Source organism: Gossypium hirsutum, chromosome A13 (assembly GCF_007990345.1).
Source record: "Gossypium hirsutum isolate 1008001.06 chromosome A13, Gossypium_hirsutum_v2.1, whole genome shotgun sequence".
Taxonomy (NCBI): domain Eukaryota; kingdom Viridiplantae; phylum Streptophyta; class Magnoliopsida; order Malvales; family Malvaceae; genus Gossypium; species Gossypium hirsutum.
The window spans coordinates 2,227,230-2,299,318 of NC_053436.1; the positions used below are offsets into that span (position 1 = coordinate 2,227,230).

General features: G+C 31.9%; 5 protein-coding genes and 2 long non-coding RNA genes across 8 annotated transcripts; 4 read left to right on the top strand and 3 right to left on the bottom strand.

Annotated features, from left to right (window-relative positions):
• Positions 1–12,177: 12,177 nt before the first annotated feature.
• Positions 12,178–14,880, bottom strand: LOC107929514 (laccase-17). The gene is made up of 6 exons (XM_041084436.1): positions 14,505–14,880; positions 14,277–14,428; positions 13,913–14,157; positions 13,693–13,821; positions 12,626–13,588; positions 12,178–12,531 (listed from the first exon to the last, which is right to left on the bottom strand). Exons 1-5 carry the CDS (start codon positions 14,613–14,615, stop codon positions 12,837–12,839), a joined length of 1,389 nt encoding a protein of 462 aa, XP_040940370.1. The 5' UTR covers positions 14,616–14,880; the 3' UTR covers positions 12,178–12,531; positions 12,626–12,836.
• A 6,603-nt stretch (positions 14,881–21,483) lies between these two features.
• Positions 21,484–23,323, top strand: LOC107929508 (berberine bridge enzyme-like 8). Its single transcript, XM_016860944.2, has one exon. It carries the CDS (start codon positions 21,519–21,521, stop codon positions 23,145–23,147), a length of 1,629 nt encoding a protein of 542 aa, XP_016716433.2. The 5' UTR covers positions 21,484–21,518; the 3' UTR covers positions 23,148–23,323.
• Positions 23,324–26,119: 2,796 nt separating this feature from the next.
• LOC107929603 (uncharacterized) lies at positions 26,120–26,966 on the top strand. The gene is made up of 2 exons (XR_001692856.2): positions 26,120–26,596; positions 26,749–26,966. It is a non-coding gene; the product is annotated as an uncharacterized lncRNA (long non-coding RNA).
• A 6,551-nt stretch (positions 26,967–33,517) lies between these two features.
• LOC107929601 (probable E3 ubiquitin-protein ligase RHC2A) lies at positions 33,518–35,025 on the bottom strand. The gene has a single exon (XM_016861087.2). The coding sequence runs from the start codon at positions 34,814–34,816 to the stop codon at positions 33,731–33,733; it is 1,086 nt and encodes a 361-aa protein (XP_016716576.2). The 5' UTR covers positions 34,817–35,025; the 3' UTR covers positions 33,518–33,730.
• A 19,229-nt stretch (positions 35,026–54,254) lies between these two features.
• LOC107929537 (uncharacterized) lies at positions 54,255–56,254 on the bottom strand. The gene is made up of 2 exons (XR_005907357.1): positions 54,675–56,254; positions 54,255–54,584 (listed from the first exon to the last, which is right to left on the bottom strand). It is a non-coding gene; the product is annotated as an uncharacterized lncRNA (long non-coding RNA).
• A 1,262-nt stretch (positions 56,255–57,516) lies between these two features.
• Positions 57,517–61,266, top strand: LOC107929498 (uncharacterized). 2 transcript variants are annotated; one of them, XM_041084437.1, is made up of 6 exons: positions 57,520–57,641; positions 57,748–57,898; positions 58,105–59,909; positions 60,416–60,617; positions 60,698–60,891; positions 60,972–61,266. In XM_041084437.1, exons 3-6 carry the CDS (start codon positions 58,124–58,126, stop codon positions 61,046–61,048), a joined length of 2,259 nt encoding a protein of 752 aa, XP_040940371.1. In that variant the 5' UTR covers positions 57,520–57,641; positions 57,748–57,898; positions 58,105–58,123; the 3' UTR covers positions 61,049–61,266. The 2 variants fall into 2 exon arrangements, 1 of the variants encoding a protein (XP_040940371.1); XR_005907358.1 differs by lacking the exons at positions 60,698–60,891; positions 60,972–61,266 and adding an exon at positions 60,032–60,184 and having other exon boundaries at positions 57,517–57,641; positions 60,416–60,614.
• Positions 61,267–71,008: 9,742 nt separating this feature from the next.
• LOC107929543 (probable transcriptional regulator RABBIT EARS) lies at positions 71,009–71,970 on the top strand. Its single transcript, XM_016860984.2, has one exon. It carries the CDS (start codon positions 71,175–71,177, stop codon positions 71,859–71,861), a length of 687 nt encoding a protein of 228 aa, XP_016716473.1. The 5' UTR covers positions 71,009–71,174; the 3' UTR covers positions 71,862–71,970.
• The last annotated feature ends 119 nt before the right edge of the window (positions 71,971–72,089 follow it).

Genomic DNA, 72,089 nt, shown 5'->3' on the forward strand with positions numbered 1-72,089 from the left:
TGCGTAGATGCTGTTGAGGCTAGAAAAATACTTGAAGACGTCCATGAGGGAATTTGTGGGAACATGCCAATGGTTTCACTATGGCCAGGAAGATTATGAGACTCGGATATTACTAGCTGACGATGGAAAATGACTGTATTAATTTCGCACGAAAATGCCACAAATGTCAAATTTATGGTGATAAAATTCATGTAGCCCCTTTGCCTCTTCACGTCATGACTTCTCCGTGGCCTTTTTCTATGTGGGGCATGGATGTTATAGGGCCAATTTCCCCAAAAGCTTCTAATGGACACCGGTTCATTTTTGTGGTTATTGATTACTTCACAAAATGGATAGAAGCTGCTTCGTTTGCCAATGTGACAAAGACTGCAGTTTGCAGATTTTTGAAAAAGGAAATCATTTGTCGATATGGTTTGCCTTAGAGAATCATTTCAGATAATGCCTTGAATCTGAACAACAAGATGATGAAAGAAGTGTGTGAGCAATTCCAAATAAAACATCATAACTCCTCACCCTATCGCCCAAAGATGAACAGAGCTGTTGAAGCAGCCAATAAGAATATTAAAAAGATTATTGGGAAAATGACCGAGACATATAAAGACTGGCACGAGAAGCTACCATTTGCTTTGTATGCATATCGTACATTTGTGCGGACATCTACGGGAGCAACTCCTTTCTCTCTGGTCTATGGAATGGAAGCTGTGCTACCCATCGAAGTTGAGATCCCCTCTCTACGAGTCTTAATGGAATCAAAACTAGAAGAAGCAGAATGGGTTCGAGCTCGATATAACCAGTTAAACCTTATTGAAGAAAAACGTCTGCAGGTAGTCTGCCATGGACAGATGTACCAGAAAAGGATGATCGCAGCCCATGACAAGAAGGTACAACCAAGAGAATTCCACGAAAGAGAACTCGTGCTGAGGAAGATTCTCCCAATACAAAAAAATTTCCGAAGAAAATGGGCACCAAATTGGGAAGGTCCATACGTCATAAAGAAGGCATTTTCGGGCGGAGCTTTGATCCTCACCGAGATGGATGGGAAAGAGTTACCGAGTCCAGTGAATTCAGATGCTGTAAAGAAATATTATGCTTGAAAAAGGAAACCAAGATGAAAACCCAAAAAGAGCATATAAAAAAAAAGAAAGAAAAAAGGGTGATCAAGGTGAAAACCCGAAAAGGGCGTCTTGATTAAACACAAAAGATTAGGATGAAAACCCGAAAGGGCATTCTAATGAAGTAAACCCGGGCTTAAAGAACAAGGCGTTTTGAACGGTGGGTCAAATAGTGAGACTACCGTATTTGAAGCATTTCTGAAAGCTCGAAATCTTTTACGCAAGAAGCCATGCTCGAAAAGATTCTTGATTGAGGAATGTGGAAGAGTTCATGCATTGAATATCTAGAGCATTTGTATTCGTTGAATGCAATCCCTTTTCTCTTTATGACACTCTTTTACTATCATTGGTTAACTTTCTTTGTTTGCTACATCTGAAATGAATAAATGTGAGGTATCCTTTTGTCCCTACCTGACCATTTTCACGCATCTCATTATGTGATTCATTTACATGATAAATAGTGAAATGACATACTCTAAACGAAAGAAATGTTAAGCATTACCCGGGTAAGAATTTGATAAGTACAAGAGCCTCAATGCAAGGACAAAGCTCAACCAAGGGCAAAAGAGTGATATTTGAGAAACATTGATTACTCGTGAAACTTGAGGACGGGTACAGGGCCTAAAGAGAAAGTTAGGAGCCGAAGTAATGAATACAGATCATCACGAAAATTGTGATGAAAAAGGGCAAACGACAAACATGCCTAAGACACATAGCATAATCATGTAGGCATAAAATCATTTACGAAAAACATGTGCATATCATGATAACATCATGCATGACATATACAGGTACTCCAGTAGAGCAAGAAGATGTGATGATAGCTGAAAAGACACATGAGTTCCACCAGATGACATGTTCTAGTATTCTGATATTTTATTTCAAAATTCAATTCATATTGCGAGAGGTGAGTTGAGCCTCGGGACACGCTGAGGTATTATCAATTTTTTGTATGTTCAACTCATATTGCGAGAGGTGAGTTGAGCCTCAGGACGCGCTGAGGTATTTTTAAAAAAATCAACTCATATTGCGAGAGGTGAGTTGAGCCTCAGGACACGCTGAGGTAATTTCAATTTCTGTTGTCAAAAAAAATCAACTCGTATTGCGAGAGGCGAGTTGAGCCTTAAGTCACACGCCGAGGTATTTTCAATTTTCGTTTCTGCCTTTTAAAAAATTCAACTCATATTGCGAGAGGTGAGTGGAGCCTCAGGACACGCTGAGGTAATTTCAATTTCTGTTATCAAAAAAAAAATCAACTCATATTGCGAGAAATGAGTTGAGCCTCAAGACGCTGAGGTAATTTCAATTTCTGTTTTCAAAATTCAACTCATATTGCGAGAAATGAGTTGAGCCTCAAGACACGTTGAGGTATTTTCAATTTCTGTTTTCAAAAAAATCAACTTATATTGCGAGAGGTGAATTGAGCCTCGGTTCACATGCTGAGGTATTTTCAATTTCTGTCTTTCAAAAAAAAAATCAACTCATATTGCGAGAGGTGAGTTGAGCTTCAGATCACACATTGTGGTATTTTTTTCAATTTATATTGCGAAAGGTGAGTTGAGCTTTTTAATTTCTGCGAGAGGTGAGTTGAGCCTCGAGTCACATGTCGAGGTATTTTCAAAATCTGCTTTTCAAGATAAGTTTCAAAAATCAACTCATATTGCGAGAGGATCACATGCCGAGTAGAAAATAAAGATTGAAGCTGATTGAAGACGTCAGATTCTGTCTCCTTAAAGTTGCAGTAGAGTTGATCGAGGGCATCAGATCTTGCCTTTCTGAAGTCGCAAAAGAAAAGACCACAAACCTTATCTCACTGAAGCGATAGAAGAGAAGATTGAAGTTGTAGATCTCACCTTTCTGAAGTTACAGTGAAGTAGATCGAAGCCATAAATTTCATATCCTTGAATTCATATTGCGAGAGGTGAGTTGAGCCTCAGGACACGCTGAGGTAATTTCAATTTCTGTTGTCAAAAAAAAAATCAACTCGTATTGCGAGAGGCGAGTTGAGCCTTAGGTCACACGCCGAGGTATTTTCAATTTCTGTTTCTGCCTTTCAAAAAAATCAACTCATATTGCGAGAGGTGAGTGGAGCCTCAGGACACGCTGAGGTAATTTCAATTTCTGTTGTCAAAAAAAAATCAACTCATATTGCGAGAAATGAGTTGAGCCTCAAGACGCTGAGGTAATTTCAATTTCTGTTTTCAAAATTCAACTCATATTGCGAGAAATGAGTTGAGCCTCAAGACACGTTGAGGTATTTTCAATTTCTGTTTTCAAAAAATCAACTTATATTGAGAGAGGTGAATTGAGCCTCGGTTCACATGCTGAGGTATTTTCAATTTCTGTCTTTCAAAAAAAAATCAACTCATATTGCGAGAGGTGAGTTGAGCTTCAAATCACACATTGTGGTATTTTTTTCAATTTATATTGCGAAAGGTGAGTTGAGCTTTTTAATTTCTGCGAGAGGTGAGTTGAGCCTCGAGTCACATGTCGAGGTATTTTCAAAATCTGCTTTTCAAGATAAGTTTCAAAAATCAACTCATATTGCGAGAGGATCACATGCCGAGTAGAGAATAAAGGTTGAAGCTGATTGAAGACGTCAGATTCTGTCTCCTTAAAGTTGCAGTAGAGTTGATCGAGGGCATCAGATCTTGCCTTTCTGAAGTCGCAGAAGAAAAGCCCACAAACCTTATCTCACTGAAGCGATAGAAGAGAAGATTGAAGTTGTAGATCTCACCTTTCTGAAGTTACAATGAAGTAGATCGAAGCCATAAATTTCATATCCTTGAAGTCACATTGGAATAGATTGAAGCTACAAGGCGTATATCATAAGATGCAGTGGAGTGAACCAAAGCTACAAGATGCGGTGGACTGAAAAAGGACTAACTAAACAAGAAGAGTTCTAAAGCAAGTCAAGACTTAGCAAGACCGGGCAAATTTGGTCTTCCTTGAAAGTCTTTGCTCTATTCCTGTTGCACGACAATAAGCAAAGAGGGGCAGCTGTAGAAGCCCAAATTACCCGGGCCCGATTTCATCAAAACCCAACCAAACCTCTAAACCCACTAAAACCCTTAACCCATGACCCATTTACATCTACCCAAACCCATTACAAAACTCAAACATTAAACCCAATTCAAAAGCCCATTAAGCCCCCCCCCAAAAAACCTAACCCAAAAAAAAAAGAAAAACCTAACCCCCCCAAAAAAAACTAAGAAACCCTAGCCACCTAGCCACTTTCCCACTTGCCCCATTTTTCCTCCCATTTTTGATATCTATTGTCTACCACCACCACCTACAAAATAGAAAAAGAAATAATAGAAAATCATGTAAAAGATGGCTATAAAAAGCCATTCAAAAATCATGTAAGGGAGGAGGGGGATTTTACAAAGATTGAAGAAGGAGACAAACACAAAAATTCCTTCAAATTTTGAACACAAAAGAAACATCAATAAAAAGGTTGCACTTTTTTCTTTTTTCCTCTTCTTTCGAATCTTTTTTCTTTCTTTTTTTGTGTTGTTTTTTTTTCTTTCTTTATATATACATATATTGTTAAAAAAATTTATTTACCTTTTCCGGCCACCGTGGGCGGTGGCCGACGATTGGCCGGTGACCGGCCCCCCTTGGCCGGATTTCCTTTTCCCCCCTCCCTTCTCTCTTTTTTCTCCCTTCCTTTTTTTTTCTTTCTCTCTTCAAAATGATTTTTTTTGTCAAAAATTGGCCTTAAAGTATGTAGCGCTTTGCGATTTAGTCCCTCTTGCTATGTTATGTTTTGAGGGAAGGAATATTTTCTGTTTTGGCCCCCTACTGTTTCCGCGCGTGTTCAATATAGTCCTTTCCTTTTATTTTTATTTCAATTTTGCCCCAAATATTTTGTTTTTAGTTCAATTTAATCATTTTTTAGTTATTTTACTATTTAAATTAATTATTTTAGTATTATTATTATATTTTATTTACTTATGTAGTGTGTTAATAATTTTTATCATTTCTAATACGTATATATATTATATGTATTTTATATATATTATGTATATTTTTTTTAATGCAATTAGTTATATATTTCTTATACTATTCCATGTATGTATTTTATATCATCTTATGTATATATTCTTAAATATTATTATATATAAATATATATATTTTAAAATACCATATTGTGTATATATTATTATTACTAATTATTACTATTGCTAGTATTATTATAATTATTATTTCATTAGTGTATATTTTATGTACATATATATATATATTTTGTACATATCATTATTTTATATTATTGTTGTAAATTTTTTTATGTATATATTTTTTATGTACGTTTCCTAATAATTTCTTTTATTGTAGATATTATTATTATTACATACTTTTATTATATGCACATATATATATATGTATTTTTATGTACATATTATTATTTTATATTATTATTACCAAATATATCATTTTTCCTATTTTATTATTAGTATATGATTTGTTTATTTTCTTTTTTTTTGTAAATATCATTGTTATTGTTATTCTAATATTCTAGTATTCCATGTTAATATTTTTCATTAATAATATCATTTTTTGTGTCATTTATCTATTTTTAATTTCTCACTTTAGGAATATTTTTTCTCATGTTTTAATTAATTTCAATAAATAAGGCAATGTTTCGCATTTTGGAACATCGAAGAATTGTGCCCTAACTTACAGGGTTTCGGTTCTCTCGTTGGTTTTAAATAGCTAAATATCCTTTTGAGTTTTGAAATACACGGATTTCCAATTTAAATTAAAAGACGACCTTGTGCTCGGGAATTCATGGTATTGTGTCCTAACTTACGGGATGTGATACTCCGACATCTCGAGATAAGGAAATCATTAAACAAATCGATTTAAGCTAATTCAAGAATTTTAAAATCAGTATTAATAGAAAAGATCGTATTTCAAGTCCCTTCCTTATTTTTTAATTTTCGACATTAAGACAATAACTAATCAATTCGGTACCAATTTTTTGGGCGTGTCGAGGGTGCTAATCCTTCCTCGCACGTAACCAACTCCCGAACTCATTCTCTCAAGTTTCGTAGACCAAAGGCCCTGTTTTAGTAAACTAAAATTGATTTATTAAAACAAAGGTGATCCGATCACACCTGATAAAAGATTGGTGGCGACTCCCGTTTAAATTTTCACTTTCAAACAAAGTCGATCCCCGTTTTGAAAAGAATGGTTTCGACAGATGTGTTAATCTAAATTTACTAAACTAATTTAACTAAGAACGCAACAAAGAATGAATCAAGGAAATAATTGAATATTAACCAATGGGATAGACAATACCTAGGAAAGAATCCACCTATTATTATGAATCTGAATTAAGTGATATATTCACTTATGTCTTGATCCGTATAAATCCCTAAATAATGCTAATATCTCTTTCGAGAGTAAGAACAACTAACTTTAGGTTGATTAATTGAAATCTCTTTCTAATTAAAACCTTATCGTTGCATTACCTCGATCTATGGATTCCCCAATTAGATTTGACTCTGATCCAGTAGATTAATTTATGTCGTCCTATTTCTAGGATTGCATGCAACTCCACTCAATTATGCTAAACCTAATCTTAAACAAAGACTTTTACTCTATTGAATTAAGCACATTAGACATAATATCTCGGAAATATTAAAACAAGAAATAATCATACATAATTAAGAACAAGAATTAAGTATTTATCGCGTAAAAATAGACATTAAATAAAAGGATTCATCATAGGTTTCATCCTGAATGAAAGCATCTCAAAGTCAAAATAACCACAAGACATAAAAAAACTTATAAAAATTTCAAAAGAAATTAAAAGGAGATCTTCGATCTTGATGGAGATCCGCTTTCGAGTTGATTCTGATGGCGTTCTTTGAGTGTTTTCTTCAATCTTCTCTGATATTCCGTTATGTCTTCTTCTAATTGGTATTTATAGACTTTAGAATGCTCAGAAAGTCTGAAAATTGGGCTTTTCTGCATATTTGGGAAGCAGGGTGTAAAATCGACACGAGCTGGCACATGGGCATGTGTCCAGCCCATGTGGAAATGCCCAGGTCGTGTGTGTAACAGTCTAAAATTTCAGTGGTGTCAGAACAGTGATTCGAGATCACTAAATCTGACGACTGGGATTAGGAAATTAAAATAAAATCAAATTTAGAAGTGAGAGAGATGTTAGAAATATTTTAATTAGGTGAAATTAAAATTTAAAGAGAAATTATTAAATAAATTAAGTTGAAAACGAGGTATTGGGACCTCGATCTCATAAAACCGAGCCGAAAATATTTTTATAAATATTTATGGAGTGTTAATAATATAATGTTAAAATTTTATTAGAAAATTTTATCGTTTGGGTGGTTAATTAAATAAAAAGGACTAAATTGTAAAGGTGTAAAACTTGTGAAAGTGATTAAATTGCTTACGTGTCTAATGAGGAAGGACCTAAAGAGAAAATTTTCCCAAGGGAGATATTTTGGACGGAAATAGCTGAGAAAAAGTCAGGAAATTAGTGAAATAAGGGCAAAATTGGAATATTGCCAAGACTAACTAAATGAAGTTAGGACTAAATTGGAATTATCTAGGTTTTTCTTCATTTTTCTTCTTTATCATCAGCTAAAAATGCCATAGGAGGCCTGGATAAGCTGGTTTTTCATATTTTTTCATCATGTGAGTTTAATTCTTGCTTTTTCTTTGTAATTTTTGTGTTTTTAAGACTTTTACAACTAGGTCCTACTATTAAATTCATTTGTTTTTGATTCTATGAGTGAAATTGAAAGTTTAAATGAATAATTTATGTAATTTTATGATTATTTAGCATGTATTTTAAGTTTTAATCTTATTATATGATGATTTTATTAAGCAATTTTAGTGGAAATTGATTTTTAGGACCTAATTGTGAAAAAGTTTGGAATTAAGGTATAATGCTAAAATTATGATTTAAAAAGGTTATGAAGTAGTTTAAAGTAATATAATAAAGTGATAAGTGAGAAAAATTAGTTCAATTGGAGGGTTAATTGAGCAAGGACTAAATTGTAAAAATTGTAAATTTTAGGGTAAAAGTGAAATTTCGAAAATAAAAGTGCATAATCTGTAAATTAGAGTATAATTTGAATAAATACTAATGAATAAATGGAAAAATTTTATATTATAGATCAAGAAATCGAGGATAAACGAGGAAAAGAGAAAATTTCGAAATAGTTCTAGAAATCTCTACAACTACTGCAAATTGTTCCGGGTAAGTTCGTACGGTTAAATTATTAAATTTCAATATTATTTTATGAATGGTGATTAATATTTATGTATGTTAATTGTTGAAAATAAGTAAATTACGTACAAAAGTTACAAAATTGAACTGAGTATTTTGGAGGAACGAAACGCAGGAAATGAGTACAATCGTTTAGTGAAAAAGATGAATTGACGGTAAATTACCCAAGTAAACCGAGATTTAGCATTTGTTGCTAATTCTCGTGTTTGCTTTCCGTTTAGCTCTTACGAGCTTCTGTTAACTCATATGAGTTTCAGTTAACCCTTTTGGGGTTCCAGTTCAGCTCTGATGAGCTTCAATTAGCCTTCGGGCTTCTGTTTAGCACTTGTGTGCTTCAGTTAGCCTTCAGGCTTTCGTTTAGCACTTATGTGCTTCAACTAGACTTCGGGCTTTAAATCATGATGTACTTAAATCCGTAAGCCGTTCGTTGAATGGACAAGTTGGTAAGTCGTAAATGTAACGTGTGGAAAAAGAAATGTAAGTAATGTTATCATTATTTATATTGAGCTCAATTAAGTAATTTTTTTTAAATGAGATTATGACTTACAGGATGAAAGTAACTTACTTGAAATGTCCATATGATTTGAATTTTGGAAAACTAATATTTGGTAAGATTTATAGTTAAAGCCGATGAACTTACTAAGCTATAGTCAGCTTACTTGTAATGTTTATTGCTCTTTGTAGATTAACGGGAGGGTTAGAGGATTGGATCATCACACTCAAGTCACACTATCTCGATTTTCTGATAGATTTTGTTATAAATACCTTAAATGGTTTATATGGCATGTATTGGAGCTTATATGACTATGTTTTGTATTAACTCATGAATATATTAGTTAAGTTAATATAAGTTGATATATGATATGAATGGAAATTAACTAAGATGTTTAAATACTACTTGAAAGTATGAATGGATATAATGTTAGATAAATAAGGACAAGTGATATTGTTATGAAACGAATGTAATTTGGATGAAGATTGTATTTATTGAGTTGTTGTTTGTATTGAATTGGTTGCAAATTTGAAATTGCAGGGAAGGTTAGATGTTTCTAAAGGGGTTATATTGAGTTTTTTTTAAATAATAATAATAATAAAATAAATAAACAAAAAAATAAAAAAGTAATTATATTACGAAAAAAAATTCCGGAGTACTTGAATAAGTCCCTATTCATTTATAATACGTGATTTAGGCCTTGAGGGTTCATAAAAGAGACTTAATGATTTAATTTTAATATGTTTGTTGTTTATTCATGAATTGTTTGTAAATTAACCAATATGTTCGGTAATGCTCGTAACCCTATTCCGGCGACAATTTGGGGTTAGGGGGTGTTACAGTGTGACTCTTAAAAACAACTCTATTTGTCCGATTTTGGCTCGTTTTTCACTCCTTTTGCTCCCAAACGCTCTCCTAAGTTTAGAAACATGAATTTAAAGGATTAGGAGCATCAAATTCACTAATTTGCATAATTAATCATTCAAAAACGCATTAAGAATGAGATTAAGATATGTTACTTTTATAGTTTATCAGCAGTTTAGACAGAAAATAACTTAGCTTCTTTGGCATAATCACACCACACTCTTGTTGTCCCTTAACATTCCACTGCATCTAATAGGCCTCAATTATCCTCGTGTTGGTCCATCAATATTGAAATAAACGACATAGTCATTGGACACTCCCAAGAAAATAGGGTAGGGTAGAATCAAGGGCAAGGCTCCACTACTTAGTCCTAGCATAAAACAAAAATTTATTGTGATATTTATAGTAATAAATTTAATCAGTTAATGTACCTATGTTTCTAAGCTTTGGGTGAGATTGAGAATGCAAGTCAGGCCTTAAAGAATATGCTGAATTTGTTAAACAGTCCAACTAGAGTCCAAATCTTTTAAGCTTCAATTGAGTAATCTTCTCCACTATTCTCAAACTCTCGAATGCTTATAAAGTAGGCTCTAACTCAAAAACCAAACACAAGGCTAAAACCAAACCGAAATACAATCTTCCAAATTTGAATTATAGTTTTCAAGAAGATTACAATTATAATATCACAAATTTAGAAAAAGAAAACTCAAGAAAAACAAAATTTATTTGAGTTCAAGAAAATTAACTCATAGAATTTCACTAAAATTTAACAAAGTTTCTCCTTAGTGTTGCATACAAATTTCGACACCCCTATTCCCTTTATATAGAAGAAAAATCACAAGAGTTATATTTGAACTAGGTGATAATAAAATAATTATTTAATAGAAAAACTAGTCCACCTAGGACTCCCGAATGAGGAGGTCAGTAGCACATTGGTAGCACCAAGGAGTAAATGTGTCGTGGCATGCATGTTTATATTGGGCTCCTTGTGCCAATTTGTATTGGGTTTGATTATATTTGCTCTTCTGTCTTGATCTAAAAAAAATCATATAATTATCCAAGCCAATTACAAAGTTTTTATCAATAAATAATTATTTCAATATTAATTAAATTAAATTAAATAACTTAAACAATCCGCCTAATTTCATTACAATCATGACGACTTTACTGTAATAGAATCTATGCATAAAATTATTTAATTGCCCAACTAAAATATAACTATGATGATTAATTAATTTAATTTTCACTTTAAACTCAATTATTTAATTTCGCACAATAAATAATACCCCAAACAAATTAAATTAATTTCTAAATTATCTATTGCCTTCTCGAGAAAATGCATTTAATGTTGATAGTAAATCATGCAATCTACTTCAAATTCATCGTTTTAGTCTAATCTTTTATAGAGTTCTTGTTATATAATCCATATAGAGTTGTATTAAGCTAACGGATGGACTAATTGAACATATATAATTAGGACTTAAATAATTTTTAATCAACTTTCAACTCTTCTTCTATTAATCGCAACGAAGTAATTCACTAAAGTATTATGGTTGAACTTCCTGTTATATACTATTATGATGAAATCTATAAGTATTTAGCTTTTATCCAATGACATTGTCATATGTGTTACCTTATATAGGATGTTTTTGGTCCCTTTAGGTTAAATCTGCTCACCTAATTCAATAAAATTTTATTTCGTGGTCACAATTATATCTTTTGCGATTAAAATGATCTTACCTAAAAACAATAATGATAGTCATTCGTCCCAGACCTGTGACCCATGGCAATATTCCATTTTCATAATCTTTACAATGTTAGCAAGTGGATATCAATTACTCTTTATTGGAGCAATAAATTCCATGATTATAAGTGATACCATGACATGATAGCTCAATCCTATTAGAGCTCTGGTTTTCAATACATCAATGTACATAAGTTATACACATATGGTCTATCACTTATCGGAATTTAGGTAAGTCACACCATTAATGTCATAAATAGAAAATTAAACCCGTAAACGAATTTAGGATGAATTCAATTTGAGTCTTTTCAAATGCATTGTTAGTCCAGTCAATCATATACATATCTCTAATTCTGAGAGAATTATTGTTATAGCCAAAACAAGCTATCTCTACATTTGGACTTATATAATACAACATAATAGCCCTGTATTTACTTGAATAATTTGCTCAATTTAATTCTGCAGACTATAAATAATATAGATCACCTACTTTTAAATTGTCGTCTCACATTATAATTTGTTGTTATAATCAAATAGTATATATTATTGAGTTCACATATGATTATAGCTAACCAGTTAAGTTGGTGTGATTCAGGTTCATCAATCAGGGCGATGGTATTTTAATGAAAAAAAAAAGCAATAAATTTTCTATGAAGGAGTTGCATAATGTGCATATATGCTTCAAAGGCTAACATTGAATGAACAAAAGGATGCCGATATATTATTGAGACTTCCTTGTATTGAAATTTGTACACGTTACAAAATAAAGCTCGCTTACTATCGTAACTCCGCAAGAATAAAGAAAACAAATTTGGAACAATGATAGGCCAATGCAAAAAAAAAAATTCAATAAATCAAAATAGTTGAAATAAAAAGAACCCAGGTAGGTTTTTGGTCTAAATGAACCAAAGAAGTGTCATTGATCAACATTTCGGAAGATCTGCTGGAGGAGGCAACAATTTCTGAGTAGGAAGTTCACCATCCAAGACAAACCAAGCCATCTTCAAGCCCCAACTGGTGTGCACTTCTAGATGGCAATGCATGAACCATACCCCTGCAAGCATGTGGTTCTTGCTGTCATTGGTCATCATCATCAACTCAAAAGCAAGGATTTGATGAACCTAATTGGTGTTAAACATGTCATTTACCTGGATTGTCTGCTAGAAAACGAATTGCAACCCAACCTCCTGATGGCACACCAACAGTGTTCCTTTCAATAGGATCAATCAGGTTGAACTTGGCAGGGTCCTAATTTGGATCAAAGTTGCCAAAACCCTGGCCGACAACGAAGAAATTGAAGCCATGTAGATGAAGAGGGTGGCTTTCAGCTCCAAGAATGTTCGTGTCCTGCATAACTAGCTACACGGAAGTGTTAAAAGGAAGCACTACTACCTTTGTTCCGTTTATTACCACAGTATTGTCAGGTGGTGTGCCTGTATAGTTAAAGGGAATTGTCGGAGTGCCAGGAAAATCAGGGGTGTAAACTCCGTTAGATTGGCCGAAGAAATGGGCCTGGAGTAGTGCTGTAGTCGGCATTGTAAACGATATATTATTCACTGAAGCTGCAAACTTGGTTCCATTAGGTCCTTGGCAGGTTTGGTTATGCTGGCATGGGCTGGTTCCAAGACCAACTGTGAAGAAAAAATGCTTATCGACCTTCCGAGGCACATTGGCAGGATATTGAGCACTGGCCAAGCTACGGAGTCTACTCGCGAAATTTGTAGCAAAGGAAGTGTCATTCAAAGCAGGTAGAATTGGTTTAAACAAGGGAAACATTTTGCTCGAATGAAGGCTGTTGGGTGGTGACTCGTATTCTAAAATACCGGCAACAGTTGAATTATCAAATGTTCCTTGGCCTGTCACATAAGGTCTAGCAGTCATGAAGAAAGTGGCATTTGGATAGCTTGGTTTAGTCTTAAGGATCACATTTGTAGTTTGACCAGGGGTGATGAGAAGTGTTTCAGTCTCAAATGGTTTAACATAAATGGCATCGACATCAACAGCAGTTAGTGTGTGATTTGCTATACTGAAGAAGAGCTCATCGTTGAGTGCCGCATTGATTAAACGCAGAAGGTAAGTTTTGCCAGGCTTCACCTTCAGCTTGAATGTATCTGTCAAAGTTATTAGTCCGCAAGTGAATCCCATAGCTCTGTAATGTATGTGTGCATGTGTGTGTATATATATAGTTTAACACAAAATTTTAGCTATTTATAACCTTTGGCTGAGCAGTTATAAAGTGGTCCAGGGAGACCATTGATGGTATAAGCATCAGAGATATTTGGACCTCCACCAGTCTGGAATGCCTGGCTAATAACAGCCTCAGGATCTGCATTGAACCACTCTCCTGAAATTGATCATAAATGGGTTCATTTCATTTTGAGTTAGCAAAATAAATGTAGAATCTTAATGAATCAGTTCATCGATGATTTCATTACCGAAGACGATGGGAACTTCCTTGTAAGGCTTAGCAAAAGGGTAAGGTACGCCGCGCTTAGGAAGAATGACAAAGGGACCGTAAAGAGTGGCTCTTAGCCATGATATATGGGCGTGCCAGAAGAGAGTTCCTCTTTGGCCTACAATGGTGAAGTTGTAAACGTAGCTTTGACCAGTTTGTATGGGACATTGAGTCACATATGCTGGCCCATCTGCCCACCCACTTCGAAGCTGTCGAATGCCATGCCTGTTTCAAAATTACATCACCATAGCATTCAATTTAGAACTTCCCTCTTTAAGCATATGAGAACATTTATTCAACTTGTAATCTCTACAGAATGTCATTTTCAAGGTAAACTTCAATACCAGTGGATAGAAACATTGTTATGCACATGGTTGACCACTTTTATTAGAAGCTGATCACCCTCCCTTGCTACAATGCGAGGCCCTGGAAATTGTCCATTCACTGAAATAATGCTCCTTGTATGACACAAAAGTGTCACATTATGCAACTTGACCTACAAAATGATTAAGGTACACCAAGTTACAATCAAACAGATAATTGGTTGATAATCATACCAAATTAATACATACATCAAACTTGTAGTGCCTGGTGATCCCAAGTACGGGGTCAACAAGTAGACAGAAAGTGAAAAATGAGAAGAAAACCAGAAATGCTGGTGATGGAAGAAGAGAAACTCCCATTTTTTTTTCTTGGTCTGATTTCTCTTCGGCTATGAGTGAACTTATGAACTACTCCTTGAGTATGTATTCATTGAAGAATACAGAAGTGTGTCTATATGGTAAAGGCAAAAGGGTGTTTGGTGTGTACTTTTTTTTATTAGATGACGGAAACTATCTCAGTTTAAAATTAAAAGGAAAAAGGAAACCCGTAGCTTCATTTTAAACTTCAGTATGATCCAGACCAGTTGTTGAAACAACTTTAGAGTGGTGTCAAAGATAAGTCAAAGCTTTATATTTAAACAAAGAAATCTATACTACATGAATGTTATGCTATGTCCCATAATGGACGTGATTCTGAGCTTATTTCTATGTTAATAGTACAAAACCCACATTATCTTCATGGGTGAAACTTGGAACCAACGAAGCAATTCTGTAACATTTGATGGAATCATATATCATTAGCCCCAAACATCACACTGACATTTACCTACCATTTTTTTTTAGTAAAGCAAATTTCAGGGTTTACACCAAGCAGTCATTTCAGAGTTAGATCCCATGCTATTTCCTATTAAGTGTTATTGAAGAAACAGATCATGGAGGAATAAGGAAGCAACTGCTCTTTAAGCAAAAACAGACTAATAGCAACAAAAATGAATCTTCTCTTCAAAAGGAATATATATAAACTGAAGATTAGATTGAGTCAAATATAGAGAATGTGATATCAAACTGCTTCAATTGTGTCAAATACTGAATTGGACTTTTACATGCCAACCACTCTCTTTCTCCCAAAAAAAAAAAAGGCAAAGATTAAAGCAAGATCATACAAGCTTCAGCAATGTCTTGACTGTTTTATGGCTTATAAAGAAAGCAGTTGAAAATCGTTTTCTCTCCAGCATTGTTTTTTAAGGATCATCGTGGCATATTTATATTTACGTTGAGATATTAATGTCAAACATTCTTGAGTATTGCATAATATTTTGTTTCAGACTAGAAAAATTTCAAGCTGAATTTGTTGAAATTTTAGGTTTAGGATCACATTGATAAAATATGTAAACATTAGAGAGGTAAATTTGTTATTAGACTAAATTTATTCATGAGCATTTATATTTTCTATGAATTTTATTATTAACTTTTTAAAAAGGATTAAATCGGTTTTTTTAATAAAATGTGAACTAAAACATTAAAATTTTAATGATGGTGTAACAACCTGCATAGTAATTCATGTATATTTTATGTTGTACGATACTATTTGTTTTATATGCCACGTTAACAAGTAATTTAAAAAGTATAAAACAAATATTTAAAAAAATAAGAAATTTTATAAAAAAAAACTGAAATACACGTGAATTACTATACAAAGTACCATATTTAAAATTTAACGTTTTAATCAGTATTTATGTTAAAAAAGTAATTTAATTAACTTTTTTTTAAAGATTAATGATCGAATTTTACTCCTCTTTTCAAATATAGCTTTAAAAAAATAAAGTCCAAAAGTGAAAAAAATTTAAATATTAAAAGTTAAATTTGTGATAATATTTGGTCTGAATTTTGAAAAATTTATTTCGTTTATTATTACAATATTGCTTATTGATTCGTAGTTTTACAAGTAGGTCTATGAATTATGAGACTCAAATTGTTTTTCAGAGTTTCTGTTGATTTAAATAAAATTAGTTAGCCTAAAGTATACAAATTCTCATTAAACTATTGTTGGTATTTTATTTTGGTCATTAAATTTTTTTTTTAGACATTAAATTATTTGAATTTTTTTTGTCATCAAATATTAGCAATAGCTTGAAATTTGACGGTAATATTGATGTGAGCTTTTTTTTATTGGTCTAATAATAAATTTAGGCTACCTCTTTAACAAGTGCGTGAAAGACGAGTGCTTCAACACCATCAAAACATTTAGCTACATCACCAATATGGATCCTCTCTCTCGATCCTTGACCTTTTGGTCCAAACCTTATCTCATTTAGACAAAGGCCTTACGCGCAAGCACGCATTCGATTTGATTTTATCCCGTCCAGAAATTCTACTCGCATAGTTTTCACTAAAACAGTCATAACTTGAGCTCCCGAACTTAAAATCGAGTGCTTCAAAGTGTGTTTCAAAACTAAGAGATATATCTTTGACTTCCATGAAGACATCTTAGCCAATAAATGTTTGAATCCCATCCAAAAAGTCATCGTAAGTTTGATGATTTCTCAAACTTGAAAATTGACAGCTTCGATGAATGGAATTTAATAAATTTCACCCAATCCGTACATGTATCAGCTAAACTATAAGATAGTGTAACACATTCCTCTAGCACACTAATGAGCTCATGAAAGCATAACTACACCACACCAAGATGCACATAAGTGTAAGGCCTGAAGGCGATATAAAGCACAAACATGTGCGAAACCTCTGACAAAACTCGAAACATGCTATAGCACTTAATTGGCATGTCAACCATATCCAAACACTTAAGGGAACTTTAAGTGCTTTCACATACTTATGATAAAATTCATAGTAGTAAAGGAAAAAGATTCGAACCCAGAACTTCGCACACATAAACATAACACTTAACCACTGATTAATCACTTTGATCATTTTTTGACAATTCAAAAACAAGAATTTTGAGGCATTACATGGTTGACATTCTGCAAAATTCTAGTTTAGCCCGTGATGGAGCATGGAAAAAGAGGCATGATAATTACGAGTTAAGGTGGAGATTTTTGGAGTATGCCTCTCATTTATAGGACACATTGTAGACATATTAGACAAGAACCAATGAGCAACCAAAGAAGGGTCAAAACAAGCTCGAAGTTAAAACAAGGAGCATTGGCTCGTCGGGACGAGGAGAATGGGATGTTGCGACGTCATGACGTGTTCTCCTATTTAACAGCCACCTTTTAGACTTTAAGCAGGATTTTTTCTCCAGTTAAACTCTGATTACTCCAGAGATATTTTAATATGATTAGACCTCTAATCTTAAAAATGTAGTGTTATAAAGCTTTTCTTTGAAAGTGACAAGATGTAGTCGCATATTGAGTTTTGGTGAGAGTTTGAAAAAATTTCGTGAAACCCCTTTAGTGAGAACTTTGAGTGTAAGCTTTATATTCGGGATTTGGGTTTATTATATTCTCATTATTGTACTCTCGTTTTGTTTACTCCATTAATGTTAAGTTGATGTATCTTTTGTTCGTGATTTTTATTATCTTTGAAAGAGTTTTCCATGTAATACATTTGTCTGTCCAAATTTTCTTTGCTCTTTCCATTTTTGTTCGTTGTTTATATGGGTCGATTCCCACCAATAACTTCGTCAACTTTCCTACTAAACCGCTTCTTCCTCCGAAGGCAATTTACAATTCCAGACCTTCACTAATTGGAGATCCTGCCTCCCAAAAACAGTTTAAAATTATTAATCGGGAGGGTTTGCTTCTTATTCCTTGAGACATAAGTCTCCGGAAGATATTCAAGTACTGCCTTTTCGATGAGGGAGGTTGTGGGTACGCTGAGGCAGATTTGCGGAAGGGTTTAATCCCGCAGGGCGTTGGAAGCCTCAAGCTAAGTCGTATCCCTTCGATTGTGATTCTTCCATAACCCAAATGTAAACAGGGAGGATTCTGGAACCTTGGAACCATATAGTGAACATAGGGTCCCATCAGAAGTGGCCAGTACCAAGGAAAGTAGTGGTTAACCCTTTGCCTCTCCTTCCCTCAGGTAGAGGCCCCTACGGGACGGTCCAGGATTGGACTGATCAATTCTTGAAGGGGACAGACTGTGTTCTTCCCCCCATCCTTTGGGGGAAAAGAAAACGTCGTAAGATATAATCTTGCTTTCTATTTTATGTTAAGCTACTAATTTATTTCTGACTTCTTCTGTCTGTACAAAATTTGCTTTGGAAAGTGAAGGGATTATCGAGAAAGCCAATGCCATGGTGAAGGACATACTGAAGGAGGTGCCTACAAGCCAATGCCATGGTGAAGGACATACTGAAGGAGGTGCCTACCTACTTAATAACCCTAGTCGTCTATAATATATCTAATACAAAATAAATATTATGAAATAAACTGAAATAATAAAATATCTATCATAAAAATAAAAGCTCCCACGTCATTCTCCCTAGCTTGGAAAACGTCGGTGAGAAAACTTTCACCACTCCAGCATAATTTTCTAGATTAGCTCTTTGCAGCCTCTTCTCCGTGATTAATAACTTTGATGACTGAATATGTGCCCTTTCATCCTGTTCATTCTTTAATTTCACTTCCATCTCCAAACATTGCTTCCAAACTAACTCGATATTCCACTGTATTTGAGTAAATTTTTCTCTTTCAATCAAAACAGCTTGCTGCATGTTTTCATCACAATACTCTCTATTGGTTTTAAGTTCCACTTCCAAATCCTTGACCTTTGTTTCTCGAAACTGTCTAAGTGCGACTTCTTGATTCAACCTTGATACAAGATCTGTCATCCTTGTTTTTGCTGCAGCTAGCTATTCTTCTATCTTTGTTTCTAGACTCTCTATGTCCTTCACAAACAATATCAAGGGACTGCTTTTGCTTTCATTCGATGCAACCTCAAAAAGTTCATTAACAGCCAGCTTTTGAACATCACCTCCCGAGCTATATATCCAGGCATAGTGAGGTAGTAGCACAGAAGAAACCATGATCTTCACAAAATCCACCAAGGTCATTACCCTTAGCAATAGATGTGTTGTTCTCTTGTAATCTTGGTGTAGTGTTTTGTATTTTACTTTTTATCTTTTCGCCAAGGGCAGCAAGTACTTAAATAGTGAATATATAGTAGTACTTTGGAAAGAGACTTGAAGCTGATATGGAGTTGGCTGTAATTAAATTGTTCTAGCTATGTTAAACCACTTTATCCCCTGTTAAAGAGTAATAATAGGTAGTGCTAATAGAAGAGTACCTTTGCAGATTTGTCAACTTGATAAGTTTAATAAAATCACAAAAAAAGAATGGCTCTAGATATGCTACTAGTTCTTGTTAATCTTAGACCCAAGCCATTATTATTCTATGTTTAGCCACTGGGGTAATTGCAGACTGGCTAATGAGCCAATTGACTTTTTCACAGAAACTTGCACTATATTTTCTTTTAAAATACTTGTATGTCATCCCTTGATAAACAACAGCTAGTTTGCTATATTTACTTGTTTACATTTTATGTATGTATCTTTGTTTCTACATAGGATACCAGTCATATGTGGTCAGCGCTAGCAGATACTTCTCCTTAAAACAAATTTTAATGTAATTTTAAGCTCATTAATAAGTTGGATAGACTATTCAATTGTCATGGATAAAAACGTTTGATTCTTTGCACATGCAGGTGTTGGCGGTCAATTAATGCCATCAAGCAACAAAACCAGGTACTAATTCCATCTTAATTTAATTTCAAAGTCCTTGTTTTACTTGTGAAGCCGGCCAATCAATTCCATCTTTGCTACGACTTTGACAAATTTGGAAGGTTTTTAAAATTGAATTGCACAAAATATTGATTTTAAATTTTATTGGTTTCACTAATTGGTTGAATTAAATAAATTATTATAAAATTTATAAAGTTAAATATAATTGAAAATAATTTAAAGAAATATTGAAAATCGATTTAATTGGTTCAATTGATTTTTTAATCCGGCTCATTGTGATAAAACTCTAGTCCCAATATAATAATTTTGAATATTTGAATTGATATTTTTATATTTCTATATTTAGATTGAATTAATTTAAATTAATAGGTTGGAAATTTTTTTATTTTTGGTTATTGATTTTTTATTTGAGTAATTTAATTAGGTTTGGTTATTTTATTTTTGGATAGATTTATATAAAAGTAATGGATATTTAAATATCAAAATGAGTTGAGTTTATATAATGCTTAATCGAGTTATTCAATTTAAATATTCAAAATAAAAAACCTATATATTCAATAAACCGCATTAATCAAATTAGCTCAGTTTATTTAGCTTAACCAAAATTTCAATCACTCTTAGGTGTCATAAACAATTTAGGTATGTATTTAAGAATCTTCCTACATTCACATGGAAATAACCAATTTGCTTTGAAAATTTCTTCTCTCGTTAACGTAAAAATCTCAACTTCCATCTTCCCAGTGTCTTAATGAACTTTAAGAATATGTGGGTGGCAGTACAATATACTATATATTTGAGTAATTTAATTAGGTTTAATTATTTTATTTTTGAATTGATTTATATAAAAGTAATGAATATAATGGTTAATCGAGTTATTCGATTTCAATATTTAAAATTAAAAACCTATTCAATAAACTGCTTTAATCAAATTAGCTCAGTTTATTTAGTTTAACTAAAATCTTGGTACTCTTAAGTATCATAATCAATTTAGGTATATATCTAAGAATCTTCCTACATTCACATGGAAAAAACCAATTTGCTTTGAGATTTTCTTCTCTCATGCATAAAAATCACAAATTCCATGTTCAAATTCATCTTCCCAGCGTCTTAATGAACTTTAAGAATCTATGGGTCTATATATATTTAAGTAATTTAATTAGGTTTAATTATTTTATTTTTGGATTGATTTATATAAAAGTAATGGATATTTAAATATTGGACTGGGTTGGGTTTCTATAATGTTTAATTGATTTATTCAATTTGAACAATTTGAATATTCAAAATAAAAAACCTACTCAATAAATCATTTTAAATCATTTTAATGGAAGTAATTCGGTTTATCTAGCTTAACCAAAATCATGGTCACTCTTAAATGTCATAATCAATTTAAGTATATATTTAAAAATCTTAAATAACCAATTTACTTTGAAATTTTCTTTTCTATTACCTAAACATCAAAAATTCTCTCTTAAAATCCATCTTCCCGGCGTCTCTTAAAATCCATCATAAATATTTGGGTGGCAGTGCAATATACTGACTTTGGGATTGAGTCACGGACGATGGTCGGAAAAATCACTCGAGCTTATGAAAGGGAGCTCAAAGATGGTGATGTGAAGATGACGAGTCCGAAGTTCGGGATGTCAATATTATTTTTCTTCCTTTGCATCTCGTTTTGCTCTTCAACAGACCAAAGTTTCCAGCAATGCTTTTCATCTCATTTACCACCTTCCAAAATAACTTATGATGTTATCTTCACCCAAAACAGTTCTCAATATTCATCCATATTGCAGTCTTCCATACGGAACTTACGGTTTTCGAATGCTTCGAAACCACGTTACTTGGTTACCCCTTACAACGAAAATCATATCCAGGCAACCATAATCTGTTCCAAGGAACATCACATGCATGTTAGAGTTCGAAGTGCTGGACATGACTATGAAGGCCTCTCTTATATATCTGATGTTCCATTTATAGTTATAGATCTTTTCCATATCCGGTCTGTCATGGTAGATATAAAAAATGAATTTGCATGGGTTGGAGCTGGTGCAACTCTTGGTGAATTATATTATAGTATTTCTGCCAAAAGTAATGTCCATGGATTCCCTGCGGGGAGTTGTCCCACTGTAGGGGTGGGGGGACACATTAGTGGAGGTGGATTCGGTACGATATTTAGAAAATACGGTTTAGCAGCCGACAATGTTATCGACGCCAAGATGATCGACGTTAATGGAAATGTTCTTGACAGGAAATCAATGGGAGAAGATCTGTTTTGGGCCATCAGAGGCGGTGGAGGAGCTAGCTTTGGTGTTATTTTCTCATGGAAACTTAAGTTGGTTCGTGTTCCTCCGACCGTAACCGTTTTTAAAACCTTAAAGACATTGGAACAAGGAGCAACCAAACTTGTCCAGAAGTGGCAAAACATTGCGTATAAGTTTCACCATGACCTTTTCGTCCATGCAGTTATACAAGTTACTAATCCGAATTCAAACCAAAACCCAACCGTTCAAGTTTCTTTCGATTGCTTGTTTCTTGGGACTACAGAAAGACTCCTCTCTTCCATACAACGTAGTTTCCCCGAACTAGGCGTAACTCAAGAAAACTGCACTGAAATGAGTTGGATCCAATCCGTCCTTTACTTTGCTGGCCACTCAATTGCAGAATCCGCAGATGTTTTACTCAATAGGGGAACACAATCTACGCAGTCGTTCAAAGGCAAGTCCGACTACGTAAAGGAAGCAATCCCCAAAATGGGGCTCGAAGGACTATTTAAAATGGTAGCGGAGGAAGAGACATCGATGTTTATATTAACGCCTTACGGAGGAAGAATGAAGCAAATAAAGAGTTCAGCAACTCCATTTCCTTATAGAAGTGAGTATTTATATGGGATACAATATATGATTACTTGGGATGTAGCAGAGGAAACAGGGAAACGCATAGGGTGGATGAGAAGGTTGTACAAGTACATGGAACCTTATGTCTCAACAGCACCGAGGGCTGCATATTTCAATTACAGGGATCTTGATTTGGGGAGGAACAGTTACCCAAATACAAGCTATGTGGAAGCAAGCCAATGGGGTTTGAAATACTTCAACCATAATTTCAATAGACTGGTTCGGGTGAAGACTTTAGCTGATCCTCACAATTTCTTTTGGAATGAGCAAAGTATTCCAGTATTAAGGTTAGAATAAAGCATTGATTTGCTTTGTTTATATACACTTGTTTGAGGTCACATAAAGTATATATAATGCATACTGTAACTGAAAATAATCACATGGGACTTCTATTATTGTACTACAAAGTTTCACACTTATTTGGACCCCCCTTACACTTAATAAATCCGACATGTTAAGCTCAATTTGCTTCATTTTGTGGCCATAGCTATTAGCATCTTAGTGTAGTACATGCAAAACAAAATTCAGGAGGTTAAGGCCAAGAGTAAAAGCCAATAATCATTCATTTCGCAGTTTTTATTAAGCAATCAGCTATCCTATTGTATTCTCGATGTACATACTTAATATTAATATCTCACTCTTAACGCAAAAGGTCTCAGATGGCATGAGTGATATACGAATCTGATTGATGTATTATCAGAGTACCCTTAATACGATGCAATGATTCCAAACAATCTATTTCTAACAGCAAATCACGACAGCCATGCTCCCAAACCTATTCAAGACCATCAAGAATACCCCAAAGTTCAACCTCATAAACATTGCACAGCCCAATATTCCTTAAATCCCAAAACACCACAAGCTTAATGCACCTCAGATCAGGCCGCTCTCCATACCTATTCCGTATTCCAAGTTCCGGGCCACCGTCTACATTTACTTTCCATTTCCCCATTGATGAAGGAGACCATGGATTATATAATTTTGATATCTCAATAAAATTAAAAATTCATGTTAGACAGAAATTATGGATAAAAAATACTATATTTCAATACAATCCTTTTCTGTGATTTACTCTACAATATGCATTAAAAATCATAATATTCTAATTGCCAATAACATGCATCAACGTATTGGAAAACTATTATTAAATTTATCAAATTAAAATGAAAAAATAACAATTAAATTTGATAAATTGGTATTTCATGCTCAATCATCTTATATTGCAAACAATAATTTGGGAAACTATATTTATTTTAATAAATAATATGTTAGAAAATATCAATATAATTAAAGTTTATTTTTCTCCTTATTAACTTCCATCTAAAATCAACTATATTTATTTCTTCATTAAAATGCTCTGACTAGATTTCAATTCAACAATTTTAAGATTCTTATTTCTTAAAACACATTTTAATCAAATAATTAGATTGAATTAATAAAATAAATTATTTTAATATTTGTATCAATCATAAAACTTAACTATAATTTTAATTCAATACAGATAAATAAAATTCGAAAATTTTGTAAAAGAAAGAATTTTAAATAAAATCTAATAGTTTTAAATTTTAATTCAAGAACGTTCAAACTCGGCATTAAAACCAATTATAAATCCACCTAACTCACCAACACTGAATGAAAATACAATTGTACTTGCAGAGAACGTATCACTAGTAACAAGGAACAAAAAGGAAGAAGAAGAACACAATCAACACTTTGACTAACTATGGAAATCGGATGAAAGGAGAAATGATAGAAGAGCGAAGGAAGGAGAAACAAGATCACAGAGAGAAAAAGTAGAATTCCAGAAGTTGAATAGAAGAAAATTTTGGCCAAGGGACCAACAAAGAAAAGTTCTTTTGCTGCAACAAGAAACTAACGTGAGAAAAAAAAATAATTTCAATTTACTCACACAATATTCAAACACGGGACTTAAAAGTAAGTTGACATCTTACCACTGAATTAATAAACTCATTCTTCTCAATAATCTTACACAAATTAAGGATAATCCTTATGAACCAAGTTAAACATAGTTTTAAAATTAATAGAAAAAATTCTAAAGAGAACGGAATCAAACACGGGACCAAAAACACACATTCAAAAGTACTTAATCACTGAAACATTTCAATTTACTTGATATAATTTAAGAATTCAAAATTTTAAAAAATTGGGCTGTTACATTTACACTTGTATAAGTAGATTTCTTCTCTTTTATAAATATGGATAAACTTAAAATACATCTAGGATTAGTAATTTACGGATATGAAAGGAGGTAAACAAAATTTGAAAATTGAATTTCTTATCCAACCGAACTTGAATAACATAAATTCTATTTGAGTTGAAGATGGTATTTAAATAAAACTCTCCTGAAAATATTGTGAAAACGAATGGGGGCATTTGCTTGGCAAAAAGAAACTATGACTAAAATGGTGTTTGGAACTGTGGTAAAAATTTCAACCACGAAAAAAAAGTGTGAAAACAAAAAAAAGAATACTGAGATTGTTTACACAATTCAACCTTAGGACCTTGCCCAGAACATTAATCCACTGTCTTTCTCACAATACAAACAATGATTTAAGTCCTAACGCTAGTCTAACACTCACCAATTTAGCAACCTCACCGTTGTACAAAAACTAGATCATTCTCTCTCTAAGCTTCCCTCTCAAAAGTTTAACTTTACAATTCAAGATTCTCTTGATTGCTTATAAAAATAATACACACATACACATTGCTAACTTCAACAAATTTGTACTCTATTAAACTCTCAAAACTCTTGGTTCACCTTAACTTAGGTAAAACTTAAGTTTATATAGTATTTAAGTTTTATTTATATAAGAATTATAATATGATCACTTCTCTAAAAAGAAAGTTAAAAATCAACCCAAGATACTACTTCCATAAGAGTTTTGATTTAATCTAATACTCTCAAACCATGAAAAGTGACTTATCTTATTCAACAAGTAATCTACCTTAAGTAGCAAGAAATTAATCTGAATAAACTTTATAGTCTAAATATCTTCAAAATAATCGGCCTAATATTTTTATTCCAAAATCTATCAACTCTTTGAAACGGACGAGTACCTAAAATTATGACCACTATTTCAACTAAAAAACAAACTGATCTCCAAATATATCAACCAATATGAGCTTTAAAATTTAAACTTATTCCAAAACTCATTAACACCTCTAGATGCTACAAAAGCTTAATATTTTGCATGTTTATTGAAATCTATATGTTTAGAAATTATATACTATTTGGTGGGCCTATCGAGGCAAAGAAGCCGAGGTGATACCCACTGCAACACACACATGCTACCTTTCTCTCTCCATTTCCTTTTCTATTTCATCTCCTTTTTAACTTATTATAAATACTCACCCGTCACTCCATTTCTTCACTCCGCTCTCATTATCTCCCAGCCCCCCCTCCTCCCCCAACAAAAGAATCTACCTTTACTCTTCATTGCTGCGACAATCCACTTCACTGTTTTAGCTTCCAAAAGGGAACTCAAAAAAGAATCCAGAAAGAAAAAGGGCCTCCATTGATCCTTTTTCAAAACCTTATCATCAATGGCTTCAAGTCTCACAACAACATGTTCAACTTCACCACCACCGAGTTTCTACTTGGATGAGAAATGGAAGTTATCAAAGAAAGAAACTTCTTCATCAGCATCATCAATAAGGAGCCGTTCATCATTCATCATCAAGAACCCTTCTAATAAAAGATGTGCTTTCACAAGGAAATGTGCGAGGTTAGTGAAAGAACAAAGGGCTCGTTTTTACATCATGAGGCGTTGTGTTACCATGCTTATTTGCTGGCGTGACTACACTGATTCTTGAACCAAAAACCCTTCCTTTGTGATGGGTTTTTTTTGCCATTTTCTTTTTTCTGAGTTAATTTTAGCTAGCTAGAGGTTTATCAGTGGCATCCAAGCAAGAAGGAAGAAGAAGAAGAAGAAGAAGAAGAAGAAAGTAGATATCATAAGCTATATATATATTTACACTTGTATATAAAGAGTTGTTCTTTGAATCTCTCTCCATATAAGGAGCTATGGGTTTCTTCTAATGTGACTGTTGCTTTCAAAATATTAATATAAATTAGAAGGAATCGTCATCAAAGTATAGGTTTCTCCATATTTATTTCTTCATATTTGCTGTATTCTTTTTCTTTTTCTAGGTTTTTCTATAGTTTTGAGATCTAAGAAAGTAAAAAAGAAAAAAAAATTCATATGCAAGTTTTGTTCTGGTTTGGATCTGGGTGTTAATTTGCTTACATAGAACATTATTATTTTATTATTTTTCAATGATATTTTGATTTCTTTTCAAGTTAGTCACATTTGAACATGGGAGAGTGAAGATGCCATTTTTTATTCTATTTTTGTACATCAACTTGTATTATAAAATTAGCAGTAAATTCTTTGTTTAATTTAAGAAATACAAGATAAAAAAGTAAGATAAACATATTTCGTCGTCGATTTAAACTCATCCTTAACATATATTCGTCGATCTAAACTCATCTCTAACATAATTCAACGTCAATCTAAATTCACCCTTCAAAGGTTGAAGAAGAAGTAAAAGGGAAACGAAAGACAGAAGTAAATGGGCACTATGCTCAAAGTTTCTGTCGAAAAGAAATCCAAATGACCAAATTATCCTGCTACTTAGTGGTTTGACCAGTCATGGACCACCACTCAAAAGGGACATATTAGTAAGTTAAAATGGTGATAATATATAATTTATTTTATGGTTTTCAGTGTTAAATTTATTTATGGTTTTGATGGATGATAGTAGTAAATATAGGGGAATCAAGAGGGTATTAATGTCAAAAGGAAAAGAATACAGCTGGGTTAATGAATGGATCTGATCTGACCATTCGTTTCTAAAAAAATGGGAAACCCCTTTGGGAATCATAAAGTTTTCAGTACTAAAACAAGTCATCTACAGTTTTATTATTACATTCTCTTTTTTTTTTCTTTTTATAACTTCGGGAATGAAAAAGTTTGTCTATTAATAAATTATTTTTTCTATTTCATTAAAATTTATTATAATAATTTCCATTATTTTTTACAATAATTTTTAACTCAATTAGTAACGTGAGTTTAAATACGCTGAAACATATTATTCTTTTATTTAAAAGTTAAAGAAAAATTAAGAATAATTTTAAATTTATATAGAGAAATGCAACTGATAATAACTATTGCAACATTGGAAACTTTAAAATCAAAATTAAAGGTAGATTGTCTTGATAAAATGTCGATAATTGCACTCTAGTGCCATCATCATCATCAGACCAATCCAACCTTCAAGATAACCAATCACATCAATTATGTTTAATAAATTAAGCCTCCTTCTCGTCAAATCTTACAAATAGAATTACATTACTCAATAATTTCACAAAATTTTCTATTGAGTCTTGAACTTTGCAATAATAAAGATAGTATAAATTCAAATGTGTTTAAACACATATTCTCTTATAATTTAAAGATATACGAATTTCTAGATAGCTTAAAACTTAAATAATTCACAAATTTCGTACATATAATTATTTATTAAAAAAAGATAAAATTAAGATTTTTTTTTACTAGTATAATCATTCAAAATAATAATCAGAAAACTACACTAATTTTCTTGGTAGCCGATTGATTGATAAGAACTTATCACTTCTCAAATGTCCATTGTGTGGGCTAAGACAAATTGGTACAAAAAGATTTTCTTTTTGGCTTTAGTGTTTCACTTGCATTGATTTCTTCCATCTCCTCTCACTTTCTGTTGGGTCCTCCTCATAAATAAATTTAGGTCAAAGAGCCACCTTCTTTTCATCATAATTTTTTCTTTTCATGGCATGCATTTTCTAGGTGATCAATGAAACATTACTCAAGCTGGATCAAGATTTGAAACATTAAATGATGAATTTTTAGGTTGGCATGCTAAATGGGTCCCTGAAATTATAACAACAAAATTGATAAAAAAGAGAGAAATTGGAGGAAGAATATATATATATATAAAGGCAACTAAATTGTACACTTTAATTTATAGGGTGGCCTAGACCTGAATAGGTCAAAGAAAAAAGTGGGGAAAAAAACATAAGTCACCCCACAAATCTTAACAAAGATGATTAATATCTTTGATTTATATTTACATGTTGATTTTTTGATCATTACATTTTGGATTACAATGATAAAATCATTTTTGCCTTTTGTTGTGTATATCCTTCTTTTACCCTAATTTATATGCAACCAAATCTTTCTCTTTCTTTAGCTAATTGATTATGGAATCTTAGCTTGTGACCATAACATATATAAAATACAAAATTTTCATCCCAATAAGTCAAGATTTTGTCCTTTTATTTGGTTCCAAAGTGTATCAACATGCACTTACAAGCTATCAAGCGATTAAATTTTGATATAATGTTAATTTTAGTATTAATGTATATATATATTTTTCAATTTCATTCTTATATTTTTTTAGCTAAATTTAATTACTAATATTTTCAAAGAGTTAAAATTATTTTTTTAATAGAAATGTTCACTAAAGCATTAGGTTTTTAATAATGTTGACATGATAACTTGTGTGAAAATATGTCTGTATTTTATGCTGAACTGACATTATTTGTCTTTAATGTTACCAGGCCTGGCCCTGGGGTCATTTAGAGGTGCGACCGCCCAGGACCCAAGGCTGAAAGGAGTCTTAAAATATTATTTTTCAGTTGTTAAGGGTCCCAAATAATTTTTTTTTTAACTTTTAAAGGATAAGAATAAAAATTTTACCAACTTTAAAGGGACCTAAAAAAATTTTCTCTAACTTTTAAGTAACATAAAACCCCATTTTATTGTTTTTCTTAGAGCCCCAAAAATATTAAAAACGGGCATGTATGTCACGCCCACAATAATTTTGATATCATAAAAAATATTTTAAAAAAGGTAAAAAAAGATTAAAAGTCATAAAATTTAAAAAAAAATACAGGTGGATTGTCACGTGGGCTGCCATATTTAAAATTTTAACATTTTAGTCAATATTTTTGTTGAAAAATAGCAATTTTTTTAAAAGGTTGATTGTTAAAATTAACTATTTTTTAACAATTAAGGGTCAAATTTAAATTAAAAAAATTAAATTTTAAAAAATGTAAATGTTAAAAACTAAATTATTTTAATGCCTTAAGGATGAGTTTGGATGGGCGACCGTTTATATTATTTTTTGTCTCACGCTATAGTATCATTATAGTATCAAATCTCACAATCACCGCTGTTTTTATACTAACTATAGATAAATGCACCGATTATTTAAAACTTAGTCTAAATTTTAGTATCTAACATTTGCTCTATTTGATAAGAAAGATGAAAAGCAACATTTAATCTAATAATTGAAATTCATAACTAGTTATATATTACTTTTGTAATTCAAATGTCGAGTTATTTTGTTGATGTTTATTCTTTGGCAAAACAATTGGTAATAAAGTGGTCCATAGTTTCAGGGAAACAGCCATTGTATCCATTGTTAATAGATTTGGGTCCAAACCCTAAACTCAAAGTACTAAACCAAACAAAGTGCTTAAGAAAAAAAAAAAAAAAAGAGGAAATAAAATAAACTAACCCCAAAGCCATTGCTACTGTGGATCTAGCCCTAAACTCTAAGAATTTTTCCTTTATGTAGGACAAAAGGTCTAGGAAATAGGGCAGAACCTTTAGGTCCTTGTTTGGTCAACGGTCACATCATGACACGTAAGCTCGAGCAGTATGATAAACCCCTGAAATTGGAGTAAACCACTTTTCACCTCCCCGTTGGCCAGTTACCTTCCAAATGGGACCATAAGTCACATGGGTAGGCTTGGAACTATATGGGGAATGGGACCCCATTCCTTCACAAAGGGTTTTGGCCTGTTCTCCCAACCCTAGTCGATTAGGTGTACATCCTATCCATCCTCTACACTTTGCTTCATGTCTTAGATTTTAATTTTACAAGTACCGGGGTAAATTATATTCTACTCTTGAGAGGGGATGAATGTTGGAATTTTGGAGATAATATTTTAAATATAAATAATAAGTAAGAATAAAAATTTTAAAATTTAAATATTATATGGTTAATATATTTAGGGTGCATTTTGATTAGTCGAATATTAAATTATAGTTCGTAATAAGATTATGAAAATGTAAGATTGTGGGTGGATTGTGAGACTATTTTATTTGGTTCATTTGGCTGAAATGTAATATTCAAGTGTTTGGTTGATAAAATATAATATTACCTAAAAGCACATTTTACTCATTTTTTTTACAAGTTTAGTTCCTTTAATATTTTTTAATCTCGATTTTCATAAAATTATGATAAATTATTATAATTTTTAATTTTTATTACAATTTATAGATTAATAAGTAAAAGATGTGATATTAAAATAAATTTATATAAATCATAGTTATAATAATTCATGAAAAGTGATTGCAGCACTAACCATAATTATAATTATAACCGTAATTAATATATTAATAAATTATTAAATAAAATATAATAATTTTAATTGTAATGTATGTCATCTACTGGTTCATTGTTAAATTTTTTGTTTGTTTGTTTTCAATTAGTTTTAAATTTTATTTAAAAAAAATCCTGAATTGATTAAATAATAAAAACAAAGGGTAAATTGGTCTAAATTTTAAGATTATGCCCGTAATTTAAGATAACTTAAGGAATGAGCTGTAATGAGATTACATCCTATATTGCGGTATAATGACACTATTCCATAATGTGAGATTACAAGATGATTGGAATATTGACTATTTAAACACCATAATCTTATTTTGAAATGTAATCATAGTATTACATTTAACGAACCAAACACCCATTAAAGTAAGCATAAAGATCCATTATATTTGAACCAACTCAAGTTGGCCCATAAACCATACTATTATTGTCTTATTTTATTTTTATATATTTTTAGAATAAAACTCATTTGTATTATGTAGGATTGTCGTTAAGAAAATAACGAAATTTTAATGGTAGAGTGACCACTTCGTAACAAAACAATAACGTAAGTGACTAAAACATAATTTTCAAACATAAGTGACTAAAATGTAATATGAAGCAAACAAACGTGACTATTTTTATAGTTTACCTTTTCTTTTATATAGCATGTACAAATTAAATTATAAAAACTAAATTGTGAATATTTAACTCATTTGGGCCGAAAGCTCAATTTATATTAGCGATTGAATCATCAAACTAAGCTCCTCTCCCAACCAACAAAACTGATTAGAAAAAATTGGCCCTTGATAATAGCAAATCTTTTAATATGGTACTTTAAAAATGTTGATTTTTAGTACACATTTTATTTCGTCTACTAAACTCGCATCTATTACTAACTCTTAAATTGAGCAAGAAGTGATGTGGCACACCTCTCTTATCATAGCCTCCACATCTTGACCAAGATCACAATCTTGATTAGCTTACTAATTCCGTCATTGAGTCTCAACCATCTGAAGGTGACCCTGATGCTCGACACTTTGTTGATGAAGTTGCTATGGCTGAAAAGCAATGTAATCTAATTGTTGGTGTAATTGTTGGTGTAAATGTTGCGACTGAAGAGTTGGAAATAGTAGCCCTGCAACTCAAAGGCGTAGCAAGGCGTTTGTAACTAAGGAAACCGAAACCGAGTATGACAAGATGAAGGATGCTGGGAAATGAAGGAAAAGAAAGTACCCTTTTATTTCTTAGCTTCTAAAAATTTGATACAATACCCAGAACTACTCATAATCTATCCTCAATAATAAATAAGAAGATAATACGTTTTTGCGCACTTGAATTCACATATTCCTGTATTGGCAACAATGTTCATACCAATCAACTTAAGACCCACTCGAATAAATTTCAAGCATACAAAACTGAAGTAGTACATGTACAGCTTTATCCATGTGCAATTATTTAACTTTCATGCTTCCAATGAATTAGTCTCTTTGAAGATAAATTGTCAACTTCTCATGAACCCTAGAAAAGACAATAGTGGCCAGTTAATCAACTTAACATTACAGTTAAGCTATGACTGGGAGAGAGACTCACTCACTCACTAACTCACTGTATGTGACCTTGTTCAATTCTCTTGTCTCACTCAAATCTTTTATACAGCTTAGCAAATTGTTTACTTAATATATTTTAATAAGTCCCCCACACAAGGACTCATAATTGAGCACCATTTCCAATTGTCTAGGCAAAGCACTTCCACCACTAACTTACCTGATTCATATGTTTCTCAAATTTGGCTTACGCATGGGATACAAGTACAATATATTCTTGAATCAGATACGAATGTCAAAATACGAATACTTTGTTCCTTAACAAAAAAGACCAAGTTACTCCTATTGGTCTCATTAGTTTTTTTTTCCAAGACTCATTCAAAGCATGGTTAATTAATACACATTCAAACTTGGATAATTTTCTTTTTCTGTCAACAAGAAAGTAATTATGTACCCAAACCATGAAATGCAATGAACTGTAAGCACCATTTCTAACCCATAGCTGACATACTTTGAACACCTCTAGTCAAAAATATTGAATGAGTAGGAAGTCTTGGATGTAGAGCAATAAAAACTCAAAAAGGTACTACTTGCAAGAAGTTGATTAAAAATTGAAGTCAAAACACTTTGAGATTTAAACTGTATGGCAGTTGTAATTTCATATGCCAACAAGAAAAATCAAAGATATGCTTTTTCCTTCCATTTTATTATCAGAGTTTGAACCTTTGTCTCAATTCACAAAATCATGGAATTGAGATGAAAAGAAGAAAGCCATTTCATCCCCTTTCTTTCCTCAACATTTACAATGATAAGAAAAAACATCCTATTCAATGGAACCACTTTCTATGGCTCTTAGTACATTGTGTGAATTATGTTCAAAATCATAAGCCATTACCTTCTTCTTCTCCTACTTCTAGATCTTGCATTATCAAGTTCAAGAGCCCAACCTCTTCTCCTTGAAGGAGGACTAAACAGGGAATATGATCTACTACTACTACTTATCCTTGAATCCAACCTAGGAGAAGAACTTGAACCACTAAAACACCCAAACATATTCCGCAACACCCTTCTAAGATACCCTCCTCTTTCCCTACCTCCACTCCCCCATGAAACCCTCCGCGGCACCAACCCTCCGCTAAAACCACCATCCATTTCCGTATAAACAACGGGAAACTCTCTATTCTCTCCAGCTGAAAACCTCCCCACCGCGAACCCACCACCCGGTAATCTCCAAATGGTCAACCCCATGGGGGTCTCATCCAATGAATTTGAACTCCCGTCCCCTTCTTCCCCTATAGCTGCCGGCAATTCATGGCGGCAAACGGGGCATGAATTTCGCAATCGAAGCCAAGGGAGTAAACAGTTTGAATGGTACAAATGGTTACAAGGCATGTTTAAAACTTTGGTTCCTAAGTCGAATTGTTCTTTGCATACCGCACAGAACAGTTCGTTGTTGATATGGGTATCGTCTATTTCCACCATTGGCATTGCTTCAACCGCCGCTTTCGACGCCGGCGGTTGGTTGTGACGCCCAATGTTTTGGATTTCCATTTGTGATAACTGCTCAATTAACCGGTCAAACCCAGGACCTAACAGAAACTCCGACATACTCGCCGGTAAAGGCCGCAAACCCAATCCACCTCCGTCGTCATAATAAAGCTCAAACCCCCTCCCACTCTGTTCAACATTTGTACTTTCCCCGGAAGGTGACGCTAAAACAATGACGGGATTAAAAGGAGAACGATCGCCACCGTTCATCCGGCTTCGACGGAGGGTAGTTGTGCTATTGTACATCGCGGTGAATCCATCGCCGCCGACGAGACGGGAGTCAGCGTGGAAAGCACGCGCTGCATGAGGCATGTTATCGATCTCTTCGACGAATCCGCCGTCACAGTCGGGGCAAGTGATCGGATCTTCGTTGGAAATCAAGAAGAACCGATTGCATTGGTAACACCAATACGACGTCGTCGTTGCCATACAAATTAACAAAACAAGAAAGAGGGGGACTTTTACAAAAAAGAGGAAAGAAGGAAACTAAATTCCGAAAAGAGTGAACATAATTTCCTTTTACGCTGTTTGGTATGAGAGAGGAAGGAAAGAGCTCTGTTTTTATTCTAAGGGGAAGAAAGAGTAACGAGAAATAAAAGGAGACCACGAATTATTCTTTTATATATAAAACGGTGCGTTGAACAGGATTGCCGCGTTAGCGTCCTACCTACGCGGTAGTTTTTATTTCCTTTATTTTACACCACCAACTTATATTTTATTTTTTAAAATTATTCATACACCGTCACTGTACCAAATACTCAACTTTTAAAAAATGAGTAAATTTATATAAGTCAGTTCGGTCGAATTATTTCCTAACTTAACCGATTTAACATACCACCAACCGAATTATATGGTATAAAGCAACCTTATCGAATCGTCTTATTTAAAATATATATTTAAGTTAATGAGAATGCAAATATATTTAAAATAATTAACAATATATTAAATATTAAGTTAGTTGTTCCAATTATGAAATTTATCGCTCTTATCTTTTCTTCAAATTAGTACTTACAGTAAATAACTTATTTATTTCGAAATTTATCTTTAAATGAATATTTGTATTATTTATAAATTAATTTGTTTCTGATTGAATAATATGAATATTTTTGCAGGCAATCATGCAAGTTGATGGTTTAAAATTTAAATGGAATAAATCTCTTATTTATGTACTAATGAACGTGTAAAGTAATGCATCTAACATTTAAACAACTTGTTTAGTACTTTATTTATTTAAAATTTGATGATTTGCTGAAATTATTGTATAGAAAAAATTAATTTAGCCCATTTTAAAGAATATAAGCAAAACCAACCATTTTGTCATACATTCTAATTTAAGAACAAAATTATTCAAGTTTTATTTCAATTATTACGAACCCTCCAATTAAATAATTTTGGGTAAGATCACATACCGACCAACTTAATCTTGTAAACATTATTTTATTAGCAGGGGCTTTTATCCTATATAAAGTTTCGATTATTATCATTTATTTGCCGATTGAATTTTAACTTTACTGATATGGGTATTATTATTAATACAGGTGAATGTAAGTTTAAGTGTGCAGAAGCGCATTATCCTCCAATTTATGAGTTAGGGAGAGACTATAGGTAGTTCTATACATTGTGTCAAAAAGAACAAATATGATCAGAACTTGTTCCTCCCAATAATGTTATTTCCAAAATTTGAATTCGAGCACTTTCTTTGAGAGTGTAATGTATCTTACCATTGCACCTAATATTTATTAGTTCATTGTATTTTTTTAAACAATATAATACATGTAGATTTTTACATTATAATATGAAATTAACAATGACCACTATATTTTTATGTCTTTCTTTAGTCTACAAAGATTAATTCTTTCGAGGTTCGTAACTATCTTTTTTAACAATGTTATTTCTAAAATTCAAATTTCACACAATATTCTATATTAAAATCTTTGAAAATAAATCCGATAGATTTTTTTTAATATACATATTTTTGATGATATTTAATATAAAGTAGAGATATATAAAATCTTAATTTTTTGAATCAAAGTATGACTTATAGAATTATAAAAATATTAATAAATTTTAAATTTTTGTTTAGTATAAAGATGGATGAATTTGTGGATAGAATTAATTTACACATAAATCCTTTTTCCATTATAGTAGAGATGTTTATGGATTAAGTTAGACTTTTATATGATATTATTGTATTTTATATTTGTCTCTAAGCTTGACTCTATTTGAAATATGAGTCTCAAATTTTGTTCAAATCTATCAAAACTTGTAAATGGCCAACTTAATCTCGCTTTAAGTTTGTTTATATTATCTTTTACAAAAAATTGACTTTTTTAATTTAATATGTTTTTCTTTTATTAAAATTTTAAATATAGATAATTTAACTTATTTTATTATAGATTTATTTTTTATGAGATATAAATTATATATTATATATAAGAATAAAATAAAATAATATATTGCATACATGTGCAGATCAAGTTGAGCTCGGATTTTAAATGATAGAGCTCAAGTTTAACTCATATTTAAAACGGATCTATTTTTTCTTTTATGTTAATCTATATTTGGGTTTAATATTTTATCAAAATCCTTTTTTTGGTGAATTATAAGAGGAGGGTAAAGCTCTAATAGCAACACGACTAACGTGACTCGAACCCAAGCCATATTTGGGGCAGTGCTAAAACACAGGGTTCAAATTTTTTTTAGTTTAATATTTTGTCCAACTCCTTTTAAATTTTCAAATTTAAATGAATAAGTTATTGATTAATTTTTTAGTTCCACCATTTGTTTACAAAGACTTTTTCCCTTTTCATAAAAGAATGAAAAAGAGTGAATTTACACGTGATGCTGAAAACAATCCAAAGTCTTACTAGTCTATATTGATATTGATCATATTTTAATAAGAGACTATTTATAAACCCACAAAAATATATACATGTTAAAATTGAAAGGAGAAAAAAAAATAGTAATGTTAAGAAGATGAGATTGAAATGAATCCGTTAATTAAAACCAGTATAATTCAACTTGTTACCATGAATTGAGTAGTTTAATTAATTAAAATCAATATATTCATAAAACATAAGTGTTTACACAGAACAACTTTAGACAACAAACTAGCAAACCTAACATTCAGTAATGAGATAAAGACATCATTGATAAAACAATTTGGAAATATAGAAGACTAAGTAGGTGGGGCAGGTAATTCATCCTTGTCCAAAATATGAACTAAGAAAGATGGTTGTTGATACAATCAATTGAAGTCACACATCTCCTTTTCAAAACTTTGAAGAATTTCTTTCAAAATTTATGTAGCGAGTCCTTAGAAACATTCTTCCTTAGAGGGAGTTAATTGTGATAATGGGTGCAAAAAAATATGCATATTTGGAGGATGATTCCTATGCGTTGTACTAAAGGTCAAATGATTTGGGACCTATTGGGTGATTTAAGAAGTGATAGATGGAAGTGGTTAGTGCTAGTTACAAGGGCTATATGCAATTCTAGTTGCAACTTAATATATATTGAAGACTTTCATGTGATCTAGTTTTCTTATTGAAGAGATTTGTTTTCCTTAGAAGACTAATTCAAGAATATCTCGAAAATTTCATTCCATATTGAAGGCTATATTGAAGATTAATTTTTTGGGAGATAGTGATTCACATTGATTGTACTTTAGCAAGCCATTAAATGTCTATTTAAGTGAAGGCTTGTCAATATAGATGAGATTAAGAGAACACTTATTCTATTCAAGTGAGGAACTTATTTTAGTGCAAATTCATTGTAAGTAAGTTGTTTTTGTTGACCAATTTACAACTAAGCTTTCAAGGGGAAAGTCTTAGTGGGGAGAGTGATCTAGATTGAGTATAAGAATGTGGTTGCAACTTGGTGAGTAAGTTGGACTTAAGTCACATTTTGTACTTGTTGATTTATAACATATTACTTTTTAGGCAAGGCTCAAAGACGTAGGAAGTTCTTGAACTGCATAACCAAACTTACATGTCTATTTCTATTTTATAATTGTTAGTTATTCTAGTTGCAACTGAAAAAATATCTAAAAAGCAAATTCAATGAAGTAACATCAGTTAACTAGACTGCTTTAACATGATGACAAGGAGTGTCCCTAAATATATTGTTAAGGAGTTTTGTGTTATTAGTTGGAAGCTATGGTGGCCAAGAAATTAATTGGTTTGGAGTGGCAATGGTGTGCCTTGCAATATAGTTCTTTCACAAGCTCTCTCGTTCTTAAGGTAGTGGTTGTAGGTTGGCATTAAGCCCAACCATAGGCACTAGAACATCGACTATACTAGTAGCAAATAGGGTGGTAGTGGACAAGGGTTTTTGGAAGTGTTGGGTGGATGTAGCAAACTTTGTTGAGGAAAGGTGATACCATTTAGGTGTGGTGATATGATGACACATTAAGAATTGTTCAAGGTTTTTTCTTTTGTGGTTGAAAGGTAGTTAAGGCTTTTTATGGCTGACGCACTAAAATTTAGGAAGGCTTTGCAATGGAATTTGAGTAATCTAACCACAAATGGGATGGTCATTATTGATGTTCAGTTAATCTTCCTTACTATTAGATCTATTAAAGAAGATTGGTCTAAGTTTCGGAACATAATTCATGATTGCATGAAGTGTATTCATCTAAGAGATGATATTGGGGTCTTATGGACTAGAAAATCTAACAATGAGGTTGCTCATGAGCTTGCCAAAAATTCTACGTGATGGTTATGATTTGGGAGGATATGTCAAAAAATTGTTTATAAAACTACTTAAGTTGATGTATCAAAATTGTTAATTATTTTTTCTAAATAAGCTTTTCTGTGATATCTAAAGTAATAAATCTAATTAAATAAAGTATCTTTGTTCCAAGGTTCAAGAGATGTTTAAATCGCAAGGGGTTTTAGGAGATGTCTAGATTTTTTCTGGTCATTTCGAACTATATTCCAAAGTCTTCAAGCTTTCTACCTAATATGATCTTCTTTATTATTCTCAAACTCTACGATCTTTAGAGAGTGGAATTTAACTCAAAGAACTAAACACAGGACGGAAAATGAGAATTCATAAAAGAGTGGAAGTTGACTAACCTTTATGTGAATATCCCAAACTAAAATAAACTTCTAGACTTGAATTATAATTGTTGGATGATTGCAATTATAATATCACATATCTACAATCAAAACTCAAGAAAAATATAATTTATTCGAGTTCAAGAAAATCACTCATATAAATTTCCATTAAATTTTGATAGAGTTTTCCTTAATACTTATATTTTTGTTGTGTATTTTTAGGCTAGTTTAGGATATTTATAGAGAGTTATATGCAAAAGTTATATTCTTATTTGGAGCATATTAATCAATTTATTCAGAAGAGTTCAAGTCCAATTAGGACTTCTAGGACTTCATGGCCAATGAATCCTAAAGAAAATACCTTCATTATGTCACGACATTTACAAACCCTAATGGACTAGTTGAGCTAATCCAAGTTTGATTCAATTATATGAGTATACTTCTCTTCTTCATGTGTAAGCTTACTTCCTTATTCACCAATCTATACAGGCACCTCAATCAAGCTATTCTCTCTACAAGCTTTACCCCTACCTTTGCCCTTATCCTTTTCCCTCCTTCCCTACCCCTTGTATTCTATATTCCTCTCACCCCTTTTTACCTATAATATTCCCAACTAAATTTTTACTTTTAAAATTATCTGTATTCAAATTTAGCTCTATCAAGCATATCTTTTTTAATTAACTTCTTATTTTCTTTTGACCAATCACTCAATCCTCATTTTGAGACTTATCTTATTAAATTCATCAGTAAGAACAAAATTCTCAACCACATTACCTAACTCTTTCCTAAATAATGCTTCGTCCCTCTTATTTTTTAGTTCCTCCTCTTCTGGTAGTTCAACAATGTATGTGCAAAGTAAGGTATTATTGGTGTTCACAACTAGTTTTTTTTTAATAATATATTTATTTTTTAGTATTGCGAAAATATAGGTTTAGGTTGTTGGCTATGAAAGTTAATATAAAGTTTCTTTATGCATATTGGTATTGGTAATCTCATATTGTTTCTTTAAAATTTTGGTCATTTTACTCTTTGAATATTGGTATAAAGAAACCCAGTTGTTAGCTGAAAAGGATGATTGAAGTTTCTTTTCGATAGTTGTATGAGAAAATTTAGGTTGTTGGCTAAGAAGGTTAATTTAAGTTTCTATATGAATAGTGGTATAAGTAAACTTAAGTTATTGGCTAAAAAGGTCAGTTGAAGTTTCTCTTTGACTAATGGTTTTGGTAATTTCAAATTATTGGCCATGAAAGCTGGTTGAATCTGTTTTCTAAATAGTGATAATCTCAGGGTGTTGGCTATCTAATAAACTATTAGGTTGTTTAATATTGGTATTATTTGAACTCTTCTTAACGTCAAAAAATCACAAATGAATTTGATTATAATTCCCACCTAATCTAATTCCTAGCACACTTTTTTCACCAATTATCCCTGATCCAATATTCTTCCTCGTTCTTGATTGATCAACACATTTCCTTTTCACACTTACCTTTAATCTAACTCCAATAACATTCACCTCTTTATCGCATCTAGATCAACATTCTCTCTACTCAACTCCTTTATGATCTCTAATCTAACCCAAGACTCTCTTACCCCTCTTATCACACCTAATTTAAATTGGTGTCCACACTTTACCTCTTTCCCTTCCTTTATCTTTGTTTATTTCCTCTCATAATTCCTAGCTTGATAAACTAAATACCTCTTCTCCCTCAAATCATAACCAATTTCTCACTAGAGTTACCTTTAATTAAAGGTCATTTCTCCTATTTATATCTCTTTTTTCCACATAACAAACTTTTTTGAGCAATTCTTACCAATATGACTAATCAATCCACAATTATAACGATAACCATTAAGGTTTTTATATCCAACCGAAGCCCAGATCCATCATTTACTATATCATGGAACATAGAAGCCTGCATCAAGCTATCATTGACCTCCCTCTTAATCATTGTCCTCGAGAAGCTTATGCCAATCCCATTTCTAGTTAGCAATTACGAATCTTTATAACTCTCATTAACTTCCGACCAATTATCATCGCTTCCTCTTTGATAACCATTCAATAGGAAGACAGTGAGATGATGAGTCACAAATAGAAAGAAGATTTTGAATTAGGGTCAGTAACACCCCTTACCCGTGTCCGACACCTGAATAAGATACGAGACATTACTAGACTTAAACATATACATACATGTAAAATCGGGCCGTAAAATTTCAACCAATTCAAAAACATTCAAACACATGCATATTGTCCCTTATACGGGCCTACAAGGCCCAAAACATACATCAGGGGTGGTTCGGGACTAAACTGAGAACTTTTGAAAATTTTACAACACTTAGGGAATTTTCCATGTATAAAGAGTCACACGCCCGTGTGGATTAGGCTGTGTGGTCACACACGCCCGTGTGGCTTGGGACACGTCCGTGTCCTTAGCTCGTATAACTCTTTGTTTATGCGTCAGCAACGAAATAGGGTCAACGGCCAAGTCACACGCCCGTGTGCTAAGGCTGTGTTCCCCACACGGCTAAGACACACGGTCGTGTCCCTCTCCGTGTGGCCAACACTTAGGCTATTTTCCAAGCCTTGGTCAACCATAAACCCTCATACATTTATACAACATCAAGGGCATATAACATGACCTTCATTTAATGATTAAACATCTTCATTTAGGCCACAAACATAGCATTTGCATGTCATGATTCATGTGTTTTACACACTCATTTGGCCTTATCTATTATGATATCACTTATACTTTTATCCATGGTTACCATCATACCAAAAGATTTCAACTTAATCATCAGATATTCATATTCAAGGCTAACTCATAACTTTATAACATACCAACATGCTTCACATGTGTAGAATAACATGCTTGTCTAAGACATTGCACACCACATCAAGTCGCATACTCACATCACATGAAACTTTTAAGCTTGTGCATGTACATATAATAGGCTTACAACCCAATAATCAATATAAGCCACATCTCATGGCTATATACAATAGAATCATCATAAGCCAATACATTTGGCCAAATCATGAAACACATATACCAAAAGGCTAAGTCTCTATACATGCCACTCACTTGAAAATGCTTAAGGTTTATTAACACACCAAATTGATAATTTGATAGTATGATGCTGCCTCCGACGATCTCCAACCCCAAGCTAACCTGACAACACTAAAGAAATGAAAAGGAGGGAGTAAGCTTTACAGCTTAGTAAGTCCATATGAAAATAATAAGTAATAAGTCAACATGCTTCTCAAGGTAATACAATCATAATTACACATTTACTTATGTTCTGGTCAAGCTATTTTCACGAGTCATAGTTACTAAATTATTTATATCTGGAGCTACAGAACTTCAAATTAAGATCCGCTAATTTTCCCTAAAACTAGACTCACATATCTTCTTACCATAAAATTTTTAGAAATTTTGGTCTAGTCAAAATGTATAGTTTATTCTTTAAAGTTACCCTTGTTCTGTTGTTTGACAGCTTCGACCTTTCTTTACTAAAAATTAATTATTTCATAGTATGGGATTCGGATAATGTTCCTGTCTATTTCTCTTGAATTAGACTCATTAAGGATTTAGTCATATGAATTTTAATCCATAATTATTTTTTCAAAATTTTTAGTGATTTTCTAAAGTTATGACAGGGGAGCCTGAAATCACTCTAACCCTATCTCACAAAAATTCAAATATCTCATAATACAAAATTCTTTTGCTTACACTGTTTCCTCTATGTGAAACTAGACTCAATGAGCTTTAATTTTATATTTTGTTCAGTCTCTAATTTGATTTCCATAATGGTGGATTTTCAAAGTCGGACTACTGCTACTGTTCAAAACTGTTTTAGTGCAATATGATGATAACTATCATAAGTTCATTTTCAACTAATCATGGACTCACCATTTCATGGATTCCATGTTTAATTACACAAAGACATAATAATATAACCATAAAGATTATTAATCATTCAAGCCTTTTTGCATACTTATCATATATTCATATATATATATACATATACATAAACTTTCTCACCATAAGTCATTCTTCATCAAGGCATTACTCATGAGTTTAGTGTACATACCTGTACTCACTCGTAGTATATCACATAACCATACCTTCTTTAACATGCCCTCCTTGGGTCTTTCATCACATTATCTATTGCATTACCCGTTGAACACTCGGAATACTATTGCATACGCAGAATAACTTGCACATAAGTGTCACATATACATACGTAGCCAAGGCTACCTCATAACATGTAACGCTCGCAATGGAGCTACTCACGGGCCTGCTTATAAAATTTATCTGTCAAGGTGTAACTACACGGGCTGCTCACACAAGCTGTCAGGTATCTAACCTACTCAAGGATTACCTAGCCACCGATAGGACACACAAGACCATTGCTCGGAACCCAATTACATGTATCGCATCATTATGAACTCAGACCAACTCAACGAGCTCGAATGCCACATATATATCACAAACCTAGACCAACTCAATGAGTTAGGATTTCTTAATTCTTAGTGACATGTCACTTGTATCCTAAACTATTCCTAAGGTTCAAACGGGATTCTTTCTCATGTGTACATAACGTTTCCATTACACTTGCTTGTGATGTTGTGGATAACGACCATAATATCATTCGTACTTACAACACCATCATTAGACATAACATACATAATCATCATAAAATATTTTCAACATAATATCAACACATCAAAACATACTGTATTGTCACATTATTTACACATGTACTTACAATTCATGTAATATCAAGCATTAACATTCAAATATAACATTGCAATATTAGTATCACACGAACTTACCTTGATACCAAAAATGGCAAAAAGGGACCTAATCGTTAATTTCTCGTTTTTCCCCCGTTCTAGGTTCGAACCTTGTTTTCTTTGATCTATAATTACATTTAGACTATTTATTAGTCACATTAGTCAATGTGATCCAAAAATTATACTATGGAAAAATTGTGTTTTTACCCCTAAACATTGTCATATTTACACTTTTACCCCTAGGCTCGTAAAATGATTTTCATTCAATTTCTTTGTACTTTAAGCCTAGTCGAACAAATTTCATAACTACATCATCCCTCAATTTTCACTAATTTACACTTTTATGATAAATTTTATAACGTTTACAATTTAGTCCTTTTATGCATTTTACCGAAAATCACTAAGTAAAAGTTATTTCTCTAACCATAAACTTGCATAATCTACCATTAAACATCAAAATACACACATATTTATCATGTTTAAAAACCCTAGACTTCAACCATATCTCAAAATGTTGGTAGAAATAGATAGATCAAGTGATGACGACTTCAAAAACGTAAAAATCATTAAAAACGGGGCTAGAATGGACTTACTATGGAGCTTGGAAAGTTTGGAAAACCATAAATATGGTCTCCCATTGCAAAATTCAGCCATGTCATGAAAAATGAAGAAGATGACATCTTTTTTTCATGTTATTTTGGCTTTTTAGCCAAATTACTAAAATACCCTTAATGAAAAACAATTTAAAACATACCTAACAATGTCCATTTTTTTCCACAACTCATTTAATGGTATAATTACCATATAAGGACTCCCAATTTAAAATTTCATAGCAATTAGACACCTCTAGCTTCTAGAACTCAAGTTTTGCCACTTTTTACAATTTAGTCCTTTTGACTACATTGAGTGCCCAAACGTAAAAAATTTTGAATGAAATTTTCAAAAAATAATTCCGTATAATTGTAGACCATAAAAATAGAATAAAAAAATTTATTGTGTCAGATTTGTAGTCCTGAAACCACTATTTCGACTAGACCCTAATTCGGGATGTTATAGGGTCAAATGAAACATTCAATGAAAAGCATTATGATTTGGTAATTAGTAGTGAGGATAGAGGTAAAATTTCGGTGAAAGGTTGGATTTTAGGGTTGATGAAATGGTTGAGTATAATTCAAATACTTATGGCAATTTTCTTGAATACGAAGAAAAGAGGGACTTGTGAAATTTGATGTTGTCAGCGAGGGTGATAGGAATTTGAATTTGGACTTTTCTAATTTTGGGGCCCTAATGGAGGGAATTTGTATACGTGTAGCAATTAAGAATATTGATGTGGTTCAAGACTCTATTAGGGATTGGGGTCTTGGATGGTCCAAATGTTAATTTTAAGATGAATTTATTAGATGGGTTGGCTCGTCCCTTACCCATAGTGGAATCAAGGGGTGAGTAGGATAATATCCTTAACTCATATTTTTTTGATTGGGTCTTAGATAGTCCCTTACCCAATTTCTACTAACCTAGTTTTGGGATCTGACATTCGGTTTGGATATTAAGTCTATTGTTGTTTTTTCTAATTATGTATGATTCTTGGTGCTTTAGATTTTTATGATTGTAGCATTGTAAAAAATTTTAGTTTTTCTAAAGGTCATTTGATTGTGTCATACATAGGTGTAAGTGTCTTTTTGGTTGATTGATTTATGGAGACTTCAATAAGGGGGTGTTAGGAATTTTAGGGTCTTTTGTGTTTTCCGTGTGTCCATTTTGGATGATGATGACGACGAAGTGTTTCCTTTTTTTTTGCTTAAATGGTGTGGTAAAAGGAACTTTACAATTTTGAGTTTCTTGGATGATTATGGGGGTTTGAGGTGCATGCTGATGGTGAATTGTTGCTTTGGTTCTAAATTGGTTGTTGTATTGTTGAGTTTGGTAATGCTTCCTATGTGTTTTTTGTTATGTTTCATCTTCTTTCTTTTTTGGATTTGAGTACCTACAGTGGAGTTGGTTATTGAGTAAGATTATTTTGTGGCGATGTTGATTTTGGTTTTTGTTATTATGTTCACGGGCTTTATTAAGTTTTGATAGTTTTGTTAGCTCTTATAGAAGCTTGAAGGCTTGTGGTATATGGTTTTGGTTAAGGTTTTTATCATGGTGTTTGTGTGTTTTTTTTCAAGGCTTTTATGGTGTTGTAAGCATTGTATGGTGTTCTTTTCCTTCCTACCTTGAAGGTATGTGTTTGAGGGTGTGTCTAAAACTTTTTATCTCTTTTTAATAAAATTTATTGGCTTAGCAAAAAAAATTGTCTTGGGAAAATCTATCTTCAAAAAGACTAGATCTTTCTAGTTTTTGAATTGAATCAGGAAACCCATAGTTGACTATAAACTATCTTCAATCACTCTCATGCTTCACTTTTCAAATTGAAATAATATTGCATAAACGTTTTCGCCACTTCCTTAATGTTGTAGGCCAATTTAACCCCATGACCCATTTACATTTTACAAGCTTGTTTACAACACTAGCCCAATTACCCAAACCCGAATGGCCCATTTTACACCCTCAACCCCTTACAAACTCATCAGACCCACTTAAGCCCATTAAACCCAATCCCTAAACCCATCAAAACCCGGAGCCCAACAACCAAACCCAATACAAAATAGACCCACTACCCAAACCTCCCCAACAGACTCAAAATTTACCCACTAACCCAATAACCCCAACTACCCAAAACCCTAGCCCCTAAATTCGGCCAACCACCCTCTGCACCCCACCATCCGTGCCCATTTCCTGCACACAGTAGAGAGATAAGACAGAAACAATAAGAAAATAAATGTAGAAGGGTTATAAAAACCCGAATGAAAGATTGTAAGAGGTTCGGGATTTCAAAATCAGAAAAAAAAGCATTCGGCAGTTCAAGCAAAAAACATAATACATGCATTAGTTTTTAGCAAAAGAACAACAACAGATCAATACTATAAATCGATTAAATCAAGATCGACATCAAGAAAGGTGATAAAAAAATCTATCTTCTTCCTTTTACGAATCTGTTTTTTTCCTCTTTTTGCTTTTCTTTTTTTCTCCCGTATTCTAACACATATACATGTATATATACATTATACTATTAAGCAAAAAAAAATTTAAAAATATTACCTTTTCCGGCCACCGTGTAAGGTGGCCGGCGCTGGCGAAGGTTCGGTGACTGACCGGTGCCCCCTGGCTGGAATTCCTTTTCTTTCCCCCTCTTTTTCTTTTTTTTTCCTTCCCCGGTCCCAAATGAAATTTTTTTAAAATTTTTTATCTTTTATAGGGGACCAAAACGGTGTGTTTTGGTCCCCCCCGGTTTAAACAAAAACGACGTCGTTTTGGACCCGGATCAGGTCGACCCGACCCGCTCCAAATAAGATCCGCGTGTTTTTTTAGGGAGGGGCTATTTGCGCAATCGGTCCTTCCGCATTTTTGGTGTTTTAAATCAGGTTTATATTTATTTATAAATTGCCCTATTAATTGTTGCGCTTTGCAATTTGGTCCCCATGCATACGCTGCGTTTTGATAACTGGGAATATTGCGCTCTTAGTCCCTCTAAGTCACATGCGCGTTACAATTTGGCCCTATGCCCTATTTTATTTCTAAGTTCGCCCCAAAATTGTGTTTTATGTTTGATTTAGTCCTTTTGTTAGTTTACTGCTTTATTTTCAATTTACTTGTTTTCATTTTCTGTTATTTATTAATTATAATATTTATATTTATTATATTTATTGTATTTATTATATGTCTTAGTGTATAATCTTTTATATATGTATGCGTATGTAATATACTTATGTATTATATTATATATATAATTTTTTTATATATTATATATATGTATTTTAATATTATGTTATATATATTATATACATATATTTTCAATATTATTAATTATATTTTCTTATAATCTTCCATGTATATATTTTTATATCATATATATGTTCCTAAATACTATGTTATATGTATATATATTTTAATACCATGTTAGTATTATTTTTGTACTATCTTATGTGTACATCTTAAATACTATATTATGCATGTATTTTAAACACCTTATTTTTATGTATGTCGTGTACATTTTCTCACATTTTACCACATACGTATATACATTTTTATTGCATTATGTACATGTTATTATATCTATTTCACCCCATTATATTTATTATTAATATTGGTTGATTTTATTATACCGGTATATATATACTTTCTATATAGTATTATTTTCATATATCCTTATAGTTATTAGTATACCTATTATGTTATTCTAATGATATTATGTATTCATTTTAAAATATATATATGTATTTATGTAGTATTATCGTGTATATTTTTTATTTCTATTTTTTATTTCTATTAACCATATATTTTTACACTACTTCATGTATATATTTTTATCCTTATTTATTGTCCTTAATCTTAGTACCTGTTTTATTATATATGTATATATTTGATATATATAGGTGTATATTTACGTAATAGGATTTTTTTTATATATATCATTATTCCCAATATGTATATATTATGTCAATATTTAAATATTATATTACATGCACATTTTTTCGTGTATATACTTTTTAATATTGTATTTTCATCGTACATATACTTCGAATACTATGTTATCTTTTTACATATTATATCATGTATATATATATTTTTTATATACGCTATGTACATACATCTTTCAATATTTATTATTATGTATATACTTTAACATTACTAGTTATTTATATTTTTATCACTTCATGTATAGTTCAAATAATATATATAGTGTATTTCTAACATTATCACTACTTATATATATGTTTTGACGTACATGTTCTTAATATCATTTTTATGTATGTATATTCATTGTTTTCTCGTATTTGATACCATTATTACATTTAATCTTGCATGCACCGTTATTATTTTTTTAATATTATTGTCATATTCATTATTTGCTTCAATATATTTCCGGCTCTCTTATTTATTTTTATTCCATATCAGTTTGCTTTGCATTACCTCGAAAATCATATTCTTATTTTCTAATTAATTTCAATAATCAAGGCAATGTACCGATTTAACATTAAGTCGTCGAATTTCATCGCTATGTTGGATGGAATTTGTTGGTTCGTGTTAAAACGGTATGTCCTTCTCAAAAAAATCGAAAAAATTGAAAATTCTTGTGTTGTAACCAAATCACGGCTAAATGTTACATTGAACTCGTATTTTTGAAAATCAAGACAACACGTGTTTATAAGATACCAATTTTGGGCGTCGCGAGGGTGCTAATACCTTCCTCGCGTGTAACCGACTCCCGAACCCTAATTTTTATCTGGCTTTTGACGTAGACCTAAACCCGGCCTTCTTTTTTTTGTTTCAAAAATAAATATAATAGGTTTCCGATCGCACCTAGAAAAAGATCGGTGGCGACTCCCTTTTTATTTCAAAATCAAACCTCGGTTTTTAAATTTTCAATCAAACACCCTAATTAAATCGCCACAATTAGTGACCAAAAGTAAAATTTTTACGTCGCTACACTTAACACACAAGATCGTGTATGTTGTAAATACCCATTAATATGCCTAGGATCCCTTTTTAATAGCACTCTCTTTACCTAGATCTTCCCAACTACCACGAAATTCGTTAGGTCTTAACTTGCTCATCCTCTTCCTCCAAGATAATATCCATTGTATCCCTTAAAAAAACTAATTATGTCCCATCTAGGATTTTCTAATGGCAACTAGTCAACTTTTATCACTTTGCTCACAAAATGTAAACAGTAAATCAATGAAGGAAAACCTAGGTATAAAAGGAAACAATTTGATTTAAAGTAGGTGTGAATGCAAAAGGAGGGCAAGCACGGGCCCTCACCCTCCAAAATGAAAAACTATATTTCAATCCCCTTAAAATTATTAAATTATAAATTTATATATGATAAATTATATTTTACCTCCCCTAAAATGAAAAAAATCTATTTAATCCTTTTCAAAAATATGAAATCATAAACTTATACAAAATCAAATTATATTTTAACTTTTTAAAAGTTTATACCTCAATTCCCACCTTCTAATTGAAAAAAATTCTACCCAAAGTATGCAACAATCTTATCCAATTCCATTTAATCAATAATAAAGCATGAAACTTGCTACTTAATAATTAATGACATATTACAATTGTCAAAAATTGCCTTACCAAACAAGATAGTTATCAATTTATGGACAAAAAATAAAAATAAAAATGAGAAGATAAATAAGTGAAGAAAGAGATGTAATGGAATCCAATTTCTTATCTGCCAAATTCTAGCCAAAATTAAATAAATTTGCAGGTCAAAAGTAGAATGACAGATGCCTACAGCCCTATTTGCCAAATTATTTCATCCACAAACTTTGACCTAATTGCTAGTTGGACATAGGAATTCTTTGAATATAAAATTTATAGTCAAAACATATCATTCCAAAATCATAATAAAATTACAAAAAATATACTCATCATGTAATTGTTGGGTCCCCCCCCCCCTTTTTATAAATATATATAGAAAAGTGAGAGATTAGTAGGGTCCCTGACCCTTAAAATAGAAATTTTTTATTTAGAATTTTTAAAATTTTTAAAATTTTAAATTAATAAAAATAAAATTATATATTGATTCTTTAAAAATAATAAAAAATTAATTTAATCCTTTAAAAATTATATAGATATAAGCTATTCAAATGATGAAATTGTATTTTATAATTATAAAAAATAAAATTTAATTTCTCTAAAAAAATTCTCTGTCTTCGTCCTTGTACAAAAATTAAAAGATTAGAATGAGTCAATTTTTTTTATTAATTATAAAAAAACTAATCGAATATTTTACAATTTTACTTTCATTTAAAAATTTAATTTCACTTTAAATTTAATTGAAATTAGATTTTATCATATTCATAACGAGAGTGAACGAAAATATTTTATATTAAAAAATATATATTTATAAAATATTTAATGAATGAGTATTAGTGGGGTGACAAGGATATTTTATAAGAACTTGTCGGTCTTGTAGTTGATATCTAAATAATATTTTTCAATTATTTTATTTAAAGATTATATAAAAATATAAAAAGATTAAAATACCCTTATAATAATATTAGTTATCTTTTAAAGTAAAAATAATTTAATAATTTCACATTTGAATTAATGTTAAAATTTATGACACTAATTTAATTACTCGTATAAAAAATAAAAATAAAATAAAATAAAGGTCTGTTTCAGTACGAGAATCTTGTTAGATCTACTATTGAATTTCAAGTTGTTTATTAATTAGAAATAATTATTTTAATTATCTTCAATTGGTTCCAATAGAAAAATAAATAAAATTGAAGCAAGTGGGACTGAAAATTCTCATAGCCAAGGAAGCCTAATCAATGACAACTCAACCATATATTTTCCATCTTATAATTTATTTTCTAATTGTTTTTGGGCTAATATTCATACACCACAATCTTAAACCATGAGTTATTTATAATTATATTTAGATTTATATAATAAACAGAGAAGTTAAAATACAATTTTACCATTATTAATTTAAAATTTTATAAATTATAAACGAGTGATAACAATGAAAAATTGGATGAAATTTCTGGTAATCCAAATACCAAAAAGATTCGTTTCAAGGACCCGGGGTCTAATATTGAAGATGTGATGGCTTTCGTGGAAAAATATAGTTATGGGGAAAGACTCCACTGTTTCTAATGGGGAGAGAGATTCAAATGCTACCAATGAGACTTTCTCCTTCCTAGAAGGTGATGTTAAGAAGTCAATAGTCAATGGCATTCCCGCTATTGATTTCTCAGATTGAGTTTAGAAATTATTAGTTAATGACATCAATTCATTTGATATTAACATTTAAATTTATCATTTCATGCCATTCAACATTACAATAGAATTGACCAAATAATACCACTAGTTAAGTGCCAATCTTTATACCATTTAAACAATCAAAGCCATTTATGTATCAAACATGTATACCTTCGACATTAAGCTATTAAATTTTCATGTTCAATCAATACCATTTAACCTTTTAACTTACCATTCAGATCTCTTTCTGAAGTTTAATGACTCTTTTGTATTCAATTCAACCCGTAGGGCTCGATTCTAAATGGATTGCATTATCTTTTATACATTTTCTTATCGTGAAATGAATTACATATATGCACTCATATAATTCCATATTATTACATCATTTCATATATTATTATCAATTCACAATTTCATACCATTTCAATTCAAATCATACAATATATTAGTTTACCAAAATTTATTTTATATCATTTTTTGTTTTCAAGTTTTGATTTCAATATTTCACCCAATGGAATCTGGTAAAACAGATTCGAATACACGAATTAACCACACCACATCAAGATAGCTCGTATGAGCAAAACTACTCCACACCAAAGCATTGAAGTGCCAAGCCTGTAAGAATCAAATGCATATTCATATGCAAATGCATCCCTCCACCACACCAAGGTCTTCGTAGAGCAAATAATACTTGATAATCCACACCAGATGCTGGATTTTGATATAACCTGTCATAATCTCCATACCATCAAATATCCTATACGAGCGCGCATAAGACCATATTGGCATGCCAATTGTATCCTAATCTTTTACTAAGTTCATATGGGCATCAAGTATTCATATTTGCATTATCATACCCTATAATCATTCATATTCACATATGTAATCATTTACATTTACCTATCATACCCTGCAATCGATCACATTTATATTTTCATACCCTGTACACTATACGATAACATAACAATCATTTGTCTCATATTTCATTTCAATTCAATCCAATTAATATATAATTTCACATCCAATTTCAGAATCAAATTTCGCTTCATCATCTAAACACAATATCTCATATCATATAACATGTTTCAATTTATTCTTATATTACAGATCATGTCTGACGAAATCATACTACTTTCCATTTTATTTAATTCAATCCACTATCTCGATAATCAATATCAATCATAGCAAATCAATTCATACGATTAATATTAACTCATGTTGATATTCAATCATGCAATATAACATGGATATGAAAAGAAATAAATTGAACTTGAATCATAAAATCATAAACTGAAATCTCGCATCACTCGTCAAATACTCTTGCTTTTCCTTTCCCTCTCGATGGTCCTACGTCGTCTTTAGCTACGAACAATAATACGACAGGTAAAAGATATCAATTTCCATCAAATTCACATTTAAATAAAAGTCAAGCATATTTTGCATTTTATTCAATTTAGCCCCTAAACTTGGGCTAGACATATCTTTCGATATTTAGAGTGCGTTTGGTTCGCTGTATTGGATTAGAGATGTATTGGATTAGAAGTGTATTGGATTAGAGGTGTATTGGATTAGAGGTGTAATAGCAAATCAACTGTTTGGTTGAATGTAATGGAATAGATGCGTAATAGTAATCTTGTGTTTGGTTGAATGGAATAGAGGTGTAATAGCATAGTGGAAAAAACTAAAATGACTAGAATACCCTTAGCATAAATTTATTTTGGTAAATGATTATTGTTATTGTTATTTAAATTTTAATAAGATTATTATTATCAATAATAAATATTTTAATCATATTTAAACATAATTATTATTAAACATATTTTAATTAAAATATATAATTTAATAAAATTCTTAATAATTACCAGAAATTTGTTTTGGTAAATTATTATTGTTATTGTTATTTAAATTTTGATAAGATTATTAATATGAATAATAAATAATTTAATCATATTTAAACATAATTATTATTAAATATATTATACTTAAAATATATAATTTAATAAAATTCTTAATAATTAATATTCTTATATGAATTTACTCAAATCATAATATATTATATGATACTATAAAAGATAATTTGAAATAATTAATATTAAATATATTTTAATTAAAATATATGATTTAATAAAATTTAAAATAATTATAACTAATAAAATTTAATAAGTAAGAATTGAACTCTAAAAAATAAAAAAAACATAACCATATCGAATTATCATCAAGAACTCGATTGAATTTACAACAATTCTGAATTAAACGGAAGTACTGCCTCAATATCTCACTTTCAACTAAAAATATAAAGCAAGCATTCAATAGAAGAAATTCAAGCCGATACAATATCTCTTTCACCTTGCTCTCAACTCCAATTGGCCTTCCATGAAACCGATTCTTCACTTCAAACAAAATAGCTCACCAATCTAGCAGGAAAACGAATACTGTCCAAAGTTGCCATTGAAAATAACCTCCAACTTCATGTGTCCATTCCACAAGTTAAGGGAAAAAGCAATCTCTGCCAATTCTGGATTTATATGATGCATTGATAAATCAGGAAATAGAAGGCCATTAGGTAAGGTTGCTAAAAAATCACAATGAATCAAAAGTAATTTACCTCTCCAGGAAGGCTAAATTGCCAAGAGCACATGTTTCCTCTAAAGCACCAAAAACCAAAAGACATATTTGTTGACAAGTTGTAGTACTGCCTCAAGATCTTAGTTCAACTACAATATAAAGCAAGCATTCAGCAGAAGAAATCAAAAGCTTACTTGTTCCTCGTTTTCAGCAGAAGGGATAGGATCATCTCAAAAGATACTGGTTTTTATTTTCATTGCCACATTACGAGTTTGTATTCTTTGAGAGTTTCTAACAATTCTATGCAATACCAAGATGCAAAAGATCGATAGCCCAACAAAGGGGGCGGATGATCATTTATTTTTCGTTCTCAAAGCGGAACATTCATCATCAGTCTTAGATATTCATCCATCGAAACTCAACAACAAACAAATTATTACCATTTACCATAGGTGAAAAAAAATCTTTGCAACCCACACATCACAAGACTTCCACACAAAAGGTAAGAACACAAGGAAGTGTTGGGGAAGCTCATTAGCAAGTTTGTTATAAGTAACCTATGAACATTTAAACATGTCAATGCTCAAACTCGCTCACCACTACCTTCTGATTCCATGGCCTTTAAACTTTCTGCCATCATTTGATCTCTGTTCTGTCTTTATCTTTCTACAGCAACCATATACAGGGCTACATAAGAACTAATTGTGAATTACCAGCAAGAACAAGGAAACAAGATGAAGTTTATAATTCAAGAGTGAAAATAATTCAACAAAAAAGTGAAAATAATCCAATTTATCTGTCCGCATCTATCCTTCCTACAATTCACCTTTTAACAATTATAGACCTAGTAAGAAACCTATAACAATCACAAAAGGCAGCAGCCAAACTTTACCTTCCCGGTAGGGAGCCCACTCATGCTTACGCAGATGATGTGGAGCATCAAGTGGAGGCAACATCCCAAATTTCAGCATAATAGATGGCCTAAAACAATAATTAGACCATTAAACAAATAAGAAATTAGGTTAAAAAAACTCATTGATCCGAAAAATAGTAGCAGCATGAGCAATTTGACTCGCCAACTGAAAGAAAAAGGAGAAATTAAATGAAAATTTGTAACATAGGGTAGAAAGAGTGAAGAGAAACAGAGGGATTTTCCATTACTCGAGTGGCGAGCTCGAGAGACTGAGCGTTGTCGACGATAGACACAGCGATGGCTACGGTGACAGTGGGGATATCGTCGGCTTTTTTGGTTTCACTGGTTGAGAAGAAGAAGGTCGACTGGTTGAGAAGGCAATCGAAAGAGTGGCAGAGCGAAAAAGAAAAGAAAGGAAACGGAGGGAACAAATCGGCAGCAAAGAGGCATAATGGACTGGGAGGAAATCGGCAGAAAACAAAAGCAAAGAAATAAGGAAGGAAATCGGATGAAGGAACAGAAGAGAAACAAGGGGATGGGGGGAGGGCAAATCAGGGAGGTGATGCTCAATCGGTAGCTAATCTGGGAAAAGAGGGGGGAATAGAAATCGATGGTTTTCACCGATTAAGAAGGTAATGGATTAGATGCGTATTACCAATACATCAAACCAAACGACGTGTTAGAGAGGTATTAGGTGGGGCCCACCGATTAGGGGTGTATTGGCTTAGCCAATACACCAAACCAAACAAGCTGTTAGTGTCGGATCAAAATCCAATTTCATATTATTTCTTTAAGGACCCTATAATTTTATTCCTAGCATAATTTCATAACATGTTTTCAATTTATTCAGTTTGGTACCTAATGTAACAAAGTTAACAACTATGCTTATTAAGCTTTACAATTTAGTCATTATTATAATCTAATCTTAATTTCTATCAATTTCAAGTCTAATTCTTCAATTTCTCAACAATGATAACTTGTTAAAATTTCAACAATTGAACAAATTGATACATGAGCTAGCTAAATCAAGCTTCCATGACCATAAATCTATAAAAATTACATGAAAAATAACTTAATTACCTATGGATTTTGGACATGGCCGAATGGATCAAAGTTTGAAGCTTTCTCCTATTTTTTTTTCTTTGGACGATGGGGGAAGAAAGATGAGTTCCTACTATATTTCCTTTTATACTTGGATTTTTGCTAATTAAGCTTAGTTAATTAGTTAAATTAATATTTTATTTTACTTAATTAACCATTAGCTTATCCACTAATTCATGATGGAAAATGGTTAAATAACCATTTTGGTCCTTTGTATAATTGCTATCTAGGTCCTCAAGCTTTTTATTAATTAAAATTCAATAGCGATTGGACTTTTACAATTTAATCACTGAGCCTTAATTAATCATTTTTTTCGACTAAATTACTTAACTGAACTTCAATAGATCTCCATAATGTTTACAGAAATAAGATTTTGAAACTGTATTTTTTTACACCACTAAAAATCAAATCGTTACATTTAATCTAACAATTATTCCAATAAAAACTCATATAAAATGCATCACAATTTAAAAAATAAAGACCAAATATCCAAAAAAAAAAGTTGTATGAAAGGAAATGCTTAACTTTTATTTGTTTAAACATTACTAAATGTGATGAATCAATTTCATATAAATATATTTCGTACTTATCATGAATCAGTATTATAATTGATCCATATTGTTTTACTTTTTTGTATTTTAATTAAATATTATAATTTCCTTTTTATTTATAAAATATTATTTATTTATTTACAAATTAAAGTAATTTAAAATTTATTTTTTAAAAATATTTTTTATACTATAAAATAAAATGATAAATTTTAAGAAAAAATGATTAAAATTGAAAATCAATTCTTTAATGTACAACAAAATAAAAATTAGTGTTGATTGTAATTATTAAAAGAAAAGATTTGCACCCGAGAGAATTGGGGGCAAATTGGTAATTAGAAATAAACTAACCGGGTCGTACCATACCATAACCGATCCATCAAGTTGCATAGGCCTCGGTTTATTGTTTTCCCTGTCAACTCGGTTTGGGGGAAACCAATTAGAGGTAAGCTGATTTTTTATTTATTTATAAAATTATGAATTTCTAAAATTTGATTTATTGCACTGTTAAAATGTTGATAGCTTTTCTTTTCTTATTTATTTTGTTTCAGTTTGATATAATCCAACCGGTTTATCCCAATACCCTAACCGGTCCATCCGGTTTCCTAACCCTCGGTTTATTATTCCCGTCATCAACTCCCTTGACTCGGTTCTCATTCAATTGCCGCTCTCTCCCAGAAAAGCAATTCAAAAGAATTGCAAGTAAGTTCTTTTCCTTTTTTTTTTTATTCAAAGATAATTTTATGATTTGGGTTGTTTATGATGTTAACATGTTTGTTCTAATTTCTGTCAATTTTAGGTTTTTTTTTTGTTACAGTTATGACCTAATGCTATTGATTTTGTCAAATGCAACTGTTTTAATGTTAATTTTTGATGAGTTTAATGTAGAAATGTGTGTTGTTTTAAAGGTTCTGATTTGTGAGAAAAATGTCATCAAATTTGGAACCAATACCAATAACATCACAAAAACATGACCCAGCATGGAAACATTGTCAAATGTTTAAGAATGGTGAAAGGGTACAATTGAAGTGTATATATTGTGGCAAAATATTTAAAGGTGGTGGGATTCATAGGATTAAGGAACATTTAGCTGGTCATAAGGGTAATGCTGCTACTTGTCTGCGTGTCCCATCCGATGTTCGTGTTTTGATGCAAGAAAGTTTAGATGGGGTTGTGGTAAAGAAAAGGAAAAAACAAAAGATTGCGGAGGAGATAACGAATGTTAATCAGGTTTCTACCGAGATACAGGCGTATGGCGATCAGGTTGACACTAATACTGGATTGCTTATGATTGAAAAATCTGATACACTTGAGCCTAGTTCGAGTTTGTTAGTTAATCGGGAAGGAACAAGTAATGTTGCTGGGGAGAGGAGAAAGAGGGGAAGAGGTAAAAATTTGCCTCCTGAGGCTAATGCCCTTAGTTTTGTTCCGGTTGAGTTAGGTGCAAGGAGAGTAAATAATCATGTACATATGGCAATAGGGAGATTTTTGTTTGATATTGGTGCAACTATGGATGCTGTTAATTCAGTTTATTTCCAGCCAATGGTTGATGCTATTGTCTCGGGAGGATCTGGGGCTCTAATGCCTTCATGTAATGATCTTCAGGGTTGGATATTGAGGAAATCGGTGGAGGAAGTGAAGAGTGAAAACGATAAAGTAATGGGGGCATGGGTAAGGACTGGTTGTTCCATTCTGGTCAACCAATGGAACACTCAAACAGGTCGAATCTTGCTAAACTTTTTGGTGTATTGTCCTGAAGGAACAGTGTTTTTGAAATCTATAGATGCTTCTAGTGTAATCAATTCCTCGGATGCTTTGTATGAATTGCTTAAGCAAGTGGTGGAAGAAGTTGGATCTAAGCATGTCTTGCAAGTGATCACGAATGGCGAGGAACAATATATTGTTGCTGGGAGGAGGTTAGCTGAAACTTTCCCTACTCTGTATTGGACTCCTTGTGCAGCTCATTGTGTAGACTTGATACTTGAGGATTTTGCGAAGCTTGAATGGATCAATGCAATAATTGAGCAAGCTAGATCTATTACGAAATTTATCTATAATCATAGTGTGGTCTTGAATATGGTAAGACGGTATACTTTTGGCAATGATATTGTTGAACCAGCAGCCACTCGCTCAGCTACAAACTTTACAACGTTGACTCGGATGGTTGATCTTAAAAACAACTTGCAGGCCATGGTTACTTCACAGCAGTGGGTAGACTGCCCATATTCAAAGAAACCAGGGGGACTGGCGATGTTGGATTTGGTGAGTAATCAGTCATTTTGGTCCTCTTGTATTCTGATTGTTCGGTTAACCAATCCTCTTCTTCGAGTTCTGAGAATGGTTGGCAGCAAGAAGAGGCCTGCAATGGGATATGTTTATGCTGGCATGTATCGAGCAAAAGAAACAATTAAGAAAGAATTAGTCAAGAGGAATGAATATATGGTCTATTGGAATATTATAGATCACTGGTGGGAACAACAATGGCACCATCCTCTTCATGCTGCTGGTTTCTACCTTAACCCCAGGTTCTTTTATAGCATGGAAGGAGACATGCCTAATGAGATGCTGTCAGGGATGCTTGATTGTATAGAGAAATTGATTCCTGATGTAACAGTTCAAGATAAAATCTCCAAGGAGATAAACTCATACAAGAATTCCGTTGGAGATTTTGGGAGGAAGATGGCAGTTAGAGCTAGAGACACTTTACTCCCTGGTGAGAGTCTATCTTATGGATGCTTTCTAAACTTTGGCTGCTATATTTCAACTTAAATTATTGTTGTAATTTATGCTTTTAGTAAGAGTAGTTAGTAGATTCTTTCTATTTCCTGCTACTAGATTGCAAATTGAATTACCGAATATCCTAGAACAATGAAGTCAAAGAAAATGCTGTCTTCCTTGCTTTGGTTGAATAAGATGTTGATTTGGCTAAGGTGTGGCAATTCTGGCTACTAAAGAACCTTCAAGGGGAAAAGCGTAACTAACTTATAGGTGATTTGAATTTCTGCATGCGTTGTTCTCATCATTATTTGTGTGCATGACATGAATTCCAAATTCTTACACGTGCTTGTGCAATGGATAATACGTCAAACTTATCTGGTTGAAGTAGCTCTGTTGCACATAGAGCATGCTTGTGTTTCACCATTTGTGTCCTGTTGTGATATCCTTTTCCCTAATTTCTTTCAATTGGCTGATCATTGCTTTGTATGCTGATTGCTATAGTTGAATGGTGGTCAACATATGGAGGAAGTTGCCCAAATTTGGCTCGTTTGGCTATCCGTGTCCTTAGTCAGACTTGCAGTACTTTTGGGCTTAAGCATAATCACATTCCTTTTGAAAAATTGTATGAAACAAGGAATTGCTTAGAGCAGCAGCGGCTCAGAGACCTCATCTTTGTTCAATGCAACTTGCAATTAAGACAAATGTATGCAGAATCTCACTCATTTACGGATTATGCATTTGGCGCAACAAAATTTTATCTTCAGTTGATGATTTTTCTTTCAGAGGTTATGAGAGCAAGCAACATGATTCTATGCAGCCCTTGTCATCTGAGTCTGCCTCTATTGTGGAAGACTGGGTTACAGGAATTGACGCATTTTTGGATGACGATACCTATCCGGATTGGACAACACTTGAGACACTTTCTGTAAACACAATGCTTTTAAGACCTGGTGATGAAGTGGAAGAGTTAGGTGCAGGTAATTTTGTTTCTTGGATATGGTAATCTCACCAAAGAAGGTTCTTTCTCTCTGTGTATTTATTTGATCTTTTCATGCAGGTTTTAATGATCATGAGATTTTCAATAGAATGAAAGAGGGTGACAACGAAAATGCTGAAGATAATGTAGTAAGCTAGCCGAAGACCATTTCTAATCTTGATAATCCTAGATGGTGACCGATGGCAAATAATGTAAATTAGTGTAATAACTAATGACTAGATTTATAGGAACTGCTCTACCATTCTGTTAAGAAAAGAGTAGAAACATCAGAGAATTAGATTTTTAGTCAGGATTTGACAATATGTTAACAATTTTTATCAATTCATGGTTAGAATATTAGAAAGTTTTAAGCATAGTTCAGGCCTTTCATCTTAACCCAAAAACATGCTTGACCATTGGGCTGATATATTGTCTTGAATGTCACTTGTCATTGATTCTGAGATATAGTAACACAAATTCTTGCTAACCTCTGGATCGGGACTTACCTTATAACTATTTAGCTACTTTTAGTTCAGTATAATTTTATCATCATTACTGCAATTCATCCAAGTAGGTTTACTGTTAACCTACTCTTTGATCTTTGCACGAGTATTTCAGAGAAGATGAGCTTGAACCTGCCTGCTGCTTCTTCCTTATCTGTTCATTTTCCTTTACTTTCTGCTTTATTTAATGAGATTGAAAACATTAGCAAGTAGTAAACTGTGGTATTCTTGATGCTGGAATGCGTGATTCTGAAGCAGCGGATATGGTGAATTCTTGGAATAGAATGGTAAGCAAGGCATCTTTACCCTACTCCAACCACCCTTTTTTACTTCCTTCCCTGATTGAAGATGCATCTAAAATCATTGGAAGATGAAAATACTGATTTCATTTGTGTTATAAAGTTTGTGTGCTTGTTTGACTGATTGGTGGCAGTATATGGTGGTTGATCATTTCATTTTATTCCTAATAGCAAAGTTGAAAATTATTGGAAATTCCCTCTTGATGACTGAAAACTCAAGCTTGTCAGAGGTGTTTTCCCACATCGGTTAAATTCGAGTTTGCTTGCAGTCTTGTATTGAAGTTTGATCTCTTGTTGCCAATCGGTTTTAGGTCGAATGCTTTAACATGGTATCGGAGCTCAAGTTTTCTTCTGTCGTTCTTTCTTGTTACTTGTAGGAGAATCTTCTAAAAGAAACATGACAAGTTCATTTAGGGGAGAGAATATGAACTTGTTTCCATCATTAAATGATTCAGAGGTTATTTTAATTGATTCATGTAATTACTCTTAAAGTCTCATCTAGTACCTCCGGATTTCAAATTCCAGCACCTGTCATCACTTTATTTACAAACTATTATTTTCTTTATGCCAATCTTGGCTTTGTTTGACAATGAAATAGTCCCTATCCATTCCAATCAAATGACCCACATTATTTCTTAGAGTGAGATTTTGTCTAAAAAGTTCGATTTTTCTTTTTCTCTGTAAAACACTAAATCATTGTAAACCTCAAAAATCTAGAAGATAAGGAAAAATAAATTTTGTATAGATCACCAAATTCATTGCTCCATAGCCAACAATCCCCAAAAATGAAAACACAGCAAGCAGGAGGGCAAAATTTTTGGCAAAAACACACCTTTAGCCATAGAGATCAAATTTGAGATTTCAATGACTTAAGTTAAAGAAGTCCTGGGGGGTAAATTAGTTGAAAATTTTCTGCAAGTAGCCTATCATGAAGCAGGCAAAAGACATCTGAGTACTTAATTACGGTGAGGTTTGCCCAGGGTGGTCCACTTTTCCCCAATTGTAGCAAATATGCAGCACTTGGGAAACATCTGTAATCATAATTTCTTCAACCATCTTGTTCTTTGATCCGTCAAGTAGTGCAGTGCCATATTTTGAGTTATTTTTCACTTCTTTTTAAAGTATACATTTTTAGTCAAACATCTCTTAGAAAATGTATTTTTTCGAATATTTTTACGATGAGTTGTTTCATGATAGCACTTTCTATTAAAAGAGTTTGTTCTAAGCAATTAATATATTTGGAAAATAATTATTCTAAACAAGAATTGTTTTAAATGAAAATATTTATATTTTAACATAATTGTTCTTGCAGAATATTTATTCTAAATAAGAGTTGTTTTGAATAACGGTTGTTCTCAATAGAAACTATTTTCGAATGACAATTACTCTGGATGATAGTTGTTTGAAGCAAGAGTTCTATTTTGGACATATATGTTCTAAACATAACTATTCTCAAACAACAACTATTTTAAATAAAAATTAATCGTTCGAAAAGTAATGTTAAAAAATGGTTCTTTCTAAAGCCAATTCTATTAGCTATAACTTTAAACTAAAGCTAGAAATGAGCATGATACATACAAGCACTTTATTAGTTCTAGTGAAAATTACTAGATACAATGCTAGTTACAACTTAAGGAACATCTATCATGTTATTGTAACTTGCCTTATATGGTTGGCATGTTTTGAACCAAGACTATTTGGACTTTTAATTGATTATCCATGAGGCTTTTTAGCTTCCCATTATTAAATATATTTCGTGCAAGATTTGAGCCAAGTAAGGAGAATATCAAGGCTTACAATATGATTGAAGTTACCTTAAATAAAAGATTTGATCTTTAAGGAATTTGATGACAAAAAAAGCTTTGCATAATATACTTAATATTGAAGATCTTTTTCATGACTATTTTAGTGGAATTAAAGATTGATATTGATTACAATTTAACAAGCCTTTTATGTTTACACATTAGATGGCTTGTTGGGTTAAGTAGTGAGAGAGAGAGAGAGAGAGAGAGAGAAGGCACTCATTTTGTTCCATTAGGAACTATTTTTGAGTGCAAAATTGTAACTAACTGAATTGTTTTCATCAGTTTACATTTTCATGAGGAGAATTCTTAAAGGGAAAGTGATATAGTTTGAAGCCTACGAGTGAGGTTGCAATTTGGTAAGTGAGTTGGACTTAAATAATAATTTGTACTTGTTGCTTATATACTAGATTGCCCTCTCGGTAAGGCTCCGTATGTGTAGGAGATTCAGAAGTGCGTTAATAATTTTCAATGTCCATCTCAATTTTATTACTAGTAGTAACTACATTGAGTTGCAACTATATGAATATCAGATAGGCAAAATCAATGAATTTTCCATTGGTAACAAAGGTAAACACTTGACACATTAAGTGGAGATCTTGTCGTTGATTTCCAAATGAGATGGAAGGTTCTTCAGTTTCTAGCATGTTAGATGGCATGAACTATATCTAGTCGGAGGCAAGGATGAGAACTTTTTTAAAGTCCATAGATGAAAAAGCATAACATTCAATCTTGACTGGAAGGGAGCATCCAACTGTTGTGATAAATAGTGCAACAACTTCTAAACTTGAATTAATCTAGATCAATGAAGAATAAAATATTGTAAATGCAAAGTCGAAGGCTCTCAATGCAACATTTTGTGGAGTTAACCCTCAAGAATTCAAGGGGATTTCTAATTGCGTCAATACCAAAGAAACCTTATATTATCCCATATTGAGATAAACTTCCAATGCTTTTTAAATATAAGGTTGTACTGTGGGATTAAGTGTAACAGCCTAATTTTTAGTGGTATCGAAAACTGTGGTTCGAGACCACTAAATTGGACGAGTGAGTTTGAAAATTTTAATATTTAATTATTATTTATGAGTCAATTATGACTTTAGGAAACTTTTGAATTAGTAAATTTGTGATTTAAAAGAATTTTTTAGGTAAATTAAGTTAAAAACGAGGAATTGAGACCTCGATTTCATAAACCGGGTCGTAAATATTTTTATAAATATATAAAGAGTGTCATTGAGTTAGTATTAAAATTTCGTTAGAAAATTTTAACGTTTTGATAGTTAATTAATTAAAAATGACTAAATTGGAAAAGGTGCAAAACTTACAAATTAATGGAATGGTGATTAAAAAGTCCAAAAAGTAAACAAGGAGGACTTAAAGAACAATTTAGCCTAAATTATATAGGCCGGGTGGCATGGGTATAGAAATAAACAAGAAAACAATGTGAACAAGACAAAATTGGAAATTTTGTAAATTAAACAAATAAAACAACAATTAAAAGATTTTCTAGATATTTCTTCATAATTCTCAGCCAAAAACACCATTGAAGAATCCTTGAGAATTTGTTTTTCATATTTTACTTCATGTAAGTCCAATTTTTGTTTATTTCTTGAAATTTTTATATTTTTGAGACTTTTACAACAAGGTCCAACTATTGATTTCATTAGTTTTTCATTTCATGGGTGATTTTGAAAGTTACCATTGATGAGTTCTGGATGTTTATGATGAATTAATATGGATTTGAAGCTTTAATTTATTATATGATGATTTTATCAAGTAATTTCAATAGAAATTGATTATTAGGACTAAATTGTGAAGAATAAAAGAATTAGAGTTTTTTGTTAGATTTGTGTGAATCAAAGGCTGTAAAATAGCTTATAATAATGAAATAAATTGTTAATTGAGAAAAATTAGTTCAATTGGTGGGAAAATTGATAAGGGACTAAATTGTAAAAATTGTAAAAGTTGGGGTAAATGTGAAATTTCAAAAATTGAAGGGCATAAATTGTGAAGTGAATTAAAATTGAATTAGATGCTAATGAATGAATAATTCTATATTTTAGATCATGAACCCGAAGAAAATCGTGAAAAAAGGAAATTAGTCGAATAGTCCCTGAATTACAACAAGTTCTACAATCTACCCCAGGTAAGTTCATATGGTTAAACGTTGATGTTTATTTATTAAATGATAAATTTTATAATTACATTTACTCATACAATTACTGTTGAAAATAAAGTTATTGTTAAATTATGAGAATTGAATTGAATGTTTAAAATGAGTAGAACGCCGGATTGAGTATGACCGTTTCGTGACAAAAAAATGAATTGACAGATAAGACCATGGTTGGACCATGGCAATGTTTGAATGTAAGACCATAGTTAGGCTATGACATTTTAATGAAAAGACCATAACTGAGTTATGACACCTTGAACTTAAGACCATGGTTGGACCATGGCAGTATATGTATACGTGTAAGACCATAGCTGGGCTATGACATCCTGATGATAAGACCATAACTGGGTTATGGCATTAAGAGTGTAAGACCATGGCAGGGCCATGGCAATTTTGTAAGACCATAGTTGGACTATGGCATAAAGAAAACGATGTACTCAAATCTGTAAGTCGTTCTCTAATTTGACAAGTATTGGTAAGTGTAATATGGAATTAATGTGAAAGAATTTAAGTAGTTATTGATATTGAGCTCAATCAAGTGAATTTTATTAATTGAAATTGTGGTTGGCAGGAAATGTTAGTGGAATGCTTATTTAATGAATTATTGTTATAGCATGTTCGGTAAGATTTATTTTTAAAGCCAATGAACTTACTAAGCTTTGTTAAGCTTACTTGTGTCATTGAGTGTTCTTTGTAGATTTTCAAGAAGTTCAAAGGATCAGATCAACCATCGAGCCATACTATCCAGATTGCTTCGGTAGACTTTGTTATACATATTATGGTTTATATGACATGTATAGGGTTTAATTAGAAAAGAGTTAAACTTGAAATATGATTGTGAATGATACATATATATATATATTTGTATGCATGTAGTTAGTAGTAGATTTTAGTAAATCAATGAATGAAGTTGTTTTGGTAAGTTTATGCAAATGAGTTTTGTGATGACATATTATTTTTAAAATATGATTTTTGGCTTGTATTGGGTTGCTTGGTTGAGACATATTAGTGTATTTAAATGTTGTGTACAGGCTGATATTAAAAAGAGTGAGAAAAATGGCCTTAAAATGGCTTATTTTCGTCCACACAGGCAAAGACACAGGCTTGCGCCTCAGCCGTGTGTGGCACACGGCCTGGCACATAAGTGTGTGATCTGGCCGTACATCCCCTACACCTTGAAATTTCAAAATAGAATGCCTAGGTTTTTAAATATGGCCTAGCACATAGGCGTGTGGCTTGACCGTGTGACCCCTGCATTTTGCACACGGCCTAGCACACTGTCGTGTGGTTGGCCGCGTGGCACAAGTCAGAGAGTTACACGGGTAAGGACACGAGCTGGAACACGACTATGTGTCTCACATTTAATGCCCACGCGGGTTAAGACACGGGCGTGTCTCCTACATGGTATAATAAATTGGGCTTAAATCATTGCTTGTACTGTGAGATTTGATAATATATCTTTATTTTTTGAAGTTTTAAATAATATATTTTTAAATTTTTATTTAATTGATGATGTGGCATACATGTGACCTATTATGTGGAGGCCAAATCAATATCTATCATCCATGTCAAAGTTAACCGTTAACTTCTCCATCTAATTCTGAGCAATTTGACAAAAGTCAAAAGTTTGAGAGCTAAAATAATTTTTTTTAATATAATTCGAAGACAAAAAAATCATTTTACTTAAAATTAATAGAGATTATTATTTTAATTATTTTATGAAAGAATCATTTAAATTATTTTGTTCATAATTATAACTATTTTTACAAATAAAAGAAGTATCACATTTACAAATATCAAGTTCTCACATCAAAATATTATAATCATAATTTTAAAATTTGAAATTATTTCAACTTATATATTAATTCATGATTTACTAAATAATTTAAAAATAAAAAATTGGTAAATAATAAATACATCAATAAATAATTAAAAAATAAATTGGCTCAATGGAAATGATAAGACTTTAGGAGTTTTGAGATATTAAGTTGTCATTCAGTATGTTTGAGTTAAAGTAGTTGTTGAGTTATCCAATTCAATGCTTATAATAATTAAATCTAATAACAACGATTAATGTAATTATAATAGATAAAATATGCTATATATGTATATATGTATGTATGTTTTTATTTCAAATTCTCAATCTACCATCAAGTTGAAGAATGAAGACATTTTAGGTAGAATATATGTATATCAGCACAAGACAGTTTGTTTATAGTTTTTTTAAGAAAGGAGTTAAGTTGTTCAATAGTAAATGATTCTAATCATTAATAATTCTTCATCTTCTTTCCTATTTTATTGTTTAAGCTTTTTGGAAATATACAAATCTTCACCAAAACTGGGTTTTGCATAAAAAGGAATCATTTCTTGGCCAGTTATGGCAATGTAAGTAATTCAGACAAAGATACGAACAAGATAATAAAAGGGACCTTCAACAGCTTACTTATGTCATCTCTTAGCCTTATTAGGCCATTTGGACCACTAATTCATCATTAGTTTTGTTTTTAGAATATATTATCAAAGGAAAAAAGTAAATATTTGGAAGAATATAAATTTTAGGAAATAAAGTAATCTCAGTTTTTCTTAAATAATCTTAAATTTAATTTTCTTAGTGTTATTGATTGAGTATTGTAATCAATATGTGGGTTCGAGTGTGTGAAAGTGTATTATCTTTTTATTTTTGGGTTGGGGCTATAGATAATTATAAAATGATCACCTAACTATTCAATTTTATCTTTTTTGGTTACCAACCACAATTAAGTGGCTGCTAATGTAGTCTACCTATAAATTTTTGCGGCACCAATTTAGAAAGGTTTATTCATGACCTTAGCCTTCAAAAATTGTAAAATCGTTTCATATTGTCTCTTTAAAATTTGTAAGAATATACAATTTGTAAAATTATCTTTTATAATCTTTTTAAAATTTATAAAATTATAATTTAATATAATGATAAATTTATGTGTTCGGATATTTATAATTTACTTCTAGCCTCTCCGAATAAGCATTTCCAATCGTTAACTAACTAACTAATAAGATGGATTAATCTTATGAATGTTTCTAAAAGTAAACTGGAATGTGCATCCTCAATGCCATGCTCTCTAGGGAAGAATTAATTAGGACTACAACTTGAATTAGCACACCAAGATCAATTCTAATCTACAATTAGATTCACCATATCAATTATCTTCCGTAATTTATTACAATTTAAGTGTGATTTGAATTTATATTATTCTTAATGAAAATGAACACTCGACTAACAGATCGCAACTTGAATTTAATTGATAGCAACTAGGTCCAACAACAAGGTGTACTAACATTATTTATTTCACCACAGGAATTGATGCTCCAACTGCAAGGGTCTGTTAACTTCAACTTTGAATTTACTCACAAAGATATATCAATTCGCTTCTAACTATAATTTAAATGAGTCACTATAAAATAGAACGTTGATAATGGCAATGTATCTCAAAACAAAGAAAAACAGAACACACAAAATTTTACGTGGAAACTCTTTCAGAAAAAAACCACGGCAGAGGAGAAGAAAATTCTCTATGTTGAATTCGAATGAATACAAGAAGAGAGACGATTACGTCTATTTATAGGTTTAAAAATTTTATTCTAATCAAAGTCAAATAGAAGTAATGCAGTAAGATTAAAATAACTTATTCTAATCAACATCAAATAGAGGAAGTAAACTTCTATATGGATTTTACTTGTGCAGCTTGTACCGTACCATACCACGGGGGTCGGAGCCCCTGCACCTTCGGTTGCGACCCAATCTAGTATTTTGCTTATTAGGGATCTACGATAGGCTGCGGTCTTTGCTCTCGAAAATTCCCCTATCTTATCACTTATATTTTATTTTAATAAGAATTTGAGTCACATAATTTCTACTAGCTGACTTAACAACAAAGGCCAATGTTGACATGGAAATTAGTTTAGTAATGAGTCCATCAAATACGTTAACAAGTAGGCTTACCAGTCCCTATTGTTCTTATTTAATTCAAATCCTTAGATTTTTAAACATTGTGAATACAAAAATGATTGGTCTGACCCACTTTTGTTTTTGGATGGTTGCTCAAGCATTCAATTGTTGTAATAAAAAAGGGAAAAAATTCCAAGAGAGTAGTTTGATTAAACAAAATGTGATTAGTGATATTTAATTATTTTCTTAGAAGTATTAGAAAAAGCATCTTTTTGTTTGCTACTATGTTGTTTGAAGAACATTATCAAACTTTTGTAGCTCTACATTTCTCACAACCATTTTGACTAAAATTTTTGGACTACTGATTGTATAATTATTCTATGTCGTTTCAGTTCAAACTTAGATTCCAATCCAATGCCATTATTCATTATTAATAATTATTTGAAAGTTATATTAGTAGTTGAGGGTTCGATCTTTGTTTTAGGTATGGAGCAGCTTTAAAATTTATTGTCAGTATCTACCCTTAATGGATTTACAAAATGTGAATGATTAGTTACTGAACTTATTCCGATAGATACCTTGAGAAATTAAAAAAAATTTGTTTAAAAGTTTCAAATTATAACTTTTAGATTTCAACGAATATAAAAGAAATAAAAGTTTTACAGTAATGGCTTATTAATTTAATGATAAGGTTTAGTATTTAAAAAGTTTAGAGTATTTATATGTGTAAATATAAGATCATATGTGAAATCTCAAGAAATAGATGTTTAATGGTAAAAGTATAATAGAGATTTCTATATTAAGAGTGTGATTGTATTTTATTTTTTTACTAAAAAAATGAACAAATTAATTATTTTTATTGAATCGAGACTAATTTACCATTTTTTGAATAAAAAGTAGAAAGCTGTTAACATAGCATGCATGAAAGGGAAACAGATGAAAATTCCCAACATGTTTAAGGAATCAAATTGAAAAGTTAGACTTTAACTTATTATTACTCTTATAATTATATATATTTGTTTTAGTTGCGTAAAAACAAAAGTGATTAGAAACCCTGGAATATTTTTTTTAAAAAAAACTAAGCTGAACCTGTTTTTATACGAGTCTTTACATGTCTTGTTTGTCTTGTTTGAAGTTTTTGAGTTTATGTTTAAACGAAGTAAAATTGCCAAAATAATACTATAAATTGGTCATCAAAGTAAAAATACCCTCAATTTGCAGATGTAGAACAATGTTTTTCACAGTTGTTCAAAACTGAGAGCTTTTAAGGAATTTGCCAAAATAAGAGCAAGAAACGACGACTGTGCATCAAATCAGCTAATTTGATGCGCCAAATCAAATCAAATAAATAAATAAATAAGCCCCCTCCAAAAAGCTACCAAGAATTTTTCAGCTCAGCCTTTTTCCCTTTCTTCTTAGATACTCGGAGTAGTTTTCAATGTCTTATTTCAATCATTTCAAAAGCTGTTGTAATGCATAGCTCCCTCACTTCTTATATTAACCTATACCCCAACTAATCTTTTCTTCCACTTCAGACTCTTATCTGTTTCTTAGTCTTTAAATCAATCAAGAAAAAAAAAACATGGAACAAGCTCAGTATTTGATGTTGATGAAGAGGAGACCGTTTTTAAAATCCCATTTTCAAGTGTCAATCAACTCTTTAAGTGAGACTTGGGAAGAAAAAGCTTTTGCAGAAGATGCAGCTGGGTCTTTAGAGGGATGTGTATGGCCTCCTAGATCATATACTTGTAGTTTTTGCAGGAGAGAATTCAAGTCAGCTCAAGCTTTGGGTGGTCACATGAATGTTCATAGAAGAGATAGAGCTAAGCTCAAACAATCTCTTAGTCCCAAAAATGAAGTTGTTTCTAATCAAAATCAGAACCCCAATCCTCTAAAACCATCTGACCCTAAATCCCAACATCCAGCAGCTGATTTGGCTCATTCTTTTTCATCTTCTAGGGTTTCAGCTTCATCTAAAAACTTTGGTACTTGTTCCTTTGTTCAAGGACAGCATCAAGGGCTATTAAGTTCTTATGATGATGAGGTAATCAATTGCAAAAGAAGAAAGATTGCTGTTTCAACAACACTGCCATTTTTGGTTCCGAAGGAGAAGTGTTATTCTTCTCTTCAATGGCAGGTTCTTGGAGTTAAGCCAGCAGTTGCAGGGTCCATGGAGGAGTTGGATCTTGAGCTCAGGCTTGGTGTTCAACCAAAGGTGAAGTCATGGAATATGGATCAAAGGGATTGCAAGAGAATGGAGTTGCTCTGATCAGACTCAAAGAACTCAATCTAACTTCTGATTTTCTTTTATGTTCAATGGAAAATTACGAAGAGGCCAAGGGGCTACTGTAATTGTGCAGATAATGAAAAACTTATTTTCCAACCATGTCTACTATATTATATATAAAATTTAGTACTTTTATTTGTTTTTAGTATCCCAATTCTATGCTTCATCTCATGATGATGGTAATACTTTTGAAAGTGATAAATCTTTTAA

What these genes read in the sequence shown, in the direction of transcription:
- LOC107929508 (XM_016860944.2), top strand. Translation starts at nt 21,519, where the DNA reads ATGGTCGGAAAAATCACTCGAGCTTATGAAAGGGAGCTCAAAGATGGT.
- LOC107929514 (XM_041084436.1), bottom strand. Translation starts at nt 14,615, where the DNA reads ATGGGAGTTTCTCTTCTTCCATCACCAGCATTTCTGGTTTTCTTCTCA. An exon ending in GGAAGTTCCCATCGTCTTCG is followed by an intron (nt 13,822 to 13,912) that starts GTAATGAAATCA and finishes GATCAATTTCAG; the next exon opens with GAGAGTGGTTCAATGCAGAT. An exon ending in TTATAACTGCTCAGCCAAAG is followed by an intron (nt 13,589 to 13,692) that starts GTTATAAATAGC and finishes TAACTTTGACAG; the next exon opens with ATACATTCAAGCTGAAGGTG.
- LOC107929543 (XM_016860984.2), top strand. Translation starts at nt 71,175, where the DNA reads ATGGAACAAGCTCAGTATTTGATGTTGATGAAGAGGAGACCGTTTTTA.
- LOC107929498 (XM_041084437.1), top strand. Translation starts at nt 58,124, where the DNA reads ATGTCATCAAATTTGGAACCAATACCAATAACATCACAAAAACATGAC. An exon ending in TAGAGACACTTTACTCCCTG is followed by an intron (nt 59,910 to 60,415) that starts GTGAGAGTCTAT and finishes TGATTGCTATAG; the next exon opens with TTGAATGGTGGTCAACATAT. An exon ending in AGTGGAAGAGTTAGGTGCAG is followed by an intron (nt 60,892 to 60,971) that starts GTAATTTTGTTT and finishes CTTTTCATGCAG; the next exon opens with GTTTTAATGATCATGAGATT.
- LOC107929601 (XM_016861087.2), bottom strand. Translation starts at nt 34,816, where the DNA reads ATGGCAACGACGACGTCGTATTGGTGTTACCAATGCAATCGGTTCTTC.